The sequence below is a fragment of the Oncorhynchus tshawytscha genome, linkage group LG07 (assembly GCF_018296145.1).
Source record: "Oncorhynchus tshawytscha isolate Ot180627B linkage group LG07, Otsh_v2.0, whole genome shotgun sequence".
Taxonomy (NCBI): domain Eukaryota; kingdom Metazoa; phylum Chordata; class Actinopteri; order Salmoniformes; family Salmonidae; genus Oncorhynchus; species Oncorhynchus tshawytscha.
The window spans coordinates 46,940,501-47,012,589 of record NC_056435.1 but is presented as its reverse complement, the minus strand read 5'-3'; the positions used below and the strand labels follow the sequence as shown (position 1 = coordinate 47,012,589).

General features: G+C 42.7%; 4 protein-coding genes across 12 annotated transcripts in view; 1 reads left to right on the top strand and 3 right to left on the bottom strand.

Annotated features, from left to right (window-relative positions):
• LOC112254658 (sodium channel protein type 8 subunit alpha-like) overlaps window positions 1-174 on the bottom strand; it is a 118,098-nt gene extending 117,924 nt beyond the window's left edge. The window contains exon 1 of the mRNA XM_024427403.2: window positions 85-174. The gene's annotated coding sequence lies outside the window, so the exon portion shown is untranslated. The remainder of the gene's footprint in view (window positions 1-84) is intronic.
• Window positions 175-20,883: 20,709 nt separating this feature from the next.
• On the top strand, window positions 20,884-23,230 carry LOC112255497 (methyltransferase-like protein 7A). Its single transcript, XM_024428476.1, has 2 exons — window positions 20,884-21,421; window positions 21,996-23,230. Exons 1-2 carry the CDS (start codon window positions 20,891-20,893, stop codon window positions 22,230-22,232), a joined length of 768 nt encoding a protein of 255 aa, XP_024284244.1. The 5' UTR covers window positions 20,884-20,890; the 3' UTR covers window positions 22,233-23,230.
• Window positions 23,231-29,289: 6,059 nt separating this feature from the next.
• Window positions 29,290-60,197, bottom strand: LOC112254657 (cyclic AMP-dependent transcription factor ATF-1). 9 transcript variants are annotated; one of them, XM_024427400.2, is made up of 8 exons: window positions 60,093-60,197; window positions 47,377-47,630; window positions 39,638-39,751; window positions 36,475-36,572; window positions 35,940-36,079; window positions 30,968-31,147; window positions 30,630-30,774; window positions 29,290-30,209 (listed from the first exon to the last, which is right to left on the bottom strand). In XM_024427400.2, the coding sequence occupies exons 3-8, from the start codon at window positions 39,749-39,751 to the stop codon at window positions 30,065-30,067; spliced, it is 822 nt and encodes a 273-aa protein (XP_024283168.1). In that variant the 5' UTR covers window positions 47,377-47,630; window positions 60,093-60,197; the 3' UTR covers window positions 29,290-30,064. The 9 variants fall into 9 exon arrangements, with proteins under 9 accessions (XP_024283168.1, XP_024283163.1, XP_024283165.1 ...); XM_024427395.2 differs by lacking the exon at window positions 47,377-47,630 and adding an exon at window positions 52,089-52,189 and having other exon boundaries at window positions 60,093-60,189; XM_024427397.2 differs by lacking the exon at window positions 47,377-47,630 and adding an exon at window positions 52,089-52,189 and having other exon boundaries at window positions 39,653-39,751; window positions 60,093-60,189.
• Window positions 60,198-66,404: 6,207 nt separating this feature from the next.
• The window catches only part of LOC112254655 (disco-interacting protein 2 homolog B-A), a 90,739-nt gene continuing 85,054 nt past the window's right edge, over window positions 66,405-72,089 (bottom strand). The window contains exons 37-38 of the mRNA XM_042323716.1: window positions 67,861-67,984; window positions 66,405-67,712 (exon numbers count right to left, since the gene is read on the bottom strand). Coding sequence (XP_042179650.1) covers window positions 67,460-67,712; window positions 67,861-67,984 — 377 coding nt within the window. The 3' untranslated portion in view covers window positions 66,405-67,459. The remainder of the gene's footprint in view (window positions 67,713-67,860; window positions 67,985-72,089) is intronic.

The following is a 72,089-nucleotide window of genomic DNA, read 5'->3' as shown; positions in this document are numbered from 1 at the left end:
GGGATGCAGGTTGTAGACAGGGAAGTAGCATGATCCATCCTCCGCCAAAACCCCGCCGGACAAGACAACATAATATCTACTTACTTTTCCCGCATTAACAGAAATCCAGACAGCCGGCACTGAACTGCAGATGTCCAAAAGATTCGGGAGAAACTGCGGCTGACGCCATATTGTTGCTGCTATCTCCCTTCCCAGTGCGTGCGGGTACCCTGCATAATTGATGACTCTCAGCAAATTGTTAGGGAGTGTCGGTAAATGCCTTTGGTTTGAAAACGGCCCAGTTACTGCAGTATCGCAAGCAACATGATTGCACAAAATAGAACAAAGTTATTCAACTAATAGTCAAGAAAACTATCATATAATGTGTTATCCAAAAGTTAAAATGGTTGATATCTGGGTTTGTTTTAGTGGATGACAAAACTGTTTTTTTGTGACCAACTTTTTATTATTATTTGTTGTTGTTTTTGTGAGTTAAGATCCCAGACAGGCAATAATATTCAAAAAGTACATATATATAGAAACGAAACACATTTGTCCAGTCTGTCCCATCTCCCCTCTCCCTCCCCCTTGTCAGTAGGTGTGACCCATTCCTCATCTTATGTTTGTAAAATTGTTTGTTGGATCAAGGCATGAATAGAATCAGCCTGCATACATTGATATTCTATAGGCCTACATATATTCAAAATACAATTGATAAATTCAAACATGATTACATTACATTAACTCATAATAAATCAAATCAAAAAAAAAACAAGCATTTCGCTACACTCGCATTAACATCTGCTAACCATGTGTATGTGACAAATAAAATTTGATTTGATTTGATTTGATTTAATAAGCTTTTGACCATTTTGACTGCTCCGTTGAATGTACCTAATGTTGGTTCCTTTGTGCTGTTCACACGAGCTATGGAGAGCTCTAGTGAAAGAACTTCAAGGAAGTTTTGTTGCCATCGAGTTATACTGAGCTTATGTGGAGGATTCCATCTGGTCACTAACATTATTTTTTCCACAGTCAGTCCAGACAACCATACTCGTTCCTGGGGTACTGTGAGACTCAGTGAAGAGTCATCGTTCAACAATAATATATTGGGGAGGTAGGGCAACTATGTCCTTAAACTCAAGGTAGTGAAGTTACCATGGTTTTATCCTGAGAAACAAAATAATATAATTTATTAGTCTACCTTTGTTGAACAGTGTCCAAGTTCATAACCAGATGCCTATACTATCATATGGCTGAAATGGTGGCAACTGCCCAACTTTCCTTAGTCTATAATAACTAGCCATTCTGTTATCAACAGAGCAAATGTTATTAAATGAAACAATGAGAGTGAGGTGCTGTTGTATGCTAACTAATTGGAAGGGCAGGTAAAGCAGATGTCATATCTAAACCCAAGTTGTGCCAGTAAACAGTCGCACAGGAAACAACAATTCAGCACCATGGGCAGCTACCGCGCACCTCAACACTCAACAAATATCTACTAGATGATGTCAAAATGACAGAAGCCATCATTTTCAATGGAAGGAAAGAGGCTCGCAGTGAAATTAGCAAGTCAGATGAGCTTTGCGGTTGACCTCAGTGAACAGAGGGGCGAACAGAGCATAGCAAACAATTAGAGAAAGCTGAAATTATTGGCAATATGGCAGTACATTGACCAATCAAGGCTTGCTATAGCTTCCAGACTGTGCTGGATTGGCTGTTGATAAATTCCCTACTTAGCAGGCTGTGCGCTTCCTGCTCAAATCAAATAAAAAACATGGCAATGGCTGGCAAGTCAACGGTTGAGTTCCTGGCTGACTACATTGCAGACACATGCCAGATCTTACAACGTCTGGATAGGTATTTAACACCTCAGTAACCACATCATATGCTATAGCAATCTGATGCTCTACTGCACAGTCGATGACATGGCACGCAACCATTGATTGATGCAATGCATCACCTGCAGAGTAGTCGGGAAGGAACTCGACCAAGCTTTCATCCCTTCAATGGCTTTTGGTGAATTCCTGCCTGACTACATTGCAGAGTAGATGCATGCCAGATCTAACAACGCCTGGATAGTTATTTAACATATTCTGTAAGCTAAACACATGGTATGACATAGCAATCTGATGCCCGACTGCACAGATATGAATGACATAGTAATCTGATGCAGGACTGCACAGACAATGATGTGGCATGCTACCATTGGTTCATGCAATGCAACTGGCAATAGCGACAGTCAATGGTCGAGTTCCAGCCCGGGAGAGAGAGAGATGGTGTGATCAAAATACACTATATGACTGTTGAATTCCAGCCTGGGAGAGAGAGAGATGGCGTGATCAAAATACACCATATGACTGTTGAATTCCAGCCTGGGAGAGAGAGAGATGGTGTGATCAAAATACACCATATGACTGTTGAATTCCAGCCTGGGAGAGAGAGAGATGGTGTGATCAAAATACACCATATGACTGTTGAATTCCAGCCTGGGAGAGAGAGAGATGGTGTGATCAAAATACACCATATGACTGTTGAATTCCAGCCTGGGAGAGAGAGAGATGGTGTGATCAAAATACACCATATGACTGTTGAATTCCAGCCTGGGGAGAGAGAGATGGTGTGATCAAAATACACCATATGACTGTTGAATTCCAGCCTGGGAGAGAGAGAGATGGTGTGATCAAAATACACCATATGACTGTTGAATTCCAGCCTGGGGAGAGAGAGATGGTGTGATCGAAATACACCATATGACTGTTGAATTCCAGCCTGGGGAGAGAGAGATGGTGTGATCAAAATACACCATATGACTGTTGAATTCCAGCCTGGGGGAGAGAGAGATGGTGTGATCGAAATACACCATATGACTGTTGAATTCCAGCCTGGGAGAGAGAGAGATGGTGTGATCGAAATACACCATATGACTGTTGAATTCCAGCCTGGGAGAGAGAGAGATGGTGTGATCAAAATACACCATATGACTGTTGAATTCCAGCCTGGGAGAGAAAGAGATGGTGTGATCGAAATACACCATATGACTGTTGAATTCCAGCCTGGGAGAGAGAGAGATGGTGTGATCGAAATACACCATATGACTGTTGAATTCCAGCCTGGGAGAGAGAGAGATGGTGTGATCAAAATACACCATATGACTGTTGAATTCCAGCCTGGGGAGAGAGAGATGGTGTGATCAAAATACACCATATGACTGTTGAATTCCAGCCTGGGAGAGAGAGAGATGGTGTGATCAAAATACACCATATGACTGTTGAATTCCAGCCTGGGAGAGAGAGATGGTGTGATCGAAATACACCATATGACTGTTGAATTCCAGCCTGGGAGAGAGAGAGATGGTGTGATCGAAATACACCATATGACTGTTGAATTCCAGCCTGGGGAGAGAGAGATGGTGTGATCGAAATACACCATATGACTGTTGAATTCCAGCCTGGGAGAGAGAGAGATGGTGTGATCGAAATACACCATATGACTGTTGAATTCCAGCCTGGGAGAGAGAGAGATGGTGTGATCAAAATACACCATATGACTGTTGAATTCCAGCCCGGGAGAGAGAGAGATGGTGTGATCGAAATACACCATATGACTGTTGAATTCCAGCCTGGGGAGAGAGAGATGGTGTGATCAAAATACACCATATGACTGTTGAATTCCAGCCTGGGGGAGAGAGAGATGGTGTGATCAAAATACACCATATGACTGTTGAATTCCAGCCTGGGAGAGAGAGAGATGGTGTGATCAAAATACACCATATGACTGTTGAATTCCAGCCTGGGAGAGAGAGATGGTGTGATCCAAATACACCATATGACTGTTGAATTCCAGCCTGGGAGAGAGAGAGATGGTGTGATCAAAATACACCATATGACTGTTGAATTCCAGCCTGGGAGAGAGAGAGATGGTGTGATCGAAATACACCATATGACTGTTGAATTCCAGCCTGGGAGAGAGAGAGATGGTGTGATCAAAATACACCATATGACTGTTGAATTCCAGCCTGGGAGAGAGAGAGATGGTGTGATCAAAATACACCATATGACTGTTGAATTCCAGCCTGGGAGAGAGAGAGATGGTGTGATCAAAATACACCATATGACTGTTGAATTCCAGCCTGGGAGAGAGAGATGGTGTGATCCAAATACACCATATGACTGTTGAATTCCAGCCTGGGAGAGAAAGAGATGGTGTGATCAAAATACACCATATGACTGTTGAATTCCAGCCTGGGAGAGAGAGAGATGGTGTGATCGAAATACACAATATGACTGTTGAATTCCAGCCTGGGAGAGAGAGAGATGGTGTGATCGAAATACACAATATGACTGTTGAATTCCAGCCTGGGAGAGAGAGAGATGGTGTGATCAAAATACACCATATGACTGTTGAATTCCAGCCTGGGAGAGAGAGAGATGGTGTGATCGAAATACACCATATGACTGTTGAATTCCAGCCTGGGGAGAGAGAGATGGTGTGATCGAAATACACCATATGACTGTTGAATTCCAGCCTGGGGAGAGAGAGATGGTGTGATCGAAATACACCATATGACTGTTGAATTCCAGCCTGGGAGAGAGAGAGATGGTGTGATCAAAATACACCATATGACTGTTGAATTCCAGCCTGGGGAGAGAGAGATGGTGTGATCAAAATACACCATATGACTGTTGAATTCCAGCCTGGGAGAGAGAGAGATGGTGTGATCGAAATACACCATATGACTGTTGAATTCCAGCCTGGGGGAGAGAGAGATGGTGTGATCGAAATACACCATATGACTGTTGAATTCCAGCCTGGGAGAGAGAGAGATGGTGTGATCGAAATACACCATATGACTGTTGAATTCCAGCCTGGGAGAGAGAGAGATGGTGTGATCAAAATACACCATATGACTGTTGAATTCCAGCCTGGGGAGAGAGAGATGGTGTGATCAAAATACACCATATGACTGTTGAATTCCAGCCGGGAGAGAGAGAGATGGTGTGATCGAAATACACCATATGACTGTTGAATTCCAGCCTGGGGGAGAGAGAGATGGTGTGATCGAAATACACCATATGACTGTTGAATTCCAGCCTGGGGAGAGAGAGATGGTGTGATCAAAATACACCATATGACTGTTGAATTCCAGCCTGGGGAGAGAGAGATGGTGTGATCAAAATACACCATATGACTGTTGAATTCCAGCCTGGGGAGAGAGAGATGGTGTGATCGAAATACACCATATGACTGTTGAATTCCAGCCTGGGAGAGAGAGATGGTGTGATCAAAATACACCATATGACTGTTGAATTCCAGCCTGGGAGAGAGAGAGATGGTGTGATCGAAATACACCATATGACTGTTGAATTCCAGCCTGGGGAGAGAGAGATGGTGTGATCAAAATACACCATATGACTGTTGAATTCCAGCCTGGGAGAGAGAGAGATGGTGTGATCAAAATACACCATATGACTGTTGAATTCCAGCCTGGGAGAGAGAGAGATGGTGTGATCAAAATACACCATATGACTATTGAATTCCAGCCTGGGAGAGAGAGATGGTGTGATCAAAATACACCATATGACTGTTGAATTCCAGCCTGGGAGAGAGAGAGATGGTGTGATCGAAATACACCATATGACTGTTGAATTCCAGCCTGGGGAGAGAGAGATGGTGTGATCGAAATACACCATATGACTGTTGAATTCCAGCCTGGGAGAGAGAGAGATGGTGTGATCCAAATACACCATATGACTGTTGAATTCCAGCCTGGGGAGAGAGATGGTGTGATCCAAATACACCATATGACTGTTGAATTCCAGCCTGGGGAGAGAGAGATGGTGTGATCCAAATACACCATATGACTGTTGAATTCCAGCCTGGGAGAGAGAGAGATGGTGTGATCAAAATACACCATATGACTGTTGAATTCCAGCCTGGGGAGAGAGAGATGGTGTGATCCAAATACACCATATGACTGTTGAATTCCAGCCCGGGAGAGAGAGAGATGGTGTGATCCAAATACACCATATGACTGTTGAATTCCAGCCCGGGAGAGAGAGAGATGGTGTGATCCAAATACACCATATGACTGTTGAATTCCAGCCTGGGAGAGAAAGAGATGGTGTGATCAAAATACACAATATGACTGTTGAATTCCAGCCCGGGAGAGAAAGAGATGGTGTGATCAAAATACACAATATGACTGTTGAATTCCAGCCTGGGAGAGAAAGAGATGGTGTGATCCAAATACACCATATGACTGTTGAATTCCAGCCTGGGAGAGAGAGAGATGGTGTGATCAAAATACACCATATGACTGTTGAATTCCAGCCTGGGAGAGAGAGAGATGGTGTGATCAAAATACACCATATGACTGTTGAATTCCAGCCTGGGAGAGAGAGAGATGGTGTGATCAAAATACACCATATGACTGTTGAATTCCAGCCTGGGAGAGAAAGAGATGGTGTGATCAAAATACACAATATGACTGTTGAATTCCAGCCTGGGAGAGAAAGAGATGGTGTGATCAAAATACACAATATGACTGTTGAATTCCAGCCTGGGAGAGAAAGAGATGGTGTGATCAAAATACACCATATGACTGTTGAATTCCAGCCTGGGAGAGAGAGAGATGGTGTGATCAAAATACACCATATGACTGTTGAATTCCAGCCTGGGAGAGAGAGAGATGGTGTGATCAAAATACACCATATGACTGTTGAATTCCAGCCTGGGAGAGAAAGAGATGGTGTGATCAAAATACACCATATGACTGTTGAATTCCAGCCTGGGAGAGAGAGAGATGGTGTGATCCAAATACACCATATAAGTAGCCTGCTAATGTACCTTTCTGGATCTTGTGAACTGTCGTGAATAAACCCATAACTGATCCAAATGGTTGCATAATCAGGCCAAGGCTGTATGGTTATCCTTGTGTATAGCTCCATTCTTGTGCATTTCATTTTAATCCTCTTGTGTTAGTAATTTATTCTTATTTTTAAACTCTGCATTGTTGGGAAGGGTTCATAAGCAATTATTTCATGGTAAAGTCTACACAAATTGGATTCGGCGCATGTGATAACCACAATTTGATTCGACTTTATGTAGTTATTTCTGCTACTACTTCTGTTTTTCTATTATGGCTAATATCAATAGCCTATTATGCATGCCTGTCTCTCTTGGCGGAAAGTAAAGAAGAGACTGACTGCATCGCTTTTTGTTTTTAGAAGAAACATTCATGTGTTGTAAATTCAATTGTTTGCATAGTCAAACCCCACCAGCTGGGTGAAGTTTTAAATGCATGTAGTTCTGTCCTTAAGCTGTTCTTGTCTGTTAATGTTCTGTATTATGTCATGTTTCATGTGTTGTGTGGACCCCAGGAAGAGTAGCTGCTGCAATTGCCACAGCTAATGGGGATCCTAATAAAATACAAGAACATACACATGTTTTTTGCCTACATTACTGCAGTTTACAGCGCCCGACTTTTGCAGAGTGCAGCATGCAGGAACCCACAGTTCTGCCATTTCATAATCTGTAAACCTTTTTTTTCTTGCACTTTGACAGGTAAATATTTATAGCCCTAATATTTAGCTAATGAGTGGCCTAATATCTAGATAAGATTTAGCTTTTTCAGCTACACAACTCTAGCCTCTCTCTTCTAGCTATTCCTGTGATACGGACACAAGCTCGTCTATTCCTGTGATACGGACACAAGCTCGTCTATTCCTGTGATACGGACACAAGCTCGTCTATTCCTGTGATACGGACACAAGCTCGTCTATTCCTGTGATACGGACACAAGCTCGTCTATTCCTGTGATACGGACACAAGCTCGTCTATTCCTGTGATACGGACACAAGCTCGTCTATTCCTGTGATACGGACACAAGCTAGTCTATTCCTGTGATACGGACACAAACTCGTCTATTCCTGTGATACGGACACAAGCTCGTCTATTCCTGTGATACGGACACAAGCTCGTCTATTCCTGTGATACGGACACAAGCTCGTCTATTCCTGTGATACTGACACAAGCTCGTCTATTCCTGTGATACGGACACAAGCTCGTCTATTCCTGTGATACGGACACAAGCTCGTCTATTCCTGTGATACGGACACAAGCTCGTCTATTCCTGTGATACGGACACAAGCTCGTCTATTCCTGTGATACGGACACAAGCTCGTCTATTCCTGTGATACGGACACAAGCTCGTCTATTCCTGTGATACGGACACAAGCTCGTCTATTCCTGTGATACGGACACAAGCTCGTCTATTCCTGTGATACGGACACAAGCTCGTCTATTCCTGTGATACGGACACAAGCTCGTCTATTCCTGTGATACGGACACAAGCTCGTCTATTCCTGTGATACGGACACAAGCTCGTCTATTCCTGTGATACGGACACAAGCTCGTCTATTCCTGTGATACGGACACAAGCTCGTCTATTCCTGTGATACGGACACAAGCTCGTCTATTCCTGTGATACGGACACAAGCTCGTCTATTCCTGTGATACGGACACAAGCTCGTCTATTCCTGTGATACGGACACAAGCTCGTCTATTCCTGTGATACGGACACAAGCTCGTCTATTCCTGTGATACGGACACAAGCTCGTCTATTCCTGTGATACGGACACAAGCTCGTCTATTCCTGTGATACGGACACAAGCTCGTCTATTCCTCTTCTTGTGAAATCCCAGGAAACGCTATAAGCTACAAAAGCTTTAGGAGATTTATTTATATTTTTTATACTTGGCCTAATAGGCTTTTCATGGAGAGAAGCAGGCTTGCTCTTGCTAATTGCTGAATGAAAAAAAGGCCTAGGCTAAATGAACTGTCGGGGAAAGTTGCGGAGAGAGTGTATCACTGGCAAGTGATGATAACATTGTTGCACTGATTTAGCTTATTAAATGGTTACACATGACAGAGGGTGATGAGCACAGTGAAAAGGAAGATTACTTTACAGTTGGCACTATGCATTCGGGCAGGTAGCATTCTCCTGGCATCCGCCAAACCCAGATTTGTCCTTCGGACTACCAGATGGGTAAACATGATTCATCACTCCAGAGAACGCGTTTCCACTGCTCCAGAGTCCAATGGTGGCAAACGTCACACAACTCCAGCCGATGCTTGGCATTGCACATGGTGATCTTAGGCTTGTGTGCGGTTGCTCAGCCATGGAAACCAATTTCATGAAGCTCCTGACAGGTGCTGAAGTTGCTTCCAGAGACAGTTTGGAACTCTGTAGTGAGAATTGCAACAGAGGACAGACAACGTGCCGCAGTACTTGAGAGTCCCGTTCCTTGAGCTTTTTGGGCCTACCACTTTGCAGCTGAGCCGTTGTTGTTCCTAGACGTTTCCACTTCACAATAGCAGCACTTACAGTTGACCTGTACAGCTCTAGCAGGGCAGAAATTTGACAAACTGACTTGTTGTAAAGGTGGCATCCTATGACCGTGCCACGTTGAAAGTCACTGAACTCTTCAGTAAGGCCATTCTTCTGTCAATGTTTGTCTATGGAGATTGCATGGCTCGATTTGAAACACCTGTCAGCAACGGTGTTGCTGAAATAACATAATCCACTAATTTGAAGGGATGTCCACATACTTGTGTATCGTGTATAAGGGCTGCATGATGTGACTATAGGCTATTGATGATTGAGAAAGTGGCAAAAAAAAGCTTGCACTCTGTTCCTTACCTCAGGCTGTACACGCTGTACTCTCTTCAAGTGATCATACTGTATTTTCACCCTCAGACTATTCTCAGTTGAATCTTGTCTTTGCTAATATGTCAAATTAGGGGCAAGACAAAAAATACATCATCCATATGCACTGGAATGGGGAATGGAGGCCACTTTCCTGCTGGTAGGGTAACATGGGGTAAGACACCCCTCCTAAGATCAATGTCTCATTGCATACACAAAAAATATCATTTTGGAGAAAAAATATTGTGTGTGATGATGATGCCCATGCTTAGAGAAACAAACTATAAAGGAAAATAAATGGCCAAGGTTGACAGATTTCGCCGGCCTTCTAGCTGCTGCCAAACTTGCTGCTGGCAATCATCCTTTACTCTTCAAACCCGAACTTGTCTCCTCATCATTATTATTATTTTTGGTCACCTGTGAGAGTGAATATGATTACAAGTAATGTCTTCTGTTTTTTATTTTTATAAATGAGAGCCAGAACTGAATCTTAAATTATATCTAAATAAGTTCTGTGGTACTAAAGAGTCTGGATTCCATCGAAGGTCACCATTTGTTTTATTTATTTAAGTAGGTAAGTCAGTTAAGAACAAATTCTTATTTTCAATGACAGCCTAGAAACAATGGGTTAACTGCCTTGATCAGCAGCGTAACAACATATTTCTACAATGTAAACTCAGGGATTTGCACTTTGGTTTTCATCCCGCTTTTATATATGTTGCTTTAATAAATTCAGTAGTTCTAAACCTGCAACTGCCTCCTGTCTACTCCTCTCTACACTTGTGACAGAATGACCGACCCAAGAGAACAGGAAGCAGCAGGACATGCCGACCTCTCCACTATAGGAGCTTTGCTCTTAAACAACGACTCGTGCCTGGAGCACTGCCATGGACGAGGTGCTCTGAACTGTATGCCAGCTGCAGGCTACACCACCACCTTACCAACTTCCCACAGTCGTTCCATCCACCCCACCACCATCTACATTACCCGGTCCGATCAGCAACGTCCACCTGCCCCTCCCGGAGCAGTTTGATGGCACCTCAGCTCACTGTAGGGGGTTTCACCTACAGTGTGACCTCCACCTTGCCCGTCATGCCGGGACGGCCTCCGAGAGGGACAAGGTGGCCTTGGTGATCTCGATGGTGACAGGCCAGGCTCTGGAGTGGGTGTACACTGTCTGGGAAAGGGATGGTCCAGAAATGCAGTCCTATGAGCGCTTCACCCAACTCTTCCGTGCCAGGCGGCCGCCCAGACAGAGCTGGTCTGTCGCGATGAGGACCTCACGCTGGACCAGCTCATTGCCATGGCCATCCGCCTGGATAATCTCCTGTTTGCCCCTCAACGCCCATCCCGGGGGTCTCTCCCAGGAACCTCCAGCGAGACTGAGCCCATGGAGGTGGGCACGATGCACCTTCCCTCTGAGGAACGTCAATGCCGCCGTCAACAGGGTCTCTGCTCCTACTGCGGGGAGTCGGACAACCCCTGGAACACCTGTCACAGAAGGAGAACCAGGTGAGGAAGGGACAGGCAGAGGAGCGCACCTGCACCTTCCCAGATAGGTGTGGATGTGCCTTGCTCCTCTCTGCCACCTCAGTGGAAAATCCAGGCTACCCACGCCCCTATCTCGTGCCATGTGCCTGCCCCCTCATTGCCCATGGGACTGCACTATCGACCTACTACCTGGTTTTACCATCTAGGGGGGGCACATCCACCCTCTTTCACATGCAGAGACCGAAGCCATGGAGGTCTATGTCCAGGAGGCGCTGGCCCAAGGATTTCTCTGTCTGTCCACCTCTTCGGCCTCCTCCAGGTTCTTTTTCATGAAGAAGAAAGACAGAGGTCTCTGCCCATGTATCGATTACCGGACACTGAATAAGGCAATTGTTAAATTAAGATATCCCCTGCCTATCATACCCACTGTGATCGAACAGATACACAGTGCTCAGTACTTTACCAAATTGTATTTACGCAGTGCCTACAACTTGGTACGCATTAGAGAGGGGGATGAATGGAAGACCGCCTTCAGCACCGGGCACTACGAATACAGGGTGATGCACTATGGCCTGACAAATGCACCCTCTGTGTTTCAATCCTTCATTAATGAGGTGTTTAGAGACATGTTGGGTCACTGTGTAGTGGTGTACATAGACAACATCTTGGTGTACTTCACTACAAGCGAGCAACATGTCTCATGTCAGATCCGTTTTGGAGAGGCTATATGGGACCACTCCTTGTCTGGGCACACATAGCACCTGTGTCGGGGCGCTCGGGTATAGCCCGTACTATTGATTGTCTCTCTGCCAAGTGCTGGTGTCCCACCTTGGCCGAGAACGTTCGGGTTTACGTCTCTTCCTGCTCCACCTGCGCACAGAGCAAGACATCGAGACACCTCCCCTCTGGCAAACTCCACCCAATGCCGGTTCCACAATTACCCTGGTCCCATCTCTCCATGGACTTTGTCAAAGACCTTCCCCCCTCGGAGGGGCACACCACCATCCTGGTCGTTGTGGACCGGTTTTCCAGCCTGTTGTTTGATTCCTCTGCCTGGTCTCCCTATGGCCATGCAGACTGCGGCGGCTCTCTTCTCTCACATCTTCAGGCACTATGGGATCCCGGAGGACGTCGAAACTGAACGTGGTCCTCAGTTCACCTCCCATGTCTGGAAGGCCTTCAGGGAATGACTGGGGGTCCCGGTCAGCCTCACCTCCAGGTACCGTCTCCAATCAAATGGGCAGGTGGAATGGGTAAATCAGGAACTGGATATGTACCTTCGTACTTACTGTCAGGATCGGCCGGGGGAGTGGGCTGTGTTTTCGTCACTCCTCCACTAACCTCACACCCTTTCAGTGTGTTCTAGGCTATCAGCCGGCCCTGGCACCCTGGCACCAGAGTCAGATCGAGGCTCCTGCGATTGAAGATTGGTTCCAGCGTGCCGAGGAGGTATGGAGCACAGCACACACCCATCTCCAGCGCGTCGTCCTCCGGCAGAAGGCGCAGGCCGATCGTCACCGCAGTGTGGCCCCGGTCTTTCAGGATCTGGCTTTCTACGAAGGATCTGCCCCTCCGTCTGCCCTTCCCGGAAGTTGAGCCCGCGGTTTGTGGGGCCTTTTAAAGTCCTGAGGAGAGCCAGTGAGGTGACGTACAGATTATAGTTCCCCGTCAATTAATGTATCTCACCCTCATTTCATGCATCTCTCCTCAGGGCTGTGGCAGCTGGTCCCTTGGCTAGTGCTGGACCCCACAACGCACCTCCCACTCCTTTGGATGACGAGGGGGCCCCGGCATACTCCGTCCGCAGCCTGTTGGACTCACAGCATTGTGTGGGGTCTCTCCAGTCAACTGGAAGGGGTACGGTCCCAAAGAGCGATGGTGGGTTCCGGCGCGGGACGTCCTGGACCGTTCTCTCATTCGGGACTTCCACAGGTGTCATCCCGACAGACCCACACCGCGTCTCTGGGGTCGTCCCCAAGGTCGGCGTCGCCGGCCTTCTAGCTGCTGCTGAACTTGCTGCTGGCAAGCGCCCTTCACTCATTAACCCCAGACTTGTCTCATCATCATTACACACACCCGGTTCCAATTCTATCACTGTATATACTCCCTCTGTCATTTGTCTTTGTCGGTCATTGTAAATGTTGCTTGTTTTCCTGAGAGGAATCTCTCCTACTATTTCCAGAGTACTTTATTATTTTGCACTTTGGTTTTCATCCCGCTTTTATATATGTTACTTTAATAAATGTAGTAGCTCTAAACCTGCAACTGCCTAACCCTATTTTGTACCTCACCTGCACTTATTCTCTTCTTTTAACTTCTCCTTCACTCTATTATGTGTAGTTAAACTAAACTCATTATCATTTGAATAAGGCAAGACTTTAAATCCCAGCAGTCTTTAAAATGAAATTCAAGAGCAAACAGTTTAAGAGTGTGTAATATTTATGTTTTTTTTTTTACAAATTCATTGGAATGTAACTGATTAAATATTGATTAAACACACACACACACACACACACACACACACACACACACACACACACACACACACACACACACACACACACACACACACACACACACACACACACACACACACACATGGCTCACGTCAGACTGTTTGTATGTGTGTGGGATACGGATGGATAATTCTGGGTGCCGCTTTGTAAAACTTGTCTATGCCTGCCAACCGCCTTTCTTTTTTAATGCGTTTTGGATTCCCATCCTCTCCGCCAAGTCAAAGGCAAGTGTTTGGACATCCCATGATGTACAGTTAAGTCCAAAAAGGTTTCTTTCCCTTTTGGGGGGATATGACTCACCAGTCACATTTGAAAGAGCCAGTGAAGATTGGCCAAATGGCTGTCGCCTGGGGTTTTGACCTGCTTGTCTTGGTGGCGCCTCAGGGTTTTGGGTGTGGCACATTAAAGGCACGGGCAGCTGCCTTAATGCCCTGCCCATTTTCAATAGCATTCAGGGCACAACGAAGCGCCTCTTCGCCATAGCCACCAGAATCAGATATTTTCTTGTGAACTAATCTGAAAACATATTTTTTTAGTATCTTAGGAACGGTGGGTAACTGGCCTCTAACCCTAACCCTAACTCCTATTCTGACTCTAATCTAACCCTAACTCCTATTCTGACTCTAATCTAACCCTAACTCCTATTCTGACTCTAATCTAACCCTAACTCCTATTCTGACTCTAATCTAACCCTAACCCCTATTTTGACCCTAACCCCTATCCTAATCCTAATCCTGACCCCTAATTCTAGCTCTGACCCCAAATCCTAAACCTGTTAACTGGCTAGCTAGCTATGCTAGCAGACATAATCTTATGCTAACTAGCTGACTAGAATTTATTTCACCTCAGACCTTTTGCTAGTGAAGTTGCTAGTTAGCTAACTGGGCTAGCCACTGCCTAAATTACATCAGGTCGCTAATGGCCTGGTACTCAGGGCTGTATTGTCCCTCTAACAACTCTGACATCAATGCAAATACAATCACATCAAACACTACTCATCAAAACAGTGTGCTTTTAAAACTCATCTCACTGTGATTGATAAATTTGAAGAAATAAATTCAACAACAGGTTGAAGCTGACTGGAAAACATGGTGGTTATGGATGTTGTTTCAAAGCCTAACACAACCAAATGGACAGCGCATTCTAAGGTGATGATGAATTCAAAACAACCATATGCATATTAGAGTTTATGAATAAGCATAGGCCTATATAGGAGCCCAAGCCCCAAAAATAAATGTGAAATAAAATTATGATTGCGCTGTTTCACAATAGTCTACATAGCCTACCACATAATACACATGGCAGAAAAACATACTGATTTAAGATATTTTTGGTACATAATTGGTCAAGCCTAAATTAAACAAATTCAGATCTAGCCTACAATTATAGTGAATTAGTATTTGATTTTGAATAGCCTAGTAATTAGGAATTTTTATTTAAGTGATAATGCCCGAGAAGCCTGTGTTTGGTGGATATATTGGCATGGGTGTTGTTAGGCAAACCGTGCCAATATATCCTCCAAACACTGGCTTCGAGGGAATTATCGCTTTTATGCAACGGGTTACCAACATATTCAAATAATGATTGTAACGATGACGCTGGGAGTCAGGAAGCAGGTGCAGGTGGGGGAGATCTTTGTGGGCTATACTCGGCCTTGTCTCAGGGTAGTACGTTGGTGGTTGAAGATATCCCTCTAGTGGTGTGGGGGCTGTGCTTTGGCAAAGTGGGTGGGGTTATATCTTGCCAGTTTGGCCCTGTCTGGGGGTATCATCCGACAGGGCCACAGTGACTCCCGACCCCTCCTGTCTCAGCCTCCAGTATTATGCTGCAATAGTTTAAGTATCGGGGGACTAGGGTCAGTTTGTTATATCTGGAGTATTTCTCCTATCTTATCCTGTGTCCTGTGTGAATTTAAGTATGCTGCCTCTAATTCTCTCTCTCTATTTCTTTCTCCTTCTCTCTCACTTTCTCCCGGAGGGCCTAAGCCCTAGGACCATGCCTCAGGACAACCTGGCCTGATGAATCCTTGCTGTCCCCAGACCACCTGGTCATGCTGCTTCTCCAGTTTCAACTGTACTACTAGGGCTATGGAACCCTGACCTGTTCACCGGACATGCTACCTTGTCCCGGACCTGTTGTTTTGGACTCTCTTTCTACCGCACTTGTGTCTCTAACTCTGAATGATCAGCTATGAAAAGCCAACTGACATTTACTCCTGAGGTGCTGACCTGTGGCACCCTCTACAACCACTGTGATCAGTATTATCTGACCCTGCTGGTCATCTTTGAACATCTTGGCCATGTACTGTTATATTCTCCACCCGGCACAGCCAGAAGAGGACTGGCCACCCCTCAGAGCCTGGTTCCTCTCTAGGTTTCTTCCTAGGTTCCAACCTTTCTAGGGAGTTTTTCCTAGCCACCGTGCCTCTACATCTGCATTGCTTGCTATTTGGGGTTTTAGGCTGGGTTTCTGTACATGACTTTGTGACATCGGCTGATGTAAAAAGGACTTTATAAATACATTTGATTGATTGACCTACTTTTTCATTTATTTTTACTATTTTCTACATTGGAGAATAACACTGAAGACATCAAAACTATGAACAAACACATGGAATCATGTAGAAACCCAAAAAACGTTAAACAAATCAAGATATATTTGAGATTCTTCAAAGTAGCCACCCTTTGCCTTGATGACAGCTTTGCACACTCTTGGCATTCTGTCAACCAGCTTCACCTGGAATGCTTTCCCAACAGTCTCGAAGGAGTTCCCACATATGCTGAGCACTTGTTGGCTGCTTTTTCTTCACTCTGTGGTCCAACTCATCAACAAAACATCTCAATTGGGTTGAGGTCAGGTGATTGTGGAGGCCAGGTCATCTGATGCAGCACTCCATCACTCTCCTTCTTGGTCAAATAGCCCTCACACAGCCTGGAGGTCTGTTGGGTCATTTTTCTGTTGAAAAACAAATGATAGTCCCACTAAGCGCAAGCCAGAAGGGATGGCGTATTGCTGCAGAAGCCTGTGGTAGCCATGCTGGTTAAGTGTGCCTTGAATTCTAAATAAATCACAGACAGTATTACCAGCAAAGCACCCCCACACCATCACACCTCCTCCTCCATGCTTCATGGTGGGAACCACACATGCAGAGATTATACGTTCTCCTACTCTGTGTCTCACAAACGGCGGCGTTTGGAACCAAAAATCTCAAATTTGGACTAATCAGACCATAGGACAGATTTCCAACAGTCTAATGTCCATTGCTCGTATTTCTTGTTCCAAGCAATTCTCTTCTTATTATTGGTGTCCTTTAGTAGTGGTTTCTTTGCAGCAATTCGACCATGAAGGCCTGATTCACGCTATCTCCTCTGAACAGTTGATGTTGAGATGTGTCTGATACTTGAACTCTGAAGCATTTATTCGGGCTGCAATTCCTGAGGCTGGTAACTCTAATGAACATATCCTCCTGCAGCTGAGGTAACTCTGGGTTTTCCTTTCCTGTGGCGGTCCTCATGAGAGCCAGTTTCATCATAGCTCTTGATGGTTTTTGTGACTGCACTTGAAGAAACTTCCAAAGTGCTTGAAATTTTCCGCATTGACTGACCTTCATGTCTTAAAGTATTGATGGACTGTTGTTTCTCTTTGCTTATTTGAGCTGTTCTTGTCATAATATGGACTTATAGGGCTCTCTTCTGTAAACCACCCCTACCTTGTCACAACACAACTGATTGGCTCAAACACATTAAGAAGGAAAGATATTACACAATTTGGTTTTTAACAAGGCACACCTGTTAATTGAAATGCATTCCTTATGAAGCTGGTTGAGAGAATGCCAAGAGTGTGCAAAGCTGTCATCAAGGCAAAGGGTGGCTACTTTGAAGAATCACAAATATAAAATACATTTTGATTTATTACACTTTTTGGTTACTACATGATTCCATGTGTTATTTCATAGTTTTGATGTCTTCAATATTATTCTACAATGTAGAAATATAAAAAAAAGAAATACCCTTGAATGAGTAGGTGTGTCCAAACATTAGACTTACTGTACTTCTTCCATCACGTGCTCCAGCCGACTTGATATTACTTTGGGGTAGGACGAGAGGTTAACAGGGCAATATGGAAAGATCTGGAGGATGCTGGGTTCTCTGAGATCAAACTGATGCACATCGAGGCACTGATGATCAAACCACACATTGCGTGTGGTTATGCTGTCAAGTAAAGTCTGCAACTACATTCTCTGGGTTTGGCCTATCTCAGCACACTGGCTGAGAAGTATTGTAAACACTTATACATTGTAACATAATGTATTTTCTTAACGGCATTGCTTTTGTTGCTTACTTGTGAATAAAATGTACTTTCACATCTTGACCTCTACATTGCCAATGTTTCCCACCTTAATAAAGTTTTCTGTACTGCATAAAAGAGGATGTGTATAGATCTGAAGCTATCACCTCATAACCAAACTCTTAGCGAAACAAAGTGGATGTTCTTTAGGGAGAGTGGAAGCTCAGAATTCCAGTAGAAGAGGACCACTGCCATCTAGTGGATATAAACTCAATAATGAAAAACTCACAAATATAATAAACTCACTAATATAAACTCACTAATACCCTATGCACATAGCCATTGAACACTGGCCACTTAATGTTTACATACTGTTTTTGTATCTTCTGCAGTAATACAATTTGTTTTGGTGGGGATTATTGTGTGCTTGTTGACATTTACTGCATTGATTGATCGGAACGAGGAACATAAGCATTTCGCTACACCCACCATAACACCAGATTTGATTTAATGGCCATTTTTATACAATGATAAGCAATGTACTTTGTGTGTATGACATGTACACGACCACTACATTTTTCCTGATCAGGAAATTATACATTTTAGTCAGGGCAAAAACTCTGTGTCTTGGTCATGTTATGTATGATTAGTCAAGGGGTTTCTCCTGGTCCTATATTTGACAGCCTAGCCTACACTGTACAATCACTACAGTACATTATAATAGGCAATAATTACACTATTTTGATTATTTTACGTGAAGAAATCCCTTACTGAACTGCTGGGTGGCTGGTGCTGTTCTGATGTGTTGAACTGGACAGTGGTACTGATGGGCTGTCCGTGTCCACTGTCATTCCATGACAACTTTCAACAAGTTATCAATCATTCTGCACAAGACCTGAGAAGTATTAGCAACTTATCAAATAGAAAACATTGACTTGTTCTGTGTAATTTTCCAATTAAACAGGCAAGACAATGTTTGAGTCACAACTGGGATGTTGAGTTTTTTTGGTCACAGATGGAAATACAGATGGACCCATTACACATCATGGTAAAGTGTGGTAGGTGGCATCTTTTCTTCTTTTGAAAGTGTTTCCTCAGTGAGTTTATGCAAACTAACAATCCAACACCAGGCTTACAGATACATTGTGGTTGAATATCTTTACATTTAAAATGTGTTTATAGGTTTATGTGATGATTACCTGATGTGTGTACACTGCTTCTAAACATTACAGTGACCATACTTTGGGTATCTGTACTTTACTATTTACATTTTGGACAACTTTTACTTTTGCTTCACTACATTCCTAAAGAAAATTTGTACTGTTTTGCACCCATATATTTCCCCTGAAAACCAAAAGTACTCTTTACATTTGGAATGGTCAATACATTTTACTTTTATTTAAAATGAACACCGAAAAACAACAACATACAAATGTAAAGTTCCGCAGGCTACACAGCAACTATACAAAATCAAGATCCCACAAACTAAGGTGGGAAAAGGCTTCCTAAGTATGATCCCCAATTAGAGACAATGTTAGACAGCTGCCTCTGATTGGGAACCATACCAGGCCAACACAGAAAATACAACATAGATTGCACACCCTAGTCACACCCTGATCTAACCAAATAGAGAATAAAAAGGTTCTCTAAGGTCAGGGTGTGACAGTTCCATGTTTCATGAGCTGGAATTATGTGAGCATTCCTCATTTGCCGAGATAATCCATCCACCTGACAGGTGTGGCATGTCAAGAAATGGATTAAGCAGCACGATCGTTACACAGGTGCACCTTGTGCTGGGGACAATATAAAAGGCCAATCTAAAATGTGCAGTTTTGTGTCACAACACAATGACACAGATGTTTCAAGTTTTGAGGGAGTGTGCAATGTGCATGCTGACTGAAGGAATGTCCACCAGGGCTGTTACCAGATAATTTGTTATTTTCTCTACCATAAGCCACCTCCAACATTGTTTTAAAGAATTTGGCAGTATGGCCAACTGGCCTCAAACCCGCAGACCGTGTGTAACCACACCAGTCCAGGTCCTCCACATCTGGCTTTTTCACCTGCAGGATCATCTGAGACCAGCCACCCGGACAGCTGATGAAACTGTGGGTTTACACAACCAACATTTTTCTGCGAAAACTGTCAGAAACCATCTCGGGGAAGCTCGTCATCCTCACCGGGGGTCTTGACCTGACTGCAGTTTGGTAACGTAACCGACTGCAGTGGGTAAAACGCTCACCTTCGATGGTCACTGGCACGCTGGAGAAGTGTGCTCTTCACAGATGAATCCTTGTTTCAGCTACTAGGCAGACTGTGTATGGCATCGTGTGGGTGAGCGGTTTGCTGATGTCAATGTGACCCATGGTGGAATTTTGGTTGTGGTATTGGCAGGCATAAGCTATGGACAGCGAACACAACTGCATTTTATATTTTTGTTAAGTGTATTTTAATTTCCTTATGAACTGTAACTCAGTCAAATCTTTGAAACTGTTGCATGTTGCGTTTTATATATTTTTCAGTGCATATGAAATGTACTTAGCAAATGTAATTTTTTCACATCTTTGCATCTATTTTCAATATTTTTCACCTAATAAAAGTTGCTTGGCTTATGGTTCATTGACATAACCTGTAAAACAACACCCTGTGAAAATATTTGCATTATACATCCACACCTACACTGATTGCTATAGAATAAGTGTCTAAATAAAAGCAGTTTTCAAACCTCTACAAAGCTATGATAAGACCAAAGTGCAAGAGGTTGTGATGCAATAACTCCATCATGAGGCCAGATGAAAAGCTACCAGATTAGCACCTTTCTCCTGACCCTCCCTGATCCCTGTATCACCTTGCTAGGTGCTAAATCCTACCTCACCTAACCTGCCTGCAGTGTGCTGCTTAAATTCACATGGGAGGTTTCACCGGGAAAATGACATATCTTATGAGGAACTTCTTGATGAACTTCTGCAAGCTAATTTGTTTGGCGATAACCTTACCTCTCCAACTAATGGAGTTTTGGGGCTTATATGGCTTGTACAAGCGTTTGTTTCCGCTTCTTGCTTACAATATCACTTTTTCATACAACGACAAAATGCACGAAAACAAGAGGAACCTTTTCCGAGACTTGTGTAAATTCTGCAACACGGATGGTACACTTCGACTTCTGGAGATTGGCTGCGGTAGTGGGGCCAACTTCAAATACTACCCATACGGTTGCACGGTCATTTGCACAGACCCCAACCCTCACTTTGAGAAGTACCTGCAGATGAGTATGACAGCAAGCAACCACCTGACCTATGAAAGCTTTGTGGTTGCCTCAGGAGAGGACCTGATGGCAGTGCAAGATGAGTCAGTGGATGTTGTTGTCTGCACGCTTGTGCTGTGTTCTGTCAACAACGTGCCACAGGTACTGGAAGAGGCAAGACGGATACTCCGAAAAGTGAGTTCATTATTTCAGCTAGTAGGTTATGTGTGTCAAGCTAGGGAGACGTAGCCTGCCCTATAGGCCTAATAAGAGTTATTGTTTAGCAAAATGATAACTGAGATCCACTGTACATTCCAGACTCCATTAGTGAATTGATAGAGTTCTCTAACTTGCCCCATGTTGTCCTCGTGTTAAAAGTTAAGCCTATAGCGATGTTAAGTCTTAGGTATTTTTAGACACATAAAGCTTGTGACAAATCCCTTGTCTGTAAACAAGAGGTGTGTGAAACCCCCCAACACAGTATAAACACCTTGCCTAACCAAGCAATGTAATTATGTCGATGTAATTTACATTTTTACACATGTAGCCTTTCCACTATGTCTTACATTTGGGTTAAGCCAAGCACATTTGACCAAACATTATATTTGATATCTGGTGCTTGGGTGGGACTGGGATAGATAGTGATATGTACATTTTTGTCAAGTTTCCCATGGCCTTTTCAGTCACTAGATCAGACACCCAGCTACTTTTGATTGATTTGACGGTTTTGGGGAATGAGAATAGAATCTACACATTTGTTGTCCAACAGGGTGGTGCTTTGTACTTTCTGGAGCATGTAGAGTCAGACCCCTCCTCTTGGATATACTTCTTCCAGCACATGCTCCAGCCGATGTGGTACTACCTGGGGGATGGCTGCATGGTTACCAGGGCAACGTGGAGAGATCTGGAGGCTGCTGGGTTCTCAGAGATCCAGCTCCGACACATTGAGGCTCCGCGGGTCACTTTCATGATCAAACCACACATTCTTGGATATGCCATCAAGTGAACGTTTCATTCAACTGTTAAAGTCAAACCCTATTTTTTTTCATCTACATATTTTATACTTTGACTAACTTTTCTAAAAAGATTTGGGCAATATTAAGCAACTGTGAATTAAAGTCACTTCCTGCTATTCACACCTTATTTGCCATTCAGTTTAGGAATGAATGAAATGGACTATGTTGCAGTAACAGCAGAGTAGCTATAACTGTATACTAATACTCTCTACTCAGCCCACTTCGACCTTGGTGGCTTGAGGTCCCCAGTGGAGATTAGCTGTTGATTGTGTTTTTTTTATAGTGTTTTTAGCAGTCTCCTCTGTTGGAAGGTCTTGTCTTCTATAGCCAGTAGAAGATAGTGCTCCATTCTACTCTTTGTTTATGTACAGCTCTTCACTCCAATGTGAGGCCTCTGTCGATAATAGCATTTCCACCAATACAGCCATTCACTTCGCAGGTTTCCATTTCCCCATGTTTATTCGACAAAATCAATGTCGCAAAAAATAATAATTGCGAAATGTGTCATGGAAACAGCAGATAGACAACATGTTTTATCTGTTCACCCGGGGTGGCTTTTTCTTTTGTCTAACTTTATTGCAACAAATGATGATGGAAACTCTATTTTTCTAATAAATTATGATTGTGGATTAATTTTGAAGGTACGGGGGCACATGATGTCATCGCGTAACTATAGAGCTCCACTCCACATTTGATTCTAAAAGCATACTGCTTGCAAAATAAAACAATTCTACTTTAAAAATAAGATTTCTTTGCAGGATAAGGATTGTCCTGACCTTCAAGAATGCCTGAATTGCTTCGCCTTCCTTTTCTGGTTGGTTGATAAGTTTCACCATCCAATTATTTCAGATCGACAGGGGTGTAAGTTACGATGGTGCAGACCGTGGTGATATGTTGAATAAGAAAAATGTGTCAATTATTGCATTCTATCCATGCTGTCTTTCGGGGGCTAACTAAGACATTAAACTTTGCCTTCAGAAAGTATTCACACCCCTTGACTTTTCCACATTGTGTTGCATTACAGAATTAATTTTAAATGGATTAAATTTAGATTTTTTTCTCACACTAGCCTACACACAATACCCCATAATGTCAAAGTAGAATTAAGTTTTTCAAAATGTTTACAAATTCATTAAAAATGAAATGCTGAAATGTCTCGAGTCAATACGTTTTCAACCCCTTTATGGCAAAGGGGCCTAAATAAGTTCAGGAGTAAAAATGTGGTTAACAAGTCATATAAGTTGTATGGACTCACTATGTGCAATAATAGTGTTTAACATTATTTTTGAATGACTATCTCATCTCACATATAATTATCTGTAAGCTCCCTCAGTCGAGCAGTGAATATCAAACACAGATTCAACCACAAAGACCAGAGAGGTTTTCCAATGCCTTGCAGAGAAAGGAAGCTAGTGGTAGATGGGTAACAATTTTAAAGCAGACATTGATTATTCATTTGAGCATGGTAAGTTATTAATTACACTTTTGGTCGTGTATCAATACACCCAGTCACTACAACAATACAGGCGTCCTTCCTAACTCAGTTGCTGGAGAGGAAGGAAATGGCCCAGGGATTTCACCATGAGGCCAAAAGTTACAAGAGAACACTGAGGATGGGTCAACTACATTGTAGCTACTACACAATACTAACCTAATTTACAGTGAAAAGAAGGAAGCCTGTGCATAATAAAAATATTCCAAAACATGCATCCTGTTTGCAACAACGCACTAAAGTATTACTGCAAAATTGTGGCAAAGCAATTTACTTTTTGTCCTCAATACAACGTGTTATGTTAGGGTCAAATCCATTACAACACATTACTAAGTACCACTCTCCATTTTTTCAAGCATAGTAGTGGCTCCATCATGTCATGGGTATACTTGTAATTGTTAACGACTGGGGAGTTTTTCAGGATAAAATTTTTTACTGAATGGAGCTAAGCACAGGCTAAATCCTAAAGGAAAACCTGGTTCAGTCTGCTTTCCACCAGACACTGGGAGATGAATTCATCTGTAAGCAGGACAAAACCTAAAACAAAAGGCCATATCTACATTGGAGTTGCTTACCAAGAAGACAGTGAATGTTCTTGAGTCGCCAAGTTGGTTTCGACTTAATTCTATGGCAAGACCCAGTGGCGACCCGTCATTCAGCCCCACCTGTTTATCTAAATATATTTATATATTTGGCCTGTTTTGGATGTTATTTTGGCATTAATATATGACACATATCAGTTTGCAAACAATGTCAAAAAAATAAATATCATTTAGTTAATAAAGCCGCATACAAACACGGTCTCTTTTTCAAAATCTTAGCTAGACAAGCAGTCATCATCATGAATCAAGTCGACTGGCAAATCTTTTTCAATGATAGATAAAACGTATCAGTGCTCATCGGCCATTGGACCTAAACATTAAACAACAAGCTGGAAATCGCAAATTCAACGAGTGGTTTGTAAGGAATCAGTGGCTAACTGCAAGCGTTGCAAAGCAATCACAAGCCTGCTATTCGTGGAGAGGGTGTGTGGTTTAAGGGTCTCAGAAGGATAAACATTCACATGCAACACCATTGGCCAGAAAAGGTTTAATATATTGGTCATGCTGTCAATCCAGCTGTCACGCCCTGACCTTAGTTATCTCTGTTTTCATTATTATTTTGGTTAGATCAGGGTGTGACAAGGGTGAGTATGCTTGTTTTGTCTTGTCTATGGTTTTTGTATATCTAGGGGTTTTGTAAGTCTAGGTAATTGTATGTCTATGGTGGCCTGAATTGGTTCCCAATCAGAGGCAGCTGTTTTATCGTTGTCTCTGATTGGGGATCCTATTTAGGTTGCCATTTTCCCTTTTGGTTTCGTGGGTTCTTGTCTATGTGTAGTCGCCTGTCAGCACTCCTTTATATAGCTTCACGTTTGTGTTATAATTTTATTAAGTTTGATCAGTGTTCTTTCTTTAATTAAAGAAGTATGTATGCTTACCACGCTGCGCCTTGGTCTCCTCCATACAACGAACGTGAGAGAAGAACCCACCATAAAAGTACCAAGCAGCGTGAAAAGGAGGAGCAGCGTTTGATGGAGCAGACAGCATGGACATGGGATGAAATACTGGACGGTAAAGGATCCTGGACTTAAAGGATCCTGGGAGGAAATATTGGCAGGAGAGGATCGCCTACCATGGAGGCAGGTGAAGATAGCACGGGATGAACGGCGACGATATGAGGGGACACGTTTAGCACAGAAGTCAGAGAGGCAGCCCCAATATTTTTTGGGGGGAGGCACACGAGGAGATTGGCTGAGTTAGGTTGGAGACCTGAGCCAACTCGTCGTACTTACCGTGGGGAGCGTGTGACTGGTCAGGCACCGTGTTATGCAGAAATGCGCACGGTGTCTCCAGTTCGCATTCATAGCCCGGAGCGATCTATTCCAGCTCCTCGCATTTGCCGGGCTAGAATGGGCATCCAGCCAGGACGCATTGAGCCATCTCTACATCCCAGATCTATAATGCGTCTCCACAGCCCACTGTATCCTGTGCCTGCTCCCCGCACTCGCCCTGAGGTGCGTGTCCCCACCCCGGTACCACCAGTGCCGGCACCACGCACCAGGCCTCCAGTGCGCCTCCAGAGTCCAGTATGTCCTATTCCTTCTCCCCGCACTCGGCCTGAGGTGCGTGTCCCCAGCCCGGTACCACCAGTGCCGGCACCACGCACCAGGCCTCCAGTGCGCCTCCAGAGTCCAGTACGTCCTGTGTTCCCTCCCCGCACTCGGCCTGAGGTGCGTGTCCCCAGCCCGGTACCACCAGTGCCGGCACCACGCACCAGGCCTCCAGTGCGCCTTCAGAGTGCAGTACGTTCTGTGCCTGCTCCTTGCACTCGCCCTGAGGTTCGTGTCTCCAGCCCGGTACCACCAGTACCTGCACCAGGTATCCAGTGGCGACAGTACCCAGTCCGGAGCTTCCGGCGACAGTACCCAGTCCGGGACCTCCGACGACGGGCCACAGTCCGGGACCTCCGACGAAGGGCCACAGTCCGGAGCCTCCGACGACGGGCCACAGTCCGGAGCCTCCGGCGACGGGCCACAGTCCGGAGCCTCCGGCGACGGGCCACAGTCCGGAGCCTCCGGCGACGGGCCACAGTCCGGAGCCTCCGGCGACGGGCCACAGTCCGGAGCCTCCGGCGACGGGCCACAGTCCGGAGACTCCGGCGACGGGCCACAGTCCGGAGACCCCGGCGACGGTCCCCAGCCCGGGGTCTCCGGCGATGATCCGCAGTCCAGAGCCTCCGGTGATGAGCCACGGTTCAGCTCTACAAAGGCGGAGGGACCAGTGTAAATAAGGGGGGGGCGGCGTCCAGAACCAGAGCCGCCACCGAGGGTAGAGCTCTGGCCTCTTTCTAGAGCTCCGACCTGAAGATCCATGACGTCATGATTAAACCTGTTTTTTCCCCCCAAATTCTCAGTTGTCTTGATAGCACCATAAATCCAGAGAATGACAAACTTTTATGACAAAGTTTGATGACAAAATTTGCTCACAAGAAGGACCGCTGTGCCATCTTCATGTTCAAGTGAGCATAGCACAACAAGGTGAGTCCAAAAATGTCTTGTATGCTACTGCATAAATGATGTAATATGCCAGGGAGATATGTATACTGTAGCTAAGAGTTATAGTTATACTGTATATAAGTGTATATTGTGTAGTAAGCTGTTAGTAGCCCATGTGCCTCACCCTAATAATTTTGTCCCTTTCCCCCTCATAACTTAGTGGTGCACACGTAGCCTGTTTTAGAGATGTCTTCGTCAAATATTGTAAGAGCTTTTATTGTCTGCATATATGCCCCCTTTATTTATCCTACGGTTCTGACTTAGTGTACAGGGAGAATACTGTAAGAATGGCCCATGTTCTGAATTCTGTCGCTGTACATTTCAAAAGTGCTGAACAAATAGTTATATTGACTATGTCTGTTTTATCTCGCTCATTTACTTAATCAAAATGACATTCTCTTATCTGCTCATCATTCCCTAATGCCATAGTTTGTACATCTCAATTGTCAGTAGAAACCACATTGAAGCAAGTCAGCCTCATCAGCTATGTTTTTTTTAAAGGTCGTAAATGAGGCTGAATTAACTGTTTCGCTGCCAGACAAGGCTCCACTGATAGCCAGGTGTAGCAGCGGTAAGGATTCACTCCATGGTGTTGATAAGAAAGCTCTGCTGTTGGTGCAGCTTTTAACAGTTTGTGGGCACAGTTTGTCACCATTATAGTGCAATTCATGTATTGTTTAGTGATGTGTAGTGGCTTTGCTTCCATGCATCTACATATTTATTTTATTTTTTTTGGGGGGGGTGACTTGCTACTGGCAAGACCTGAAAATTGTTGTCTAGCAATGATCAACAACCAATTTGACAAGACAAGAATTTAATAATGGGCAAATGTTGCACAATCCAGGTGTGGAAAGCTCTTGGAGACATACCCAGAAAGACTCAGGGCTGTAATCACTGCCAAAGGTGCTTCTACAAAGTATTGACTCAGAGGTGTGAATACTTATGTAAATGAGATATTTCTGTATTTCATTTTCAATAAATTATCACAATTTCTTTTTTTTTACTTGTCATTATGGAGTATTGTGTATAGATGGGTGGGGGGGATCTATTTAATCCATTTTTGAATTCAGGCTGTAACACAACAAAATGTGGGACAAGTCAAGGGGTATTAATACTTTCTGAAGGCACTGTAGGTGGGAGGGCTTGTATAGCTGTCACCAATTTATTAAAGCACAATTTGCCTAAATTGGTCATGGAAAACTTCAAGCACTACATTTTTATTCAACACTAGGTTTCTTGCATAATACATTTTACTGACACAAAAAGGTCCCACCATGTCGAACAAATGATCTGTCAGCATTTATACAATTGTACCGAAACTTCTTGTTTCAGCTGTCATATTTTTATTTTATAGGTATGACTAGTCACAGAACCGTGCCACGTTTCCATCTGAAGTTTTTACACGAGTAAAGGCAAAACATATTTAAAAAAAAATCATAACAGCTGTGATGGAAGCGTCGGTACAATTTTATAAATGCAAACAGAGAATTTGTTTCGTTACACATGGTAGGATCTTTTTGTCAGTAAAATTAATTGTGGTGGAAATGTCTTATGCCCAAATATTGATACAACCATCATATCAAAGTAAACTTGGAGTCACACAATGATATGGCATATGGTCCTCCCACTATGACTCGGGAAACCATGCAAGGTGGTGAAAGTGCAGTGATCTTGATGTGCCTTTCTAATATCGAGGGTCTTATTTTGGTGACGTGATGCTTGACTGCTTTTTGACGAGTACAAATATTCTTGCTCTTATCCATAATCTCATCATGTAGAATAACCTACCTGCACTCTGGGGCGGCAGGTAGCCTACTGGTTAGAGTGTTGAGCTGACAAGGTACAAATCTGTCGTTCTGCCCCTGAATAAGGTAGGCCTTCATTGTAAATAAGAATTTGTTATTAACTGACTTGACTAGTTAAATTAAGATTACATATCTGCCCACTTTTAGTCGGTCACCAATTGGATGGAAACCTAGCTAGAGACCACTAGAGGTCGTAGTATATCCATAACCTCAAACACTCATCACTAAAAGGGCCGACTGGACTAATTTCTCAGACACTACGTTTTTGGCTAAAATATCCCTTTATGACTGGCTTTGCAATAAAATGCATACCTTTTTAGTCCAGGGGTGTATTCACTTGGAACCAAATGTGGAGGGACCTACCTGAATTTGTCCAATAGAAACACTCGTTATCATTGCAAAACATTAATTGTACTGATTGTTTTTAAAACAGTCTGTTGCAAAAGAAACCGTTTACTCCAAACGGAAAACACTTGTGTTTCTATTCAAAAACAAGTGTTTCTATTCAAATTCAGGTATGTCCCTCCCAGTTTCGTTCGCTTCTGTTTGGTTCTTAAATGGTAAACGGTTTCCGTTGCAAGATGTAATGAATACACCCCACCCAGGACTAGGCTCAGTGTCCAGGAAACAAGCCCATAAGAGTAAGCCAAAAGAACATTTGGAAAAATATTTAATTCCATTTACAGAATGAGTGACATTGCTTTCCCTCTTTTCATTTGATTTGCACCCCCCCAGAAATATTAAATAAATATTACCCTGACATTGTGTGTTCTCCCTGATAGTAACAGCTAATTCAGCCTTACACAATCTAAGACAATCTTATCGAATACCACTTAAAAGGGTAAGGAATGAGACTTGTAACATTTCCTCATGGGGGAAAGGGGGTGGGGTGAAAATAGCTGGTTCACATAAGACACATGAATCACACTATGAGGTCATCAAACAATAAAAATTCAGCTGATAATTGTTTGATGTTAAAAACAGCAGATTGAGCCCACTGCTACACTTAAAAAAATTAAAAATAATAAAGGAAAAGAAAGGAGCGGATTCTGGTAAAGGGGGACACAATTGGAAATTGATTGTCAATGATTATGCTCACAATTCACACCTTCCATGTGCTCACAAAATATACACGAATAAACATTTAAGCATTAGTTATCCAATCTGTTAGCTCAATAAAAAGAGTTCTGATTAAAAACAGACAACCTCTCTTTCACACTCTTTTCATTGTCTTTTATATGGAACACTTGCCATGGCCACCGTGTTTGTTAAAACAAACAGTATAAAACACAAACTGAGGAGGATGATTTCAGGTCTGAAATTAAAGGTGTTCCCGGTTAACCTCGCGTTGTCCATGTGGCAGAACAAAGCCGGTCGCTGACGGTAAAAGTCTTGCTTGCTGGCCGGCTTCTCTTCTTGTCCTCCTGGTTATCCTGTTTTGACATGGTACAGGTCCTTTAACGTCTTGAGTTCCTCAATGAGAGTCTTGTTCTGGTTCTCCAGCACGGCCACACGGTTCTCCAGACACTTGACGTATTCCTTCTTCTTCCTGCGACACTCACGGGCCGCTTCCCTGCCCGGAAGAAACACAGAAAACTGCTTTAGAGGATTACATTTAAGGGATACTGTTTTAGGTTTAGGTCGTCGTTCTAGTTACCCAGAGTCACATGAGCTTATGGATACTGTTTTTATGTCTCTGCGTGCCGTTTGTACATAATTGAAGTCAGCAAATTGTTAGCTTAGCGCAATTGCTGGAAGTCTCCAGGTACAGTAGCCAGCTCCTCTCAAAAGCAGGGAAATAGACCTAACTACTCCAAAGCTGGGTGGTTGGCCATTTATAGTCTTACAAAGCTATAGTACATAATAAGTAGAAAAACAACCTAAATCCTTTTACATTTTAACATTCACACACAAAGGGACCAACTGTGCACTGCCACAATACATTCTCGTACACACACAGACCCATCATCATCATCCTTATGCCCACACACACCTGTTCTTAGCGAGTCGGATCTCTCTCTTCATGGTGGGGTCGCCAGTCTTCTGCTCAGACATTCCTACAGGGGAAGTCATGACCACAGTCTGTTGCGCTGTGGGCGCTGTGCGGATCTGGTACGTCTGCATCTCTCCTCCTGCACCTGAGGGGGATGAGGCCAATCAAAACAATAGATGAGGGCATCTCCTCTTTATAAATCTCAACACATTACAATGGGGTCTGCAAGCATATTTACAGACCTTCAGGGAGGCTTCAGTGACAATGAGAAAACTACTGGGTACTTCTCCTTATGGTATTGTCTCAAAGCTTTCCGTGAGTCATGAAGCCATACTCACTCTGTACGACCACCTGGTTGCTGGGCACGAGTAGCTGTTGTCCGTCGGGCGTCTGGGCATAATGTAGGATGGTGGTGCCCTGCTGTTGGCCTGAGTTGGTCATGGTGAGAGTCTGTGAGCCCTGAAGGCTCTCTGACCCCGGGTTGGCCAGTTGAATGGTGCCGTTAGGGGCGATGGTAACTACAGACAAACAAACAGGAAATTAAGGGCGATGGTAACTACAGAAACACACAGGAAGTTAGGGTCAATAGTAACTACTAGTGATGGGTACCGATATGGAAAATCGATACCAGTTGCATTGTAAAGTGTTTTAGCCTGTATGGACATTGTTTGCGAACAGTAATTAACAGTTTCAATATTTCTACATGCCGTGTTGCATTATTCAAGTGTATTAGCTCCCTACTCATGCTGCACAGAAGTGACATGGAAACCGCAGATCGAAATGGCATGCATTGAGCGGTAGCCCTGGTTCTCAGACACAGGCGTTTCTCTTCCGCCTGTGTGACTAGGTCGTGAAGTCTGACACAAATTAAGCTGTGGTGACTCTCCAAGTCCTGGCTGAACCCTAAATCACAGCCACAAACAAAGCACATGCCTGCAATCCTTACATTGTTGTGCAGCAGGGGAGAGTGGTTTCGTCACATTCAGAGATCTATTTATTGCAAACTTTATCAAAGTAATCTAAAATCATTTATAGATTTTAAACAAAAAAAACACTCAGACAGACAAAAGTTATAAATGGGGGCTCCCGAGTGACATAGCGGTCTAAGGCGCTGCATCTCAGTGCAAGAGGCGTCACTATAGTCCATAGTTCGATTCCAGGCTGTATCACATCCGGCCATAATTGTATTTTTTTTTTTAGAAAAAGCTTTTGTTGCGCCACAGATCACTGCCTTCCTGAAAACAAACATGTATACGAAACGCTTAAGTCTGGTTTTAGACCCTGAGACTGCACTTGTGAAGTTGGTAAATGACCTTTTAATGGCGTCAGACCGAGGCTCTGCATCTGTCCTTGTGCTCCTAGACCTTAGTGCTGCTTTTGATACCATCAATCTTTAGGAGCGATTGGAAACCCAAATTGGTCTACACGGACAAGTTCTAGCCTGGTTTAGATCTTATCTGTCAGAAAGATATCAGTTTGTCCCTGTGGATGGTTTGTCCAAATCAACTGTAAATTTCGGTGTTCCTCAAGGATCCGTTTTAGGACCACTTTTGATTTCACTATACATTTTACTTCTTGATGATGTCATTTGGAAAAATAATGTAAACTTTCACTGCTATGCGGATGACACACAGCTGTACATTTCGATAAAACATGGTGAAGCCCCAAAATTGCCCTCGCTGGAAGCCTGTGTTTCAGACATAAGGAAGTGGATGGCTGCAAATGTTCTACTTTTAAACTCGGAGAAAACAGAGATGCTTGTTCAAAGGTCCCAAGAAACAAAGATGTTCTGTTGAATCTGGCAATTAATCTTAGCTGTACAGTCCTCTCAAATAAATCTGTGAAGGACCTCTGCGTTACTCTGGACCCTGATCTCTCTTTCAACAAACATTTCAAGACTGTTTCAAGGACAGCTTTTTTCCATCTACGTAACATTACAAAAATCAGAAACTTTCTGTCCAAAACGATGCAGAAAAATTAATCCACGCTTTTGTTACTTCTAGGTTAGACTACTGCAATGCTCTACTTTCCGGCTACCCGGAAATAGCACTAAATAAACTTCAGTTGGTGCTAAACACGGCTGCTAGAATCTTGAATAGAAGCAAAACATTTGATCATATTAATCCAGTGCTAACCTCTCAACACTGGCTTCCTGTTAAGGCAAGGGCTGATTTCAAGGTTTTACTGCTAACCTACAAAGCATTACATGGGCATCCTCCTACCTAATCTTTCTGATTTGGTCCTGACGTACATACCTACATGTACACTACTGTCACAAGACGCAGGCCTCCTAACTGTCCCTAGAATTTCTAAGCAAACAGCTGGAGGCAGGGCTTTCTCCTATAGAGCTCCATTTGTATGGAATGGTCTGCCTACCCATGTGAGAGATGCAGACTCAGTCTCAACCTTTAAGTCTTTATTGAAGACTCATCTCTTCAGTAGATCCTATGATTGAGTGTAGTCTGGCCCAGGAGTGTGAAGGTGAACGGAAAGGCACTGGAGCAACGAACCGCCCTTGCTGTCTCTGCCTGGCCGGTTCCCCTCTCTCCACTGGGATTCTCTGCCTCTAACCCTATTATAGGGGCTGAGTCACTGGCTTACTGAAGCTCTTCCATGCCGTCCCTAGGAGAGGTGTGTCACTTGAGTGGGTTGAGTCACTGACGTGATCTGGTAAGTTGGTGGTTGAAGATATCCCTCTAGTGGTGTGGGGGCTGTGCTTTGGCAAAGTGGGTGGGGTTATATCAAGCCTGTTTGGCCCTGTCCGGGGGTATCGTCGAATGGGGCCACAGTGTCTCCCGACCCCTCCTGTCTCAGCCTCCAGTATTTATGCTGCAGTAGCTTGTGTCGGGGGGCTAGGGGCAGTCTGTTATATATGGAGTATTTCTCCTGTCTTATCCGGTGACTAGTGTGAAGTAAGTATGCTCTCTCTCTTTCTTTCTCTCAGAGGACCTGAGCCCTAGGACCCTGCCTCAGGACTACCTGGCCTGATAACTCCTTGCTGTCCCCAGTCCACCTGGCCGTGCTGCTGCTCCAGTTTCAATTGTTCTGCCTGCGGCTATGGAACCCTGACCTGTTCACAGGACGTGCTACCTGTACCAGACCTGCTGTTTCCAACTCTCGAGACAGCAGGAGCGGTAGAGATACTCTGAATGATCGGCTATGAAAAGCCAACTGACATTTACTCCTGAGGTGCTGACCTGTTGCACCCTCAACAACCACTGTGATTATTATTTTGACCCTGCTGGTCATCTATGAACATTTGAACATCTTGGCCATGTTCTGTTATAATCTCCACCCGGCACACCCAGAAGAGGACTGGCCACCCCTCATAGCCTGGTTCCTCTCTAGGTTTCTTCCTAGGTTTTGTCCTTTCTAGGGAGTTTTTCCTAGCCACCGTGCTTCTACACCTGCATTGCTTGCCGTTTGGGGTTTTAGGCTGGGTTTCTGTACAGCAATTTGACATATCAGCTGATGTAAGAAGGGCTTTATAAATTAATTTGATTTGATTGAGAGTCCCATAGGGCGGCGCACAATTGGCCCAGCGTCGTCCGGGTCTGGCCAGGGTAGGTCGTCATTGTAAATAAGAATTTGTTCTTAACTGACATGCCTAGTTAAATAAAAAATATACACTACTGTTCAAAAGTCTGGGGTCACTTAGAAATGTCCTAACATTTTTTGCCCATTAAAATAACATCAAATTGATCAAAAATACAGTGTAGACATTGTACCGTGTAGACATCAAGTGACGAGGCGATTCCATGATGCTGGCCTTCTAGGCAGAGCTGCAAAGAAAAAGCCATATCTAAGACTGGCCAATAAAAATAAAAGATTAAGATTGGCAAAAGAACAGACACTGGACAGAGGAACACTGCCTAGAAGGCCAACATCCCGGAGTCGCCTCGTCACTGTTGACGTCGAGACTGGTGTTTTGCGGGTACTATTTAATGAAGCTGCCAGTTGAGGACTTGTGAGGCGTCTGTTTCTCAAACTAGACATACTAATGTACTTGTCCTCTTGCTCAGTTGTGCACCAGGGCCTCCCACTCCTCTTTCTATTCTGGTTTGAGCCAGTTTACGCTGTTCTGTGGAGGGAGTAGTACACAGCGTTGTACGAGATCTTTTAGTTTCTTGGCAATTTCTCACATGTAATAGCCTTCATTTCTCAGAACAAGAATAGACTGACGAGTTTCAGAAGAAAGTTCTTTGTTTCTTGTCATTTTGAGCCTGTAAATCAAACCCACAAATGCTGATGCTCCAGATACTCAACTAGTCTAAAGAAGACCAGTTTTATTGCTTCTTTAATTAGAACGATGGTTTTCAGCTGTGCTAACATAATTGCAAAAGGGTTTTCTAATGATCAATTAGCCTTTTAAAATGATAAACTTGGATTACCTAACACAACGTGCCATTGGAACACAGGAGTGATGTTTGCTGATAATGGGCCTCTGTACGCCTATATAGATATTCCATAAAAATCTGCCGTTTCCAGCTACAAGTCATTTACAACATTAACAATGTAATTTTAATGGACAAAATGTGCTTTTCTTTCAAAAACAAGGACATTTCTAAGTGACCCCAAACTTTTGAACGGTAGATGAAAGGTGAGTTTAGGAAGCCAAGCTAAAATATGCACATTTTCTCTAACCCTAAACATACAAATATACAAATATGTGTAATACAGAGGGTGACATCTTAGTCGTTTTATAATTTGATTATTCTATATTTAGAGAGCATATAAGTAATCAAGCCTTACATTTTTGTTGAATAGGAAATCTAAATATTTCAAAGGTTATCATATTTGTAGTGTGTACTTGAGCTTGTGTCAAAGTGACTACACCTCAGCAATTTATAACTATTTTTTATCAGAATGGTGAGATTTTAACCTTTATTGGAGTATGCAGCATTACTAGTTATTTTTTATAGCCATCATTATAATTACTTTAGGCCGTCATTGTAAATAAGAAATTGTTCTTAATTGACTTGCCTAGTTAAATAAAATACATGTAGATCACATTTTACATGACATTTAGTTACATTTGTCATTAAACAGAGGATTTCATCCATTGACATAAAGCATACTCAATGTGTGTCAACTGTATGTGGCCTTGCTGTTGCCTTGGGAAATCACATAATGAGCCATTTGGCACTACCTGTCCCCTGCAGTGGGGTATATTGTCACAAAACTGCAGAAGCCCATCATTGATGATCCATTACTTAGCAAGTGCCTCCAATTCTAACAATATCCAAATGTAGAATCTATTTATGATGACAGTGGTGAATTGGTAAGACTATGTAGTAGGGCAACACTTACTGTACTGGCCGCTGCTGGTCTGGTAGATTGTCTGGGTGTTGGGCACTGTCACTGTGGTCATGCCAGAGGAAGCAGGGTTGTCATCCTCTCCCTCGTTCCGTGACGCCACCTCCTCAGCAGACAGCTCATTGAGGATCTTTCTACAGACCACCGGGAAGAAGCAGGAGATTACTCATCCATTAAAATATTACCATAAAGATTGGTAATTCTATTATATGTTTGTTGTTTTGGCAGGAGGTGGTAATTAACAAAAAACACTATGCTACAGAATCAAACAAATGAGATTGGAACATTTTATGGAGAATAGGTAGCTCACTAGTAAACATCCAAAAGGTAACCTCAATGTAGTATCATTGTTGGATTTCAGTTCACTACTTATACATTGAGATTGACTGTTGTTGCACATCATCATAGATACTATTTAACATCCCAGTTCAGCAGTGACCTTTGCAGTCTGCACACACTTCTTTTCACTATTACAAATGGGAAACTTAAGATGGTGTTTTGTTTTGGACAACAGTGCGGTGGCAGCTACCTGTAGGAGGGCCGTCTGGCCAGTATCTCTCTGGTCTTCTGGGCGGAGGCTCCACTGTCTGAGGAGTCCTGGGAGTCGTCACTGTCTGATCCCTGGCCCTGTGGAGGAGAGATGTGTCAGGACATGATGGGTTACTCATCTACCATGTTTACTTAATCCCGAAGATCAGAATGTGGGGGCACAAGATAGAGATACCCTCACATCAATCACACATTTACAATAGTAATACAGTAGGACAAAGGCTAAGTTAAGTTATGCTAGAAGAACAGAGGACACCTCACTGTCGTCCAGAGGCACTGTAGTCCATGGCCAGTATTCATTAGGCATCTCAAAGATGGTGCTGATCTAGGATCAGGGTCCCCCTATCCATGTAATCTTATTCATTTTGATCTCAAAGCCAAAACGGATCCTTGATTTGCATTCCTACTCTGAGATGTTTGTGAACATGGGCCCAGGCCTAGTTCCTGGTTGTTGAGGAGCTCCTCTTGCCTTTCCTTCCAGTTCTCTGCTGCCAATGACTGGAACGAATAGCAAAAATCACTGAGTCTTATATCTCCCTCTCTGACAGCTGATGCTGAAAGTTAGAGCAGCTTACCGATCACTGTACCTGTACGCAGCCAAAATGTAAATAGCACACCCAACTACCTCATCCCCAAATTGTTACTTATCTTCTTGCTCTTTTGCATCCCAGTATCTCTACTTACAAAATCATCTGCACATCTATCACATCAGTGTTAATGCTAAATTGTAATTATTCCGCCTCTATGGCCTACTTATTGCCTTACCTCCCTACTCTTCTACATTTGCACCCACTGTACATAGATTTTTCTATTGTGTTATTGACTGTATGTTTGTTTATGTGTAACTCGGTGTTGTTGTTTTTAAAATCGCACTGCTTTGCTTTATCTTGGCCAGGTCGCAGTTGTAAATGGAAACTTGTTCTCAACTGGCCTACCTGGTTAAATAAAGGTGAAAAATATATATATATTTTTAAATAAAATAAAATAACCTCAGGCCTGGGCAATTATTTTCCATGGAGGGCCACATTAGAATATAATTTTGCCATCGCGGGCTAGAATTATATTACAAGATTTACATCATGTGTATGACTGTGTTGACAGATATCTACTATAAATCCCATCCAGATATGCTGCTTACTTTTCTTTTTTAACATGCACAGAAACAAACCACATCCATGTTCTCCTTTTGGTAGGTATTTTCATTATCAAACATTCAATGAACTACACGGAGGGAAAAGTACACTGTGCATTCAGCACCACGGACAGAACTCTTGTTAAAGGGTATGCACAAAAATACAAGAAAGAGGGAGAGCTCAACATTACATTTAAACTTCTCAATCAGTCTGAGGAGTGAAGTCTCTGATGGGTATTGACTAGAGCAGTGAAGTCAGGTATAGTTTCTGACGTCCCTATGCTCAGGATTTCTGAGAGGTGAGAGTCAGTAAGAGATGATCTGTGCCTTGTTATATTTCATCACTGAAAATGTCTGTTCACATACATAGGTTGACCCAAACATCTTCTGAGCATGACTCCTAATCTTTGGAAAATTTTGTTCATCGAGATATGCATAGAACCCTGTCAGTGACATTGTTTTGAATAGTTCTCCAATCACTGCATCAGACCGAAGATCGATACGCTCAAGTTGCAGTTCAGTGAGAGCGTTATCCACATTGAAGGTGAAAGGAGAGGAAACCAACAGTATGTCATTTTCCAACCCTTTGAAATCCTCAAAACAACGAGAACTCACTGTTCAAAGCACGCAGCAGTGAGGTATACTTCTCCCACTGGTCATCTGATAGGGAACACAGTAGAAGTGTCGGAAAGGTGGGTGAGATTGTTGGTTTCTACTTGGCGGATCAGGAGGAGTAATTTTCCCTAGAAGGCTTTGACAAGGCTGTACACCTGATGTGCAAAAAGGCCCTTTCCTTGTAGTTTGGAATCCAGTTCATTCATGATGGCCATGATGTCCATGGTGAAGGCAAAATCAGCCAACAATTCTTTATCTTGCAGTTGAGGGAAATCCACATATTTTCCTTTCATTTGCAAAAACTCAGCAATCTCCGACTTCAGGTCCCACACCCTTTTAATCACCTTCCCCAAACTCAGCCATCTCACATTTGTGTGGTAGGGGAGATCTGCACGACCCAATTTCTTCCAACAGTGAGATAAGAGCAAAATCTTTAAACCACAGGCAGTTTATGAAGTTTACCACTTTAGTGACTGTATCCACAACATGGCTCATTTTCAGAACACATTTACAGAGCACCTCCTGATGAATAATGCAATGCAGGAAAAAAAATGTTATGATCTGGGTTCAGCTCAGCTACTTGATCTTGTATCCTTTTCAAAAGGCCAATGTTTTTTCCTGTCATGTTTGGGCACCCATCTGTGGTCACACTAGAGAACTTTTCAATACTCAGTCCCAGCTTTGCCACACACTTATTAACCTCCTCCAATAAATATTGTGGTTGTGCTCTTCATTGACTGCACTGAAGCAAGCTCCTCTGTAATTTCAAAGTCTGGGGTTATGCCTCGTAAGAATATCAACAACTGCTCTGTGTCACGTGCATCACTGCTCTCATCCAGGACCAAGGAGAAATATGTGAAATCCTTTACCTTGTCTTTGAACTGTTGTTCCATATTCTCTGCGATGTCCTCAACACACCATGTCACTGTTCGTCTTTACAGGGAAACATTTTCAAACAGCTTTCTTGTCGGGGCAAAGTATTGCTGCAGAGTCAATTAAAAACATTCTTTAAATGAATTCGCCCTCAGCGAATGGCTTGCTATGTTTAGCAATTTTGTGGGAGAGTACACAGCTACCTCTCGCAATTCCGTCATTTGCTGAATGCAGTTTTGTGAAAAGTCCTTGCTGGTTTTGCAACTGAGAATGCAATGCTTTTGACGCACTTGCCGTCTGCTCAGAAGACATATTCCTATATTTCCCTGCATGCTTCACCTGGAAGTGTCGGGACAAGTTGTAGTCCTCAAGACAGAGATGCTCTCTTTGCACACTAAGCACACAGCTTTCCCCGATACCTCAATAAAGAAATATTTCGATGTCCACTTTTGCTGGAACACCCTACATTCATCGTCTACTTTCCTTTTCTTTTAAATCTTTGAAAAACTCAGGCCTGGCTAACCTGAACAGTCTGCACCTGTGGGGACTGGATGACCGACGACTGGATCACCCCCTGCACCTGGAAATGACCCCCGGGGAGCCGGACCACCGTCACAGGAGAGCCCCCCAGAGACATCTGCAAACACACAGTCAGATTAGAGGGTGACAGGAGGGAATATTCCATCCTGTACTGTCCTGTGGATTTTGTTTCATGTCCTGTTAAAAGTACACTCAGTGAGATGACGTAGATGCAAAGTTAACAGTAGTGGGTACACACTTCCTAAACAAATGTAGTTACAGTTCATTCATTATGCTGGTCTGACTGGATCGTCACTTATTATTTTCAAGGACCATCAATTTGAAATATTCTGAACAAAACAATTCCAAATATTTTACTTAGTAACAGTTCATGTAAGGAAATCAGTCAAATGAAAAATTAATTAGGCCCTAATCTATGGATTTCACATGACTGGGATTATAGATATGCATCTGTTGGTCACAGATACCATACAAAAAAGAGAGGGGCGCGGATCAGAAAACCAGTCAATATCTGGTGACCGCCTTATGCAGCGTGACACATATCCTTTGGGCTGCGTGATCAGGCTGTTGATTGTGGCCTGTGGAATGTTGTCCCACTCCTCTTCAATGGCTGTGAGAAGTTGCTGAATATTAGCGGGAACTGGAACACGCGGTCGTACATGTCGCAGCAACAGCCTTCCACCTCCACCGGGGGCTGCATAGGGCAACCTGTCATCCGCATCTGAGGAGCATTCCACAGACGAGGCCTACTCCAAACTATTCAATAAAATTCCTCATCATATTCTGTCTCTGTCATTCAGTTAAGCCTGTACTCGATTGAACTAAGAGCATTGAAGTGCGAGGCTCAAATTCTCTGCTGTGTTGGTTCCGTTGCTTTCACGGTGTAGCAGCGTGAAGCACACTCGTGCACCTGTGCAGATACACTAACTGTGTCTGAGTGAAGTCTTGCTGCTCTCTCTGAGTCTATCTAGAGTCTCTGATCCATCAATACACACTGAAACCAGTGGAGGCTGCTGAGGGGAGGACGGCTCATAATAATGGCTGGAATGGAGCGAATGGAATTGCATGAAACCATGTTAGATACCATTCCACTAATTATACTCCATCTATTACTATGAGTCCCTCCTCCCTCCTTCCCAGTTAAGGTACCACCAACCTCCTGTGACTGAAACAGATAGGGCTGGGCATTGCCAGGGACCTCACAATACAATATTATCATGATACTTAGCTGCCAATACGGTATGTATTGTGATTCTATATATACACAGATTCGATACTGTGAATTGATTGTGATTCCAAGACGGCCAAGTGATATTGTGATTTAAAGTGACCAAGATGGCACTTCAGTAGATAATGGACATTTTACATGCTCCTGACCAATTCTGCCATTTATTTTTATTCTGAACTTTTTTTTTTGTATATAATGTCTCCGCCATGTCCTATGATGGCAAAGATATTATGTATTGCCCTCTGTTCTATTGGCCTCTGTTCTGGTGGTGAATGTGCAGTCACTGGAGAACAAACTGGATGAACTCGTTTGAGACCATCCTATCAATGGAACCTGTAATATTCTGTGTTTTTCGCAGTCTTGGCTGAACAATGACATGGATAATATACAGTACATCTCGCAGATTTCTCCATTATTCATCAAGGCCGGATGGCAGCCTCGGGTAAAACTAAAGGGGGAGGGGTGTGTCGCTTTGTTAACAGCAACTGGTGCGTGATCTCCAATGTGAGGGATTCACTCATTATGCAGAGGGACAAGAGAGCCATGAGAAAACAAGTTTGATCAGTCATGAAAATAAAGGTGCAGGTTTTTGCACCATCCTGCTTACAAGTAAAAACTCAAACACGAAGTACAAGTGACGCGCTCAATACGGAAGTGGTCTGATGAAGCAGATGCTAAGCTACAGGACTGTTTCACTAGCACAGACTGGAATATTTTCAGGGATTCCTTTGATAACATTGAGGACTTCAACCCATCAGTCACCGGCTTCATTAATAAGTGCATCGACGACATCGTCCCCACAGTGACCGTATGTACAGTGGGGCAAAAATGTATTTAGTCAGCCACCAATTGTGCAAGTTCTCCCACTTAAAAAGATGAGGCCTGTAATTTTCATCATAGGTACACTTCAACTATGACAGACAAAATGGGGGGAAAAAAATCCAGAAAATCACATTGTAGGATTTTTAATGAATTTATTTGCAAATTATGGTGGAAAATAAGTATTTGGTCACCTACAAACAAGCAAGATTTCTGGCTCTCACAGACCTGTAACTTCTTCTTTAAGAGGCTCCTCTGTCCTCCACTCGTTACCTGTATTAATGGCACCTGTTTGAACTTGTTATCAGTATAAAAGACACCTGTCCACAACCTCAAACAGTCACACTCCAAACTCCACTATGGCCAAGACCAAAGAGCTGTCAAAGGACACCAGAAACAAAATTGTAGACCTGCACCAGGCTGGGAAGACTGAATCTGCAATAGGTAAGCAGCTTGGTTTGAAGAAATCAACTGTGGGAGCAATTATTAGGAAATGGAAGACATACAAGACCACTGATAATCTCCCTCGATCTGGGGCTCCACGCAAGATCTCACCCCGTGGGGTCAAAATGATCACAAGAACGGTGAGCAGAAATCCCAGAACCACACGGGGGGACCTAGTGAATGACCTGCAGAGAGCTGGGACCAAAGTAACAAAGCCTACCATCAGTAACGCATTACACCACCAGGGACTCAAATCCTGCAGTGCCAGACGTGTCCCCCTGCTTAAGACAGTACATGTCCAGGCCCGTCTGAAGTTTGCTAGAGAGCATTTGGATGATCCAGAAGAAGATTGGGAGAATGTCATATGGTCAGATGAAACCAAAATAGAACTTTTGGGTAAAAACTCAACTCGCCGTGTTTGGAGGACAAAGAATACTGAGTTGCATCCAAAGAACACCTGTGAAGCATGGGGGTGGAAACATCATGCTTTGGGGCTGTTTTTCTGCAAAGGGACCAGGACGACTGATCCGTGTAAAGGAAAGAAGGAATGGGGCCACGTATCATGAGGTTTTGAGTGAAAACCTCCTTCCATCAGCAAGGGCATTGAAGATGAAACGTGGCTGGGTCTTTAAGCATGACAATGATCCCAAACACACCGCCCGGGCAACGAAGGAGCGGCTTCGTAAGAAGCATTTCAAGGTCCTGGAGTGGCCTAGCCAGTCTCCAGATCTCAACCCCATAGAAAATATTTGGAAGGAGTTGAAAGTCTGTGTTGCCCAGCAACAGCCCCAAAACATCACTGCTCTATAGGAGATCTGCATGGAGGAATGGGCCAAAATACCAGCAACAGTGTGTGAAAACCTTGTGAAGACTTACAGAAAACGTTTGACCTCTGTCATTGGCAACAAAGGGTATATAACAAAGTATTGAGATAAACTTTTGTTATTGACCAAATACTTATTTTCCACCATAATTTGCAAATAATTTCATTTAAAAAATCCTACAATGTGATTTTCTGGATTTTTTGTTTCTCATTTTGTCTGACATAGTTGAAGTGTACCTACGATGAAAATTACAGGCCTCTCATCTTTTTAAGTGGGAGAACTTGCACAATTGGTGGCTGACTAAATACTTTTTTTGCCCCACTGTACATACCCCAACCAGAAGCCATGGATTACAGGCAACATCCGCACTGAGCTAAAGGCTAGAGCTGCTGCTTTCAAGGAGTGGGACTCCAATCAGGACGCTTATAAGAAATCCCACTATGACCTCCGATGAGGCATCAAACAGGCAAAGCATTAATACAGGACTATGATCGAATCATACTATCCCGGCTCGTACGCTCATCAGTCTGCAAGAACCCACCACATCCATCATCGATTACAAATGAAAAACCAGCTTAGACCTGCCCAGTGAGGTGAGCCTATCAGACAAGATAAATGTCTTCTATGCTCACTTCGAAGCACACAACACTGAACCATGCATGAGAGGACGATGCGGCCGAAAGGCCAGATGGATTACCAGGACACATACTCAGAGCATGCGCTGATCAGCTGGCAAGTGTCTTCACTGACATTTTCAACCTCTCCCTGACCCTCTCTGTAATACATACATGTTTCAAGTAGACCACCATAGTTCATGTGCCCAACAACGCCAAGGTAACCTGTCTAAATGACTAGCCCCATAGCACTCCCATCTGTAGCCATGAAGTGCTTTGAAAAGCTGGTCATAACTCACATCAACACCATCATTCCAGACAACCTGGACATATTCCAATTGGAATACTGCCCCAAAAGATCCACAGATGACATAGGATATTTTTGGCCATATTGCCCAGCCCTATCACATTCTTCAAATGTTTTATGTTTTGACGGTATGTTATGTTTTTTTTAAATAATAGAAAATGTATAAATATGCTTAAAAGTAGTTCATGACCATAGGGTGGAACACAAATAAGTTATTTCAAATAGGGCTTTCTCCTTTCTTTGTTTTTTACAGCTCAATCCAACAACAAAAAATATTTATACAAATAAAATACAAATAATTTGTGTCCTTCCCTATAAGCGTGCTGAAATTGTTAATTTGTTTACCGTGAAATAGAATTGTATCTGGTCAAACACAATTTTTCCCAGAAGTGTACTAAGTGTTGGTAACAGGCTGATTGGTTAGCTATGTGCCAGTAAAGGGGGCTTTACTATTCTTAGGTAGCGGAATGACTTTAGCTTCCCTCCAGGCCTGAGGGCACATGCTCTCTAGTAGGCTTAAATTGAAAATGTGGCAAATAGGAGTGGCAATATCATCTGCTCAGTAATTTTACATCCAGACTGTCAGACCCCGGTGGCTTGTCATTGTTGGTAGGCAATTTTTTCCACCTCTTCCACACTAACTTTACGGAATTCAAAAGTACAATTCTTGTCTTTCATAATTTGGCCCAATATACTTGAATGTGTAGTGTCAGCGTTTGTGGCTGGCATGTCATCCCTAAGTTTGCTCATCTTGCCAATGAACAAGTCATTAAAGTAGTTGGCAATATCAGTGGGCTTTGTGATGAATGAGTCATCTGATTCAATGAATGAAGGAGCAGAGTTGGCCTTTTTTCCCAAAATTTCATTTAAGGTGCCCCAAATATTTTATATAGATTTCTTTGTTTCAGCAGGTGTATCTCACTGATCATCCCTAAAGCCAACACCTCATTTGGCCGCCTTTCGTTCCAGTTCTCTGCTGCCTGTGACTGGAACGAATTGCAAAAATCGCTGAAGTTGGAGACTTTTATCTCCCTCACCAACTTCAAACATCAGCTATATGAGCAGCTAACCGATCGCTGTAGCTGTACATAGTCTATTGGTAAATAGCCCACCCATTTTTACCTACCTCATCCCCATACTGTTTTTATTTATTTACTTTTCTGCTCTTTTGCACACCAATATCTCTACCTGTACATGACCATCTGATCATTTATCACTCCAGTGTTAATCTGCAAAATTGTAATTATTCGCCTACCTCCTCATGCCTTTTGCACACAATGTATATAGACTCTCTTTTTTTCTACTGTGTCATTGACTTGTTAATTGTTTACTCCATGTGTAACTCTGTGTTGTCTGTTCACACTGCTATGCTTTATCTTGGCCAGGTCGCAGTTGCAAATGAGAACTTGTTCTCAACTAGCCTACCTGGTTAAATAAAAGGTGAAATAAATAAATAAATCGTTTATTTACTTTAGTCACATGACTTCTTAATTTGCAGTATGTTTGCCAATCAGTTGTGCAGCCAGACTTCCTTGCCATTTGTTTTGCCTCATCCCTCTCAACCATACAAATGTTCAATTCCTCATCAATCCAAGGGGATTTAACAGTTTTTACAGTCATTTTCTTAATGGGTGCGTGCTTATTAGTAACTGGAATAAGTAGTTTCATAAATGCATCAAGTGCAGCGTCTGCTTGCTCTTCATTACACACCACAGACCAGCAAATATTCTTTACATCATCAACATATGAATCACTACAAAACGTATTGTATGACCGCTTATAAACTATATTAGGCTCATCCTTTGGAACTTTGGTTTTCCTAGATATGGCTATTATATTGTGAACACTACATCCTATGGATTTGGATGCTGCTTTGAAGCAAATATCTGCAGCATTAGTATAGATGTGATCAATTCATGTTGATGATTTAATTCCTGCGCTGTTTGTAACTACCCTGGTAGGTTGACTGACAACCTGATCCAGGTTGCAGGCACTAGTTACAGTTTCAATATTTTTATTGAGTGGACAGCTTGATGATAGCCAGTCAATATTTAAAAATCACCCAAAAAATATACTTCTCTGTTGATATCACATTCATTATCAAGCATTTCACACACATTATCCAGATACTGACTGTTAGCACTTGGTGGTCTATAGCAGCTTCCCACAAGAATGGGCTTTAGGCGAGGCAGATGAACCTTTAGCCATATTACTTCAACAGAATTTAATTTTTTTACAGGAATGTGGTTCTGAATATAGACCGCAACATCGGTCTATAATGCCAATTGGCATTTCTGTCTTTTCGGTAGATGTTATAACCATGTATTGCTACCACTATCGTCAAAGGTATTATCTAAGGGAGTTTCAGAGATAGTCAGAATATGAATGTCATCTGTTACAAGCAAGTTATTGAATTCATGGACCTTTTTTCTTAGGCTACATATGTTAATATGGGCAATTTTTTGCACTTTTCTGGGTTGCTTGATTGTTTTTAATGCTTTACTGGGAAGCTTTTAACCTTTTGTAACTAGGGGGCAGTATTTTCATTTTTCGATAAAAAACGTTCCCGTTTTAAACAAGATATTTTGTCACGAAAAGATGCTCGACTATGCATAGAAGAATTGACAGCTTTGGATAGAAAACACTCTGACGTTTCCAAAACTGCAAAGATATTGTCTGTGAGTGCAACAGAACTGATGTTACAGGCGAAACCCAGACAAAATAATGACTCCTTATATGGCTGTGAATGAGCTACGAATGAGCTTACGTTTTCTACATATTCCCCAAGGTGTCTACAGCATTGTGACGTCTTTTTACGCATTTATGTTGAAGAATAGCCGTAAGGGACCACATTTAGCAAGTGGTCACATGATGGCTCCTGCAGAAAATCTTGCGTAAAGTACACAAGTAGCCATTTTTGTTCGTTGATTCTAAACAACGTTTGCCATGTTTCTGTCGATATTATGGAGCTAATTTGGAAAAAAGTTCGGCGTTGTAGTGACCGCATTTTCTGGTCGATTTCTCAGCCAAACGTGACGAACAAACGGGAGCTATTTCGCCTACAAAAATAATATTTTTGGAAAAAAGGAACATTTGCTATCTAACTGGGAGTCTCCTGAGTGAAAACATCCGAAGTTCTTCAAAGGTAAATGATTTAATTTGATTGCTTTTCTTATTTTCGTGAAAATGTTGCCTGCTGCCAGCAGAGCCTAGCATTATGCCATGATAAACTTACACAAATGCTTGTCTAGCGTTGGCTGTAAAGCATATTTTGAAAATCTGAGATGACATTGTGATTAACAAAAGGCTAAGCTGTGTCTCAAAATATTTCATTTGTGATTTTCATGAATAGGAAGATTTATGTCCGCTGCGTTATGCTAATTATTTTGAGGCTATGATTACGCTCCCGGATCCGGGTTTGATAGTCGCAAGAAGTTAAGAGGTGTTATTGTTGTTATTTACATTGGAACTGATTATGCAGCTCACCCTGCACTAAGTGGTCTTCCTACTAGGTGGAAGGTGGTGATGGTGGTGGTGATGTTGAATGGGCCGGACTCTCAGGCAGCCTCACGGTCTGGTGAGGCTGGGAGCTCCGAGGATCTGAACCAGAGGTAGAAGCCACCGAAGAGGGAGAGAATCGAGGACGAATGACGCAGGTGCCTCCGGATCCGATCTTGGAAAGCCACCAAGGAAGAAGGCGCCGGAACCTCTGTATCCAGGGCGGCAAAGCTGTTTTAGGTCTGTGTCAGTTCCCGGGATCAACATCAGCCATTTTTCCAGCCAAAGAAACAAAAAGCAGAAATATAGATCAAATTAATCACTAACCTTTGATGATCTTCATCAGATGACACTCATAGGACGTCATGTTACACAATACATGTATATTTTGTTCGATAATATGCATATTTATATCCAAAAATCTCAGTTTACATTGGCGCCTTACGTGCAGTAATGTTTTGATTCCAAAACATCCGGTGATTTTGCACAATAAACATTGATAAAAGATACAACTGTTATTCACAGAATTAAAGATAGACTTCTCCTTAATGCAACCGCTGTGTCAGATATCAAACAAACTTTACGGAAAAAGCATCATCTGAGAAACGCGCTCAGAACCCAAAACAGCAGGAGAAATATCTGCCATTTTGGAATCAACAGAAGTTAGAAACAACACCATAAATATTCACTTACCTTTGATGATCTTCATGAGAAGGCACTCCCAGGAATCCCAGTTTGACAATAAATCACTGATTTGTTCCATAAAGTCCCTCATGTATGTCCAAATAGCCACTTGTTAGCGTGTTCAGCCCAGTAATCCATCTTCATGAGGCGCGAGCATTTCGTCCAGACAAAAACTCAAAAAGTTCCATTACAGGTCGTAGAAATAAGCCAAACGATGTATGGAATCAATCTTTAGGATGTTTTTAACATAAAACATCAATAATGTTCCAACCGGAGAATTCCTTTGTCTTCAGAAAAGCAATGGAATGAGAGGTAACTCTGTCGGGAGCGCGCGTCATGAGACCAAGGCACTCTGCCAGACCACAGACTCAAAGAGGTCTCATGTGCCCCTCCTTTATAGTAGAATCCTCATTCAAGTTTCTAAAGACGGTTGACATCTAGTGGAAGCCATAGGAAGTGCAACTTTATCCATATCTCAATGTGTAGGTTTTCGCCTGCCATATGAGAACTGTTATACTCACAGACATCATTCAAACAGTTTTAGAAACTTCAGAGTGTTTTCTATCCAATACAAATAATAATATGCATATATTAGCATCTGGGACAGAGTAGGAGGCAGTTCACTCTGGGCATGCTATTCATCCAAAAGTGAAAATGCTGCCCCCTATCCCAAAAAGGTTAATTTAACTAAGTCAGTTTCGAACAAATTCTTATTTACAAGGAGAGCCTACTCCTTCCTCCCAGTCAGAGAATTGAACCCCTGGTATCCTTCACGACAAGGAGACTCTTTAGCTAAATAGCCCAGTACTGTACTCCCAACTGTCACATTGTACAGCTCCATATTTTCCGTTCCATCCTAACGGAAACCCAGAGGGTTTTTAGTTTTTCTTGGAATAGAAACACCATTATATTAATCAAATGAATTGAGCAAAATGTCTTAAAAATCAGTCCCATATACTATGTTCTTACAAAAAAAGGTTAAATTATCTAGTACAGCCACTATCAAATGCTTCTCAAAGATGACCTCTGGTGGTCAAACTAGCATTGATGGTACCAGTGGTTCACACTTAAATAACGTGCCATAGAATTCTGCAGCCCCATGCAAGCTCCGCCGCAGTACACTGCAACTTTTAAAGGACAAAGCACTGTATATTGAACAAAAATATAAATGCAACATTTAACAATTTTCCTGAGTTAAAGTTCATATAAGGAAATGAGTCAATTTAAATCAATGAATTAGTCCCTAATCTATGGATTTCACATCACTGGGCAGGGGAGCAGCCATGAGTGGGCCTGGGAGGGTGGCTTATGGTAAAGAAAGTAACATTCAATTCCATGGCAACAGCTCTGGTGGACATTCCTAGAATCAGCATGCCAATTGCACGCTCCCTCAAAACTGTGGTGTGTGACAAAATTGCACATTTTAAAGTGGCCTTTTATTATCCCAAGGTGCACCTGTGTAATGATCATGCTGTTTAATCAGTTTCTTGATATGCCACACCTGTCAGGTAGATGGATTATCTTGGCAAAGGAGAAATGCTCACTAACAGGGATGTAAACAAATGTGTACACAGAATTTGAAAGAAATAAGCTTTTTGTGCTTATAGAACATTTCTGGGATCTTTTTTTTCATCTCATTCATTTCTTTTTATTTAACAAGATAATGAAACATGGGACCAACACTACTTTATATTTTTGTTCAGTATACAGTGCATTCGGAAAGTATTTCAGATCCCTAGACTTTTTCCACATTTTGTTACATTATAGCCTTATTCTAAAATGGATTAAATAAAAATTCCTCAATCTACAAACAATACCCCATAATGTCAAAACGAAAACAGGTTTTTAGTAATGTTTGCAAATTTATTACACACATCTGTCTATATAAGGTCCCACAGTTGTCAGTGCATATCAGAGCAATGAGGTTGAAGGAATTGTCCATAGAGCTCCGAGACAGGATTGTGTTGAGGCACCAATCTGGGGAAGACTACCAAAAAATGTCTGCAGCATTGAAGGTCCCCAAGGACACAGTGGAGACCATCATTCTTAAACGGAAGAAGTTTGGAACCACCAAGACTCTCCCTAGAACTTGCATCCCAGCAAAACTGAGCAAAAAGAGGAGAAGGGCCTTGGTCGGGGAGGTGACCAAGAACCCGATGGTCATTCTGACAGAGCTCCAGAGTTCCTCTGTGGAGATGGGAGACATTTCCAGAAGGACAATCATCTCTGAAGCACTCCACCAAATGAAGCCTTTATTTTTAGAGTGGCCAGACGGAAGCCACTCCTCAGTAAAAGGCACATAACAGCCCACTTGAAGTTTGCCAAAAGGCACCTAAAGACTCTCAGACCATGAAAAACAACATTCTCTGGTGTGATGAAACGAAGATTGAACTCTGGCCTGAATGCCAAGTGTCACGTCTGGAGGAAACCTGGCACCATCTCTACGGTGAAGCATGGTGGTGGCAGCATCATGCTGTGGGAAGTTTTTCACCGGTGTTGGGGAATAATCAGAATTAGTTGGGTAACATAGATGAGATGTTTTATTTTCATTATATGCTTGTGAGTTACTTCTCATCAGAATGTCTATTTTTGGATAATACTGTTGGCCGGTTGCAGTTATCTGTTCTCTGACATGGGGTCAGTTACTTGGGCCGCAGAGAGGGGAGGGATCAAGATTGTCTTCATATGTAAACATATCTTTTAAACCAATTATCTCTTGTCTCCACAATGTCTGTGTGCCAGTCACTGTGTCTCTGTGATCTTGTCAAGGAGGGGTGTATTTGATATATGCCCGTTGATAGGTTTTGTTTTATGGTCCTGAGAGCGAGATAAGAACATAGTTTAGGAGACAAAGCTGAACGATCATTTATAGCCAATGCTGTCTGGCTACGTGTGTCTTTGCTATAAAGGATCTCAGTTGCAATGTGTAAGGACTCTCAGAGAATTCATTTATAGACACTGAATTGATCTGAGAGTCACAGGGTTGTGATGGAGCTCATATAATTAAAGATGGACTTTATGATAACTCTGACTTGTGTGTGGTTTGCTCTCACGATTTGGTAAATACAGGAAATTTCCACGACACCGGCATGGACTGGGCGACTAGTCAGGATCGAGGGAAAGATGAACGGAGCAAAGTACAGAAAGATCCTTGATGAAAACCTGCTCCAGAAAGCTCAGGACCTCAGACTGGGGAGAAGGTTCACCTTCCAACAGGACAACGACCCTAAGCACACAGCGAAGACAATGCAGAAGTGGCTTCTGGACAAGTCTCTGAATATCCTTGAGTGGACCAGCCAGAGCCTGAACCAGATCAAACATCCCTGGAGAGACCTGAAAATAGCTGTGCAGCAACACTCCCAATCCAACCTGACAGACCTTGAGTGGATCTTCAGAGAAGAATGGCAGAAACCCCCCAAATACAGGTGTGCCATGCTTGTAGCGTCATACCCAAGAAGACTCGAGGCTGTAAACGCTGCCAAAGGTGCTTCAACAAAGTAATGAGTAAAGGGTCTGAATACTTACACTAAAAGGTATACATTTGCTACAATTTTTAAAACCTGTTTTTGCTTTGTCGTTATGGGGTATTGTGTGTAGGTTGATGAGGGGGGAAAAAAACAATTTAATCCATTTTAGAATAAGGCTGTACTGTAACAAAATGTGAGAAAAGTCAAATCTAAATACTTTAATGCACTGTATAGAAAATCAGTATAAATAATATTGTGATACAATACTGTATTCCCCCTCCCATCACTAATATGTACCAGCACGCTAGTAAATAAGTGAGGAAAGGCAATGGTCAAATGAAAATAGATAGATAAGGACCAAGTTTCAATACCATGCTGATATTATTCACAGTATGGACCCTCTTCATGTTCTGACAATTGGCAGTAACTTCACACGGCCTGTATTGTGCTTTCCCGTCAGTGAACAGTGATTCCATTCCCATTCCTAAACCCCATTTCCAGAAAGACAGGGAGTCATTATTAACCTTCTGATAAAAGACTGTTGGTTACCTGTTGGGGTATCTGTGAAATCTGGGAGGCTGTGATGGTGGTGGGGAAGGAGACAGTTTGTGTCTCAGTGCCATTGTTGTTCTGCACGTCTTCCATGGTCACTGCAGAGGCAGAGATACTGATAAAAAAAATCTCAATAATTTCTGGATATCAATTAATTAATATCAAATCATTTCTGGATAACAATTAAGTACTTCATGTGATTATTGTCAACTAAAATAGTTAAAAATAAACAAATAGCATAGGTTTGGAATGTGAACGTGCCTTAGGCATGCTGCAAGGAGGCATGACGACTGCAGATGTAGCCAGGGCAATAAATTGCAACGTCCGTACTGTGAGACGCCTAAGACAGCGCTACTACAGGGAGACAGGACGGGCAGTTGATTGTCCTCAAAGTGGCAGACCATGTGTAACAACACCTGCACAGGATCGGCACATCCGAACATTACACCTGCGGGATAGGTACAGGATTGCAACAAAAACTGCCCGAGTTACACCAGGAACGCACAATCCCTCTATCAGTGCTCAGACTGCCCACAATAGGCTGAGAAAGGCTGGACTGAGGGCTTGAAGGCTTGTTGTAAGGCAGGTCCTCACCAGACATCCCCGGCAACAATGTTGCCTATGGGCACCAACCCACCGTCGCTGGACCAGATGGACTGGCAAAAAAATGCTCTTTACTGATGAGTCGCAGTTTTGTCTCACCAGGGTTGATGGTCGGATTTGTGTTTATCGTCAAAGGAATGAGCGTTACACTGAGGCCTGTCCTCTGGAGCGGGATCGATTTGGAGGTGGAGGGTCCGTCATGGTCTGGGGCGGTGTGTCACAGCATCATCGGACTGAGCTTGTTGTCATTGCAGGCAATCTCAACGCTGTGCGTTACAGGGAAGACATCCTCCTCCATAATGTGGTACTCTTCCTGCAGGCTCATCCCGACATAACCCTCTAGCATGACAATGCCACCAGCCATACTGCTCGTTCTGTGCGTGATTTCCTGCAAGACAGGACTGTCAGTGTTCTGCCATGGCCAGCGAAGAGCCCGGATCTCAATCCCATTTAGCACGTATGGGACCTGTTGGATCGGAGGGTGAGGGCTAGGGCCATTCCCCCCAGAAATGTCCGGGAACTTGCAGGTGCCTTGGTGGAAGAGTGGGCTAATATCTCACAGCAAGAACTGGCAAATCTGGTGCAGTCCATGATGAGATTTTTTAAAATGTATTTTATTTATTATTTATTTTCACCTTTATTTAACCAGGTAGGCTAGTTGAGAACAAGTTCTCATTTGCAACTGCGACCTGGCCAAAATAAAGCATAGCAGTGTGAACAGACAACAGAGTTACACATGGAGTAAACAATTAACAAGTCAATGACACAGTAGAAAAAAAGAGAGTCTATATACATTGTGTGAAAAAGGCATGAGGAGGTAGGCGAATAATTACAATTTTGCAGATTAACACTGGAGTGATAAATGATCAGATGGTCATGTACAGGTAGAGATATTGGTATGCAAAAGAGCAGAAAAGTAAATAAATAAAAACAGTATGGGGATGAGGTAGGTAAAAATGGGTGGGCTATTTACCGATAGACTATGTACAGCTGTAGCGATCGGTTAGCTGCTCAGACAGCAGATGTTTGAAGTTGGTGAGGGAGATAAAAGTCTCCAACTTCAGCGATTTTTGCAATTGGTTCCAGTCACAGGCAGCAGAGAACTGGAACGAAAGGCGGCCAAATGAAGTGTTGGCTTTAGGGATGATCAGTGAGATACACCTGCTGGAGCGCGTGCTACGGGTGGGTGTTGCCATCGTGACCAGTGAACTGAGATAAGGTGGAGCTTTACCTAGCATGGACTTGTAGATGACCTTGAGCCAGTGGGTCTGGCGACGAATATGTAGCGAGGGCCAGCCGACTAGAGCATACAGGTCGCAGTGGTGGGTGGTATAAGGTGCTTTAGTGACAAAACGGATGGCACTGTGATAAACTGCATCCAGTTTGCTGAGTAGAGTGTTGGAAGCAATTTTGTAGATGACATCGCCGAAGTCGAGGATCGGTAGGATAGTCAGTTTTACTAGGGTAAGTTTGGCAGCGTGAGTGAAGGAGGCTTTGTTGCGGAATAGAAAGCCGACTCTAGATTTGATTTTCGATTGAAGATGTTTGATATGAGTCTGGAAGGAGAGTTTACAGTCTAGCCAGACACCTAGGTACTTATAGATGTCCACATATTCAAGGTCGGAACCATCCAGGGTGGTGATGCTAGTCAGGCGTGCGGGTGCAGGCAGCGAACGGTTGAAAAGCATGCATTTGGTTTTACTAGCATTTAAGAGCAGTTGGAGGCCACGGAAGGAGTGTTTTATGGCATTGAAGCTCGTTTGGAGGTTAGATAGCACAGTGTCCAAGGACGGGCCGGAAGTATATAGAATGGTGTCGTCTGCGTAGAGGTGGATCAGGGAATCGCCTGCAGCAAGAGCAACATCATTGATATATACAGAGAAAATAGTCAGCCCGAGAATTGAACCCTGTGGCACCCCCATAGAGACTGCCAGAGGCCAGCATGCCCTCCGATTTGACACACTGAACTCTGTCTGCAAAGTAGTTGGTGAACCAGGCAAGGCAGTCATCAGAAAAACCGAGGCTACTGAGTCTGCCAATAAGAATATGGTGATTGACAGAGTCGAAAGCCTTGGCAAGGTCGATGAAGACGGCTGCACAGTACTGTCTTTTATCGATGGCGGTTATGATATCGTTTAGTACCTTGAGCGTGGCAGGGGGGCACCCGTGACCGGCTCGGAAACCAGATTGCACAGCGGAGAAGGTAGGGTGGGATTCGAGATGGTCAGGGGAGATGCACCGCAGTACTTAATGCAGCTGGTGGACACACCAGATACTGACTGTTACTTATGATTTTGACCCCCCCCCCCCTCCTCCTTTGTTCAGGGACACATTATTCAATTTCCGTTAGTCACATGTCTGTGGAACTTGTTCAGTTTATGTCTCAGTTGTTGAATCTTGTTATGGTCATACACATTTTTGCACATAGTTCTCTGAAAATAAAACGCAGTTGACAGTGAGGACGTTTCTTTTTATTTAGCTAGTTTAGCTAGCTAACATTAGCTAATTATGTCTCACCAAGGATATGGTCTCACTTAGGATGTGATTTGAAATAGACAAGATGGCACCGGAGAAAAGGCTGACGTTTTACGTGTCCCCAACCAATTGTTTTTGTGTTAGTTTCTTTGCATTGTTTGTAACTGATTTTCTTGTACATAATGCTGCCGCTACACACTGAACTCTATCAGAGAAGTAGTTGTTAAACCAGGTGAGGCAATCATGAGAAACCAAGGCTGCCTTGGCCAGGTCGATGAATACAGCTGCACAGTAATGTCTCTTATCGATAGCAGTTATGATGTCGTTTAGAACCTTGAGCGTGGCTGAGGTGCAGCCATGACCAGCTCTGAAACCAGATTGCATAGCGGAGAAGGTACGGTGGGATTCAAAATGGTCGGTAATCTGTTTGTTAACTTGGCTTTCGAAGACCTTAAAAAGACAGGGTAGGATAGATATAGGTCTGTAGCAGTTTGGGTCTAGAGTGTCACCCCCTTTGAAGAGGGGGATGACCGCAGCAGCATTCCAATCTTTGGGAATCTCAGACGATACGAAAGAGAGGTTGAACAGGCTAGTAATAGGGGTTGCAACAATTTCGGCAGATCATTTTAGAAAGAGAGGGTCCAGATTTTCTAGCCCGGCTGATGTTTAGGGGTCCAGATTTTGCAGCTCTTTCAGAACATCAGCTATCTGGATTTGGATAAAGGAGAAATGGTGGGGGCTTTGGCGGGTTGCTGTGGAGGGTGCCGGGCAGTTGACCGGGGTAGGGGTAGCCATGTGGAAAGCATGGCCAGCCGTAGAGAAATGCTTATTGAAATTCTCAATTATAGTGGATTTATCGGTGATGACAGTGTTTCCTAGCCTCAGAGTAGTGGGCAGCTGGGAGGAGGTGCTCTTATTCTCCATGGACTTTACAGTGTCCCAGACCTTTTTTTGACTTATGGTAGGCCTGATCCCCGACAACATGAGACAGCCTATAGGGAGGAGGTCAGAGACCTGGCCGTGTGGTGCCAAAAAGCTAACGTTTCAGTTTAGAACATGAGAACCTATGAAAGTTGGTGGTTCCTTTTAACATGAGTCTTCAATATTCCAAGGTAAGAGGTTTTAGGTTGTAGTTAATATAATATTTATAGGACTATTTCTCTCTCTACCATTTGTATTTCATATACCTTTGACTATTGGATGTTCTTATAGGCACTTTAGTATTGCCAGTGTAACAGTATAGCTTCCGTCCCTCTCCTCGCCCCTACCTGGGCTCGTACCAGGAACACATCGACAACAGCCACCCTCGAAGCATCGTTACCCATCGCTCCACAATATCCGCGGCCCTTGCAGAGCAAGGGGAACAAATACTCCAAGTCTCAGAGCGAGTGACATTTAAAACGCTATTAGCGCGCACCCCGCTAATCTCGTGAGTTGATATGCTTGAAGTCATAAACAGCGCAATGCTTGAAGCATTGCGAAAAGCTGCTGGCAAAACGCACGACAGTGCTGTTTGAATGAATGCTTACGAGCCTGCTGCTGTAACGGATGTGAAATGGATAGCTAGTTAGGGGTGGTGCGCGCTAATAGCGTTTCAATCGGTGACGTCACTTGCTCCGAGACCTTGAAGTAGTGGTTCCCCTTGCTCTGCAAGGGCCGCGGCTTTTGTGGAGCGATGGGTAACGATGCTTCGTGGGTGTCAGTTGTTGAGGTGTGCAGAGAGTCCCTGGTTCTAGCCCGGGTAATGGCGAGGGGACGGACTAAACTTATACTGTAAGTTCAGTCAGACTGCTCTATCAAATCATAGACTTAATTATAACACACAGAAATACGAGCCTTTGGTCATTAATATGGTCAAATCCAGAAACTATCATTTCGAAAACAAAACGTTTATTATTTCAGTGAAATAAGGAACCGTTCCGTATTTAACGGGTTGCATCCCTAAGTCTAAATATTGCTGTTACATTGTACAACCTTCAATGTTATGTCATAATTACATAAAATTAAGGCAAATTAGTTCGCAACGACCCAGGCGGCCCAAACTGTTGCATATACCCTGCATATACCCTGACTCTGCGTGCAATGAACGAAAGTGAAGTGACACAATTTCACCTGGTTAATATTGCCTGGTAACCTGGATTTCTTTTAGCTAAATATGCAGGTTTTAGCTAAATATGCAGGTTCCACAACTTCAAACAGTCACACTCCAAACTCCACTATGGCCAAGACCAAAGAGCTGTCAAAGGACACCAGAAACAAAATTGTAGACCTGTACCAGGCTGGGAAGACTGAATCTGCAATAGGTAAGCAGCTTGGTTTGAAGAAATCAACTGTGGGAGCAATTATACACTATACATACAAGACCACTGATAATCTCCCTCGATCTGGGGCTCCACGCAAGATCTCACCCTGTGGGGTCCAAAGGATCACAAGAACGGTGAGCAAAAATCCCAGAACCACACGGGGGGACCTAGTGAATGACCTGCAGAGAGCTGGGACCAAAGTAACAAAGCCTACCATCAGTAACACACTACGCCGCCAGGGACTCAAATCCTGCAGTGCCAGACGTGTCCCCCTGCTTAAGCCAGTACATGTCCAGGCCCGTCTGAAGTTTGCTAGAGAGCATTTGGATGATCCAGAAGAAGATTGGGAGAATGTCATATGGTCAGATGAAACCCAAATATAACTTTTTGGTAAAAACTCAACTCGTTGTGTTTGGAGGACAAAGAAGGCTGAGTTGCATCCAAAGAACACCTGTGAAGCATGGGGGTGGAAACATCATGCTTTGGGGCTGTTTTTCTGCAAAGGGACCAGGATGACTGATCCGTGTAAAGGAAAGAAGGAATGGGGCCACGTATCGTGAGGTTTTGAGTGAAAACCTCCTTCCATCAGCAAGGGCATTGAAGATGAAACGTGGCTGGGTCTTTCAGCATGACAATGATCCCAAACACACCGCCCGGGCAACGAAGGAGCGGCTTCGTAAGAAGCATTTCAAGGTCCTGGAGTGGCCTAGCCAGTCTCCAGATCTCAACCCCATAGAAAATATTTGGAAGGAGTTGAAAGTCTGTGTTGCCCAGCAACAGCCCCGAAACGTCACTGCTCTAGAGGAGATATGCATGGAGGAATGGGCCAAAATACCAGCAACAGTGTGTGAAAACCTTGTGAAGACTTACAGAAAACGTTTGACCTCTGTCATTGGCAACAAAGGGTATATAACAAAGTATTGAGATAAACTTTTGTTATTGACCAAATACTTATTTTCCAACATAATTTGCAAATAAATAAATAAAAAATCCTACAATGTTAGCCTAGGAATGGTGGGTTGTCATTGAAAATAAGAATGTGTTCTTAAAAGACTTGCCTAGTTAAATAAAAGGTGTTAAAAAAAACAGTTAAAATAAATAAAAACAATTTAACAAAATTAACTCGGCCAAATCGGTGTCCAAAAATACAGATTTCCGAATGTTATGAAAACATGAAATCGGCCCTAATTAATCGGCCATTCCGATTAATCAGTCGACCTCTAGTAATAACTACGTTAAAAAAAATCATTAACACGTTAAATTATGTGATGTGCAGTCATATTCTGGTCCTGATTGGTAAACAAGCTTATATGACACATCAAATAGTGTTATTTGACATGTATGTTTTTTGACACACAAAGACCCAAACGGCATTCATAGAAATTCGGGTTGAGAATGAAACGATTGAAAAAATTAACAACGAAACAGCACAGCAAGTAAGTGAAATAAATGAGGTTGGATTATGGTTTACTGGTAATGGGGACATACGTAAATGCCAACAAAATACATTTTTGGTCAGTGTGTGTGTTTGTGTAACCTTGATTTAAGGAGGCAAGTCGGTTAAGAACAAATTCTTATTTACAATGACGGCCAAACCCGGACAACGTTGGGCCAATTGTGCACAGCCCAATGGGACTCCCAATCACTGACAAATGTGATACAGCCTGGATTCGAATCATGGACTGTAGTGGCGCATCTTGCACTGATATGCAGTGCCTTAGACCGCTGCGTCCGTGTGTGTTAACTATTAACTGTACTAGAATGCTTAAAAGTCACAAAAAAATGTTAATATAGTTTCTCTATTGGTCAAAAATGTCATATCGGTGCATCACTAACCGGTACACCCCTGTATATAGTCTCGCTATTATTATTTTACTGCTGCTGTTTAATTACTTGCTACTTTTTTTCCGTATTCTTTTTTTTTTTTACTGCATTGTTGGTTAGGGGCTAGTAAGTAAGCGTTTCATTGTAAGGGTTACACCGGTTGTATTCGGCGCATGTGACTAATACACTTTGATTTGAAATTCAGTAACGTTACTAACTAGCTAGCTAAGTTGCTGACAGCACTAAACCTAAAGACTAACTGTGGCAATGTTAGATAAGTAGCTAAACATTGCTAACTAGGTAACGTTACCGGAACTAGCTAACTGCTTAACTGCAGCGTTGGCTAAGGACAAGTTAGACAGTATCCTCTAATTTGAATACGTTCGCTAGCAAACATTAACGATTGCTAGTTAGCCAATTTGTCGAATTAGGCCGGGTAACGTGTCAGTCAGCAAACTGCGTAACGTTAGTTGGCTTGCTAAACATTGCCGTTGGTGAATAAACCAGATTATATTCTTAACATTTCTCCAGGACTCATATGCCTTGTAGCTAGCTGACTCGCACTGTATTTGCTTTTGGACAATGAGCGAATTTGTGTAATACCGAGTCACTGGCACGCAAGTACCCGCGTCAATAGACGTCAGCAATACCGCCACCTTCCCTTCCACAACGACGAGGAGACGGAAAGGGAGCCGCCATTAAATTATTAGCAACAAAGCAAACCATTGCTCAATTTAAAGCTGAGTACATAGCTAATATATATGCAGGCGGTCAAGTCATTGAGAAGCTGCATTACCTTTCAAATCCTTCGTGGGCCTCAGCAATGGCGTCGATTATCGCAAAAGCTAGTATAAAATCACGGGGGGGGTAGTTGCTGGCTAATTGCTAAATAAAAGGGCGGTGCGACACCATTATTTTTTAATCGTTTTATTTTTTTGAAAGGAAGGAGGCCCCAAGATACACAAATGACGTTATTGATTCCTTTGGGTGCTGTGATTGGTGGAAACAGTCATTCCACAGCATGGAAAGTGTAAAATATAAACGTGATGTAATGTATTGACGTTAATCCTCTGTTTAAAATATAGCCCATTGAATATGAAATACAGATTATTTTAACGCAAAAATAATTAAAGAAGCAATACGATATGATGCAAGCAACTGTATCTCATGAGATAAATTAATCAGAAAGCTATGGTTTTAAAGCTGATCTTGTTAAAAAAATATATTTTCAAAAAGTGTAGTGAAAGGTCAAATCCATAAATATTACCCTACGAATCGTTACCTGAAGAAACTCAAAAAAGACATTAACACTAACTGTACTTTTTGTGATGAGCGTCCAGAAACAGTTTTGCATTTATTTTGACATTGTCTACATGTACAGAAATGATAGCAAGATATTTGTAGATTTAAAATTGATAATATTTTTGATGACTTGTTTATTATGGGAGAATGTGCTGCTCGGTGTCCTTAACTATAATAAGGTTAACGAAAAACTATTTTAATAGACAAATTGTATATTCATAAATGTAAATTCACTAATAAAACACTTGTTTTCTATAAGGAGTTTGAGCAGTAAATTAAGATCATTCTACATTTTTTGAATAAGAAAGCTGTAAAAACAGTCAATAGGTCTGTCTTTTAAGGCCTTTCCATAACCTGTAATTATTCGTACCCCCTAGCATATGTTTGTTTGTATACCTCCTGTATGACTAGTGACTAGACTAGTATACCTCCTGTATGACTAGTGTTTTGTGTATGATATTAAAAATGATTAAAGTGTAATGAAACAAGGGGAGAATCTGAATTGCATACTCCTCCGCGTGTCCGCGTTCATTCTCAAAACCCATTGGAAGAGAAGGTCAAAGGGGCGGGACCTCTGGCTTTCTCATCCAATGGATTTTGAGGAGGAGGCAAGGAGAGAGGACACGAGGAGTATGCGATTGAGATTCTCCCAAGGGCTACCTAGCCAGGGGTGTATTCATTAGTCGGATTCTATTGCAAAATGTTTTGCAACAGAAACAGTTTACCGTTTACTCTAGGAGCCAAACGGATGTAGGGGTGCTCCAGCACACCCTGAAAAATCTTTAAAGAAAATTGGGGGCACTGGGCCTTTAGTATTAGTGGACTAATATAGCCATTTGCAGCATGGGCAAAAATAACTATGAAAAACAGCCCCAGATTCCTCCTCCACCAAACTTTACAGTTGGCACTATGCTTGGTAGCAGGTAGCGTTCTCCTGTCATCCGCCAAACCCAGATTTGATTGGCGGATGACTTGTTGGAAAGGTGGCCTTATATTCCTATGACGGTACCATGTTGAAGGTCACTGTACTCTTCAGTGAAGACCACTCTACTGGCAATGTTTGTCTATGGAGATTGCATGGCATTGTGCATGGCATAGTGCATGGCATACATTTGTCAGCAACAAGTGTGGCTGAAGTAGCCGAATCCATTAATTTGAAGGGGCGTCCACATACTTCTGTATATATATATGAGTTCTGGAACTTCTAATAGAAAATCTGCTGAAAAATAATGCAATTCCAGCACCCAAATACAAAAATGAGTGCAGGCACCTATTTCAGTCAAAGTCAAACACTGGTTATGATAAGGTAAGAGTAGTACTAAGCTATTTGAGGTATTTCGTAGTTGTATTCTTCAAAACCCAATGGGTATTATTTTATTTCAATAGTTGAAATTATCAACAAAATGTTAGACAGAACCTTTAACAAATCTGGTCACCCACCCCTAACCATGAGTAATGTCCTTGAACAATGAACCAAACATTCACTAGAAATCATTATTTGCTGCCAAATCTAAACGAGTGAAAATAATGGGGAAAGGGTAATATAATACAATATCAGCAAGTCTTTATTTCTAAAATATATCATGAGCTAAATTACCCCAGACCACAACAAAATCATGATTGGATCATCCCCATCACATACCTGTTTTTAATTGACATTTTGTTTTACTATTATTAACCAAATAATGTATATACACAGCATACCAGGAGTGCATACACAAAATATTGATTTAACTCGGATAAAGAGATGTGTGTAGTGCTATATGTACAATATCACTAGTCAAACTTAAGACCTCGTTCTTTGTATATTTATTACAAAATACATTTCCCCCAGCCTGTGTAAGAATTGGGGTTAAACTGCACGGCCATTGATTGCATAGTGTTAAAAAACTATTTTGGAGAGAGCAGGAGCAGAGAGAAGAGGAAGCCCTTATTGACCTCCGTCATAGATGGATTGCAGCACTGAGTAACTCCCCTTTTACTCTTCTTAATGTTTGTAGTCTTAGCAGTAATGACAAGCAAGTCCTGGGAAAAACATCCAAAACATGGGGAGTATTATTCACAGACTGCACCGGGGGGACCACCTAGTCCTTCCTTCCCTGTTGTCAGAGTAGCCAACTATTGTTCTTTCAAATGTCTCCCAAAAATCTGATGCCTAACTTCGCTTGAATCTGATGCCTAATGTTGCTTGGTCTCCGAGTCATGCAGACATTCAACGGTGAACTTTTAACGTACATTTGAAGGCAGGATATGGCACTATAACTTGTCACTGGTTTTGTTTTTCTGCATGGATAGGTTCAAATCATATGGCAACCATCTCATCTCTCTAAACATTGTAATTGAACAGCACAAGGGGGACAATTGTTTAACTCACACATCTCTGGTACAGTGCAGTACTGCAATTAGTTCAATCTTCACACAGTGTTCTTATTCATACATTATGACAAAATAAAATGCATCTTCTTTTCAAGCTTTTAAGCAGTGTTGTTAAACATGACTGAATGTTAAATATAGACCAACCCCATTCACACTTCTCACATGATATATACACTACCGTTCAAAAGTTTGGGGTCACTTAGAAATGTCCTTGTTTTCCATGAAAACATACATGAAATGAGTTGCAAAATGAATTGGAAATATAGTCAAGATGATACATATTGATTTTTAAATGAAATAATAATTGTGTCCTTCAAACTTTGCTTTTGTCAAAGAATCCTCCATTTGCAGCAATTACAGCCTAGCAGACCTTTGGCATTCTAGTTGTCAATATTTTTGAGGTAATCTGAAGAGATTTCACCCCATGCTAACTGAAGCACCTCCCACAAGTTGGATTGGTTTGATGGGCACTTTTTACATACCATACGGTCAAGCTGCTCCCACAACAACTCAATAGGGTTGAGATCCGGTGACTGTGCTGGCCACTCCATTATTGACAAAATACCAGCTGACTGCTCCTTCCCTAAATAGTTCTTGCATAGTTTGGAGCTGTGCTTTGGGTCATTGTTGTAGGAGGAAATTGGCTCCAATTAAGCGCCGTTCACAGGGTATGGCGTTGCAAAATGGAGTGATAGCCTTCCTTCTTCAAGATCCCCTTTACATTTTTATTTTATTTATCTGTTATTTTACCAGGTAATTTGACAGAGAACACATTCTCATTTGCAGCATCAACCTGGGGAATAGTTACAGGGGAGAGGGGGATTAATGAGCCAATTGTAAATTGAGGATTATTAGGTGACTGTGATGGTTTGAGGGCCAGATTGGGAATTTAGCCAAGACACCAGGGTTAACACCCCTACTCTTACAATAAGTGCCATGGGATCTTTAATGACCTCAGAGAGTCAGGACACCCGTTTAACGTCCCATCCGAAAGACGGCACCCTACACAGGGCAGTGTCCCAATCACTGCCCTGGGGCATTGGGATATTTTTTTAGACCAGAGGAAAGAATGCCTCCTATGGGCCCTCCAACACCACTTCCAGCAGCATCTGGTCTCCCATCCAGGAACTGACCAGGACCATCCCTGCTTAGCTTCAGAAGCAAGCCAGCAGTGGTTATGCAGGGTGGTATGCTGCTGGCATAAAGCAAGAGGACAAATCTCGCACTTTACCATCAACAAAGCACCCCCAGACTATCACATTGTCTCTACCATGCTTGACAGATGGCGTCAAGCAATCCTCCAGCATCTTTTCATTTTTTCTGCATCTCACGAATGTTCTTCTTTGTGATCCGAACACCTCAAACTTAGATTAGTCTGTCCATAACACTTTTTCCCCAATCTTCCTCTTTCCAGTGTCTGTGTTCTTTTGCCCATCTTAATATTTTATTTGTATTGGCCAGTCTGAGATATGGCTTTTTCTTTGCAACTCTGCCTAGAAGGCCAGCATCCCGGAGTCGCCTCTTCACTGTTGACGTTGAGACTGGTGTTTTGCGGGTACTATATAATGAAGCTGCCAGTTGCGTACTAGACACTAATGTACTTGTCCTCTTGCTCAGTTGTGCACCAGGGCCTCCCACTCCTCTTTCTATTCTGGTTAGAGCTAGTTTGCACTGTTCTGTGAAGGGAGTAGTACACAGCGTTGTATGAGTTATTCCGTTTCTTGGCAATTTCTCACATGGAATAGCCTTAATTTCTCAGAACAAGAATAGACTGATGAGATTCAGGCCATTTTGAGCCTGTAATCGAACCCACAAATACTGATGCTCCAGATACTCAACTAGTCTAAAGAAGGACAGTTTGATTGCTTCTTTAATTAGAACAACAGTTTTCAGCTGTGCTAACATAATTGCAAAAGGGTTTTCTGATGATCAATCAGCCTTTTAAAATTAAAAACTTGAATTAGCTAACACAACGTGCCATTGGAACATAGAAGTGATGGTGGCTGATAATGGGTCTATGTATGCCTATGTAGATATTCCATTAAAAACCTGCAGTTTCCAGCTACAATAGTCATTTACAACATTAACAATTTTAACACTATTTCTGATCAATTTTATGTTATTTTAAATGGACAAAAAATGAGCTTTTCTTTCAAAAACAAGGACATTGCTAAGCGACCAAAAACCTTTGAACGGTTATATATAAATAAATAAAAATACTATTTACATGTTACACCATGAAAATTAATAGTTTACCATGGACTCCTATACCACTGCAAGAATAAAACATAATTTTCTGAGGAGCACATAACAGAAAGGAGCATACAATATAGTAATAAATGTGAAAACTTCTAAAGATTAGAGTAAATGAGAAAGCTTTTCCCAGAGTGCTACAAATTGTGTGTGGGGAGGAGAACATAACAAAGCTAAACTCATGGCTGTTGTCCTCCTATTTCATTCACAGGACTGTGCCTATCTTTAAATGCTAATAAAATATTGACGTTTACAAAAGCTATTTAAATTTACAGGGGGAAAAACAGGTTCTAGTGATTTAAAGTTGAATAGGACTCCATTTTCAAACCTGGCCACTATGACAGTGGCCAATGTTTGATTGCATTAAATATTACAGTCCTATTATGCTAATTGGCAACCTTTTCATATGCAAAATGTTGCATTGCCATATTCTCTCGCTCACATTCTTAAAACACTCAGCCTAGGATAGTGAAAGTGAAAAGTGCCCTGCATCTAATCCCATTTATCGGTGGTTCATAGAAAAAAAATAAGAGCTTATTTTACTTTTACCCAAAACAACAGTAATTTATATTGGTTTAATCATTCTCCCCAAAGCTCATAACATTAAAGCAATCTCTGGTTGGGGGCAGTAGTTATCCCTGACAGTACAAATCCCTGACAACCTTATTCATGGTGGTGTTGTTTTCATGGTCCTTCGAGCCGGATGGGACCTGACCTGGGGAAACTCCTGACCCTATTAGCTAGTTCCTTTCTGCTAATCCCTAGTGAACTCTGATTCCTCAAAAAGTATTCCTCACAATTAATATGCTCCTTGAACACGAGGAATGTGCGTAATTGGATCATGAAAAAATATAACATTTTTGGAGAAAGTGCAAGATTAGTGTTAAATTCTTATGTACAATATTATTTTGCTACCATCTGCTCACAACTATGTTAGCTATCCAGACAACCATCACGTGAGAGGGATGAGTTGAGTTTTTTTTCTCACATTTATGCACACATTTTTAAAAATAATATCTATACAGTATATCGAAACTACTGAGGTCTTAATGGGTACAGTACAGTAAATGGCCTCTAGCTTCTACTCAAAACATCCCTTTGGATATCAATCAGGATTCTCACCCCAATAACACAAACAGTTATGAACTGGAAGAACAGCAAAGGAGAAAAGCAAAAGTTGTATGGGCAAAGTTTTATAAGGCAGGAAGTAAACGTAATTCAAGAAAGGTGAGAATGTGTTCCATTTCATATTTTGCCTTTGTAAAACTTCAAGCAATAAACCTGTGATGTAAGTACAGTACATGATGACTGACAGAATAAATTAAATCAACGGCTGATGATTGGTCTAGCTAATATGTTCATTAGTGTTCTAACATACCTTCACACATCCTTCATAACCCCCTGCCTCAAAGTGCACGGATAAGAGGCCACTACAGGGTGAAGCAAGCACCGGTGTGAGTTTCTGTGAATGTGTGCGTGAATACAGTACAAATATGGCAATTTAGAATAAGTCAAAGATAAGAAAAAGAAAACAAGGACTGGGTAAGACCTGGAAAGCTTTGGGAGGAGAAACAGTTATAATGGATGCATTTTGTACACATCACTCAACCACAGAAAATGATGTCACCAGAGACAGGAAGTCCTCATCCCTTGGCCCCTCACAATACCCCACAGATGATTGGATTGTGGAGTGGGGAGAGTTAAGATTGACTTCAGCACCTTACTCCCCGACACTCTGTGCAAATAGAGGGCCAGTCAGGCTGTTGAGGTGTTTGATTTGGCAGGAGGGTTGTAGGGGGTGTGGCGAGATTAGAGTTATCTTCCCATCCAGTTCCAGTTGAACAGCTGTGTTTGGTGTAGACACACTCACTCTGTCCGGGTGTGAATATATATGTATATATTTTTTCTTCTTCATTTTTTCAAACACAGTGTACGTCTCAAAACACAACAGAGTGCCCCCTTCAAATCCAACCGACCTGGAATGCAAAATACCTAAGATCTGAACATCGTGCACCCCAAAAAGAGCTGTGGTTTCCCCAAGGGTCAGTACAGTCAAGGTCAGCCAACCTTGTGGTTGGCTGAACAGTACAGTCAAGTCAAGTACAGTCAAGTTGTACCACCTTGTGGTACAATATGCATTGTCTGTCTGTGGAGTAGGTTGGTCCAAACCACTTTCTTCCACCAGCCAGAATCTCTTCCATCATACAATAACCAGCCTATCCCCCTGGCCCTTCACATATTATAGGCCACATAGATGGGGTCCAGTTGGTCAGCCAGGAAGGAGTCCCGGAGGTGCATGCGTTGTTTCTCCCCTCTGGAGTTGATGGGTATGACCCCCGGGTCCACGATGACCACCACGCCCACGATGAGGTGGTGCTCCTCCAGCACCACATTGGTGACCAGGGGCACCAGGTCCAGGGCATCCTGCTCTGAGCCACTCAGTTCAGCCACCACCACCAGTAGGTTGGTCCATGTGAATACCGCACTGTATTGGGGACACAGAGTGAGAGGAGAGAAAGGGGTTATAATCAAATGTCAGACTAAGATACATGCGCACATACACACACAATTATGAAAACAGACCAACCAAATGGACAATAGTAAGGTCTCCTAGGACCCCCCAGGGTTCTGACCTCTCTGCAATGCTGCGATGAGCCCGGGACACAGATGTCTCGATGTCGATAGGGTGGTAGCGCAGCCCCCTCAGCTCTAGAGTCTCATCCAGGGAACCCACCACAAACAGGGCGTCATGACGATCTGACCACAGATAGGGAGACAGAGAAAGAGGGACAAACAATATTGAAAACTGGGAATGGTGGGATAGATCGGATCCCTATATCTCCCTTTTCATGTTATCTATTAGCATTAGCATCTATAGCAACACGTTACTCAATTCAGTGCTTCCTAGTTCCATGTATCAAACAGTTATTTCAGTTATATTAAAACCAGGAAAATCTGGAGAGACCCCTGCTGATTACAGACCCATAAGTTTAATCAATTGTGACAATAAAATAACCAAGCCTATAAGCAACAGAATGGCAAAAGACTTACCAGACTTGATACATATCAAAAAAGGTTCATTTAAAAAGACACTTACAAATACATGTTTCAGTTTTATACAATATGCAAAAAAACAAGATATAGATTTATCAATGTCTGTTGATGCCGAAAAGGCTTTCTGCCGTCTTGAAAGACCTTTTCTATTAAAAACGTAGGAAGATTTAAACTTTCCAGCTGTAATAATAAATGTAACAAAAATATTATATAAATGTCCTAAAATCAAAATATTCACAAATAATACATTATCTGAAGAAATTGCATTATAAATAGGCACAAGACAGGGATGTCCTCTATCCCACCTGTTCGCACTGGCAATTGAAGCGCTTGCAGAAAGAATTAGACAGGACGCAAATGTAACAGGTATCAGTATTGCTAAACATTAATATGAACTAAACTTAAATATAAACCAAAAAATAAATAAAATGTTAATAGGAAAAATAAAAAAGAATACTCATTATCTACAGCAATCCTTTAAGTGGACCATGAAAAATAAACACGTAGGATGCTTAAGTGACAACAAAAAACAAATATATAAATATAACTTAATACCATTACTTAACAATTTGAAAGCATACCTATTAAATGGAACAAACTTCCCATAAATCTTACAGGTAGAATTACCCTCAGAATGGCATGTGTCACAGCCTGATCTGTTTCACCTGTCTTTGTGCTCGTTTCCACCCCCCTCCATGTGTCGCCTATCTTCCTCATTATCCCCAGTGTATTTATACCCGTGTTCTCTGTCTGTTGCCAGTTCATTTTGTTTCGTCAAGCCTAACAGCGTTTTCCCCATGCTCCTGTCTTTCTCTAGTTTTCCCGGTTTTGACCATTCTGCCTGCCCTGACCCTGAGCCTGCCTACTGTTCTGTACCTTGTCACACCACCCTGGATTACTGACCTCTGCCTGCCCTTGACCTGCAGTTTGCCTGCTACCCTGTTTTTGTAATACACTTTTGTTACTTTGAAACTGTCTGCTTCTGGATCTTCTCCTGATTCTTGACAGGCATGGCTCCTAAAGTTTTTATATTTATTCTCAGTAATACCAATTACCCCACCAAAGACATCCTTTAAAAAGTATGCTCGGTCATAACAGAAGATGTAAAACTTTCCTTTTCATTCTCTGACAGTAGTTTTAACCTTCCAGACTTGGAATTGTATAATCTCGCTACCCAAGGCATTTACTTGTGACATATAGTTAAATGCACAAAGGAGGAACAATGGGTACATAATGAAGATGCACATGCTTATCCCCAGAATCTTTTCACGTGTCTATTTTCAAAGGATAAAGCTTTGGAAATTAACAACAATATAAAAGAAAATGAAACTGATTCTACAAGAACCAATATCACTCCGTAAAAACACATCCCTATGGAACAATCCTTGGATAGTGTTTCAGAATTCACCGATAACTTGGTCGCCATGGAAAACTTGGTAGTAGGAAATACATTTATTTCCACGACAGAATTAAAAAGCAATTTTGGACTGACCAATGTAGATATTTTTAAATACATGCAACTTAAAGGCTTCGTATCATAAAATTTCTATTTGAAATCTTTTGAATATCAGAGCAATCTTGAGGGAATCCTATTCGAGTCAGAAAAGGATATTCATTAACTCAGCAAAAAAATAAACGTCCTCTCACTGTCAACTGCGTTTATTTTCAGCAAACTTAATGTGCAAATATTTGTATGAACATAACACGATTCAACAACTGAGACAAACTGAACAAGTTACACAGAAAGGCCTCTTTAGTGTCCTAAGTTTTCATAACTGTGACCTTAATTGCCTACCGTCTGTAAGCTGTTAGTGTCTAAATTTGCTTTAGGAGTAGTGCGTGACCATAGGGTGGCAACACAAACTAAGCAAAAAAAAGAAACGTCCCTTTTTCAGGACCGTCTTTCAAAGATAATTCGTAAAAATCCAAATAACTTCAGATCTTCATTGTAAAAGGTTTAAACACTGTTTCCCATGCTTGTTCAATGAGCCATAAACAATTAAGGAACATGCACCTGTGGAACGGTCGTTAAGACACTAACAGCTTACAGACGGTAGGCAATTAAGGTCACAGTTATGAAAACTTAAGACACCAAAGAGACCTTTCTACTGGCTCTGAAAAACATCAAAAGAAAGATGCCCAGGTTTCCCTGCTCATCTGCGTGAACTTGCCTTAGGCATGCTGCAAGGAGGCATGAGGACTGCAGATGTGGTCAGGGCAATGAATTCCAATGTCCGTACTGTGAGACGCCTAAGACAACGCTACAGGGAGACAGGATGGACAGCTGACCGTCCTCAGTGGCAGACCACGTGTAACAACACCTGCACAGGATCGGTACATTCGAACAGCAGACCTGCGGGATAGGTACAGGATGGCAACAAGAACTGCCTGAGTTACACCAGGAACACACAATCCCTCCATCAGTGCTCAGACTGTCCGCAATAGGCTGAGAGAGGCTGGACTGAGGGCTTGTTGGCCTGTTGTAAGGCAGGTCCTCACCAGACATCACTGGCAACAACGTCACCTATGGGCACAAACCCACCGTCGCTGGACCAGACAGGACTGGCAAAGTGCTCTTCACTGATGAGTCGCGGTTTTGTCTCACCAGGGGTGATGGTCGGATATGCGTTTATCGTCGAAGGAATGAGCGCTACGCTGAGGCCTGTACTCTGGAGCGGGATCAATTTGGAGGTGGAGGGTCTGTCATGGTCTGGGGCAGTGTGTCACAGCATCATCGGACTGAGCTTGTTGTCATTGCAGGCAATCTCAACGCCGTGGGTTACAGGGAAGACATCCTCCTCCCTCATGTGGTACCCTTCCTGCAGGCTCATCCTGACATGACTCTCTAGCATGACAATGCCACCAGCAATACTGCTCTTTCTGTGCGTGATTTCCTGCAAGTCAGGAATGTCAGTGTTCTGCCATGGCCAGCGAAGAGCCCAGATCTCAAACCCATTGAGCACGTCTGGAACCTGTTGGATCGGAGGGTGGGGGCTAGGGTCATTCCCCCCCAGAAATGTCCGGGAACTTGCAGGTTTCTTGGTGGAAGAGTGGGGTAACATCTCACAGCAAGAACTGGCAAATCTGGTGCAGTCCATGATGAGATGCACTGCAGTACTTAATGCAGCTGGTGGCCACACCAGATACTGACTATTACTTTTGATTTTGACCCCCGCCCCCTTTGTTCAGGGACACATTATTCAATTTCTGTTAGTCACATGTCTGTGGAACTTGTTCAGTTAATGTCTCAGTTGTTGAATCTTGTTATGTTCATACACTTACACATGTTAGGTTTGCTGAAAAGTTTATTTGGGACAAATCATTCACTAAACCCTAAACCTCAACTACGTCTCATAATGAAATATGTGGAAATTGAGCAAGTTGAGGTGACTAAACTGCTTGGAGTTACCCTGGATTGTAAACTGTCATGGTTAAAACATATTGATACAACAGTAGCTAAGATGGGGAGAAGTCTGTCCATAATAAAGCACTGCTCTGAATTCTTAACAGCACTATCAACAAGGCAGGTCTTACAGGCCCTAGTTTTGTCACACCTGGACTACTGTTCAGTCGTGTGGTCAGGTGCCACAAAGAGGGACTTGGGAAAATTGCAGTTGGCTCAGAACAGGACAGCACGACTGGCTCTTAAAAGTACACGGAGAGCTAACATTAATGACATGCATGTCAATCTCTCATGGCTCAAAGTGTTTTTTGTTTTTGTAAGAGGTGTTGACAAGCTGAATGTACCCAGCTGTCTGTTTTTAAAATACTAGCACACAGCTCGGACACTCATGCATACCCCACAAGA

Coding starts and splice junctions, on each gene's coding strand:
- LOC112255497 (XM_024428476.1), top strand. CDS start 20,891: ATGGGAGGTTTCACCGGGAAAATGACATATCTTATGAGGAACTTCTTG. Junction 21,422..21,995: donor CAAGACGGATACTCCGAAAA/GTGAGTTCATTA, acceptor GTTGTCCAACAG/GGTGGTGCTTTGTACTTTCT.
- LOC112254657 (XM_024427395.2), bottom strand. CDS start 52,184: ATGGAAGACGTGCAGAACAACAATGGCACTGAGACACAAACTGTCTCC. Junction 31,148..35,939: donor GACCAGCAGCGGCCAGTACA/GTAAGTGTTGCC, acceptor GTTTGTCTGTAG/TTACCATCGCCCCTAACGGC. Junction 30,775..30,967: donor CAACCAGGTGGTCGTACAGA/GTGAGTATGGCT, acceptor CATCCCCCTCAG/GTGCAGGAGGAGAGATGCAG.